Below are 71,272 nucleotides of genomic sequence, written 5' to 3'. Positions count from 1 at the left end.
AAATGTCTAACCTATTTAATTAAATTGGTCGAATTTGAGTTGACATATATAATTTTATACTCATATCACAACATTAATTGAATCCTACACATTACGAAGAGCCAGATCTCTGCAAAGGATCACAGCCTTCCAAGCTGCATAAGCGTGAGTATTTTTATAAATTTCGTAAAATACTTGCACCGATCATTTGATGCTCATACATAAGGAAAATGATCATCTCCCGTTCAAATTTATTCTGTTAGTTATATTGGAAGGGTATTTTTGTCTTTTCACTTTTTGAGGGGACAAAAATACCACTCCAATATAACTAACTGGATATTATTCAGTTCAAATGAAATAAAGAGAATCCTAATTCCATACATAATAACGGTTGTGCATAAAATTGGATTTAAGAATATTTATAAGCATAAATTAATGGCTTATTATAATTTTTTTTTTTAAGGGAAAACTTTACTTTGCCCTCCTGAACTACCACTCTTTTTGACTTACCCCCCTGGATGGGTGTTGTAGATTTGGAGTCCAAAACGGTGTAATTTTAAGGTGAAGATATAATGGGCATAAAAATCAAACGGATTTGATTTTAACCGTGAAAATTAACATAGGGGGGTAAAGTGAGAGAAATTAAAAGTTTACGGGGGCAAAGTGAGAGAGTTTGAAGTTCGAGGGGGTAAGTCAAAAAAAGTGGTAGGTCAAGGGGGGCAGAGTAAAGTTTCACCTTTTTTTTAAAAAAAAAAATTAATGTTACAATAAACATTATACTTTTTACGTATTATTATTAAATAATTAAATTTAATTGTAGACTTGATAGATATAACTAACAACTAAAACAAATCCATGACATAGTACCAATCAATTCATAAAATTAAATCAATCAAATCAAGTCAAGCGAGGAGAGGGGAGGGAAGGGATAGGGGTTAAGACAACCCTGTCTCAACCTTTTTTTTTCAACCAAAACTCTATCATTGATCCTCATGATTAAAATTAAATGTCCTATTCATTTTTTAATTACTCATCCAAAGCATGAACAATATTAATACTAAAAAAGTAAAAGAAAAACAATATTAAATTTCAATCACCCGTTGGCCGTTGCCGTGGTGGCTGGGGAATTTTGCCCAAGTCAAGGTCAAGTCGTGTGGCCAACTGGGTCAGTGAAAGAGTGTATGTTTTCCATTTTTCAATTTGGCTATATTCTACAAACATCTTTGTCTATATCCACCCATTTGATATCGGAATATATTACAAACATCTTCGTTAACAATTCAAACAATAAAATAGCCCAAGGAAGTTCCTAAATGATCAGGACATGTATTAGGGTGTGGGTTTGAATCTCCGCAATAAAAAATTTTTACATAAGTCTGATTAGTATTAACCACATTGAATACACATTGATGCCCTGATGAAGCTGAGTTAGGCTATAACTTAGTTGGACTTGAGGAAGCGCTTGTGGTTTCCACCGTCTAGACCCCTCCTGTGCGTCTCCCAACTGGTAGGTGCTACTATAGTCATACTCAGATAAAATAGCCACAATTAATTTCCCTATTTTGCTTAGAAAAAAAAAAAAATTGTTTCATTCTACATATCTACCTAGTACTGGTAGGTTTAGGTCGCTGTCCGTAAATTGCTGTTGATCCCGAGTCATGACAATAAGCCTGGTTGACTGAGTCAGCGGACTAACAACGTTAATATTCCGCCAAACGACATGTACACATCATGAATGGTCTTTGTAGAAAAACATGATAAACGGTCCCCACAACCAAATTAATATGAGTAGTTCTAGGAAGCAGACGACCATGCCGTTAACATCAACCATTAATCTTGAATTGAATTTATCTTTATATATTTCCAATTACGAATTGATACAACTTAACCCCACCTGTCTTTTGTGTTCATAGTTCTAATGCCAAAGAGTAAGAGTCAAAATTCTTTCCAAACTAACGTTACAAAAATTTTAAACATTTCAGACCGACTGTTTAGAATTCATTTTCATTTTGTTACATCAGTTTAGAAAGAATTTTAGCTCCTACTCTTTAACTCTCTAACACTTGTCAAAACACATGCCATCACAAAATAATAATAAGGGAAATTGTATATAAAATCCTTAGGTAAACGCCCCTTTATTAAAAACTCCCTGGGTTTTTTTTTTTCGAAAATTTAGTCCTTGGGTCACTCGAAACTACTAGAAACTCCATACCGTTAATTTTTGGTAACTGCCGTTATTTGAATGAAACGAATCGTTTCACTTAAGTCCACCTAAGTGGAATTTTTGTATCCTACGTGTTCACATTGGACACGTAGGATATAAAACTCACCGTTTTGGACCATCCAAAACGGTGAGTTTTATATAACTTGAGGGCTTCTTTTTTTGAAACCCATTTCATACGGACCATACGCCCATCTACGAACCACCCGATACAACCAGCGGCAAGCCACCGACGCAGCAGACGACACCGACCCAGACCCCGCCGGCGACAGAACCACCGGAGACGGAACCCACCGGCGACAGAGGCCACAGGCGACAGTACCCACCGTTTTGGACCACCAATTCCGGCGTCACTTTTCCGGCTAGGTTTCCGTCGATTCACAATATTTTGAATTGGAAAAATCTGGTTTCGACGAAGGTATTTTCCGAAATTTCTCTGTGGGTTTTGTTGATTGACTGAAATGGAAGCCTTTAATAGTTGTGTTTTGAATTTTCTTGTTGTGTTGGAAGCTTTTGGTCGAAACCCCATCCCCAACCATTTTTTGTCCAACATCTGTCGAATATTGCACTTTTGAGCCAATATTATTGTTGATTGGCAGTGGGTGTGGTCCACCTTGGTTGTGGTCCTGGAATGAGACAGTTTTTTTCGTGTGCACTGGCAAGTTGGTCAAGGGGGATTTTTTCATCTGTATAATTATTTATTTTATTTTGTTGCTTCTCTACTCAAATGGTGGATTGCCGAGGACATGAAAATAGGAATTCTTTGTGCATAGTTTACGCCAGTTTCATCATTCTACAATTGAGCAGTATTTTTTTTTTTTTTTTTTTTTTTTACCTAATAGTTCATGCCATACTTTTCTATGCATGTCTTTGTTTTTAGGTCCTCCAATATTGTTGCCACCTTTTTTAGTTGATGAGAAGAAAGGTCAATTACTGAAAGAAATGTTAATCATATTAGTATTAACATTTGGAAGAAAAGTATTTTTCAATGGAGAAAAAAGTGGTATTATTGTTGGGATATGATAGATTGTGGTTGGTTGGGTTTTAATGACTTTGTAAATTTTTTTAGGGAAGTTTCATCATTCTACAATTGAGCAGTATTATATACGTGGTTGGATGCTATGGCTAATTTCTTCTTATTGCATGCTTAATTACACTGCATATTTGCATGTTTGTAGGGAGCCCTCTATGCTCATATACCATTTCTAGCTACTACACTAACAACTTAGTATTGTTTAGATTACAAATTGAGCAGTACTATTTCTGTAGGGAAATCACATTTTAAACAATGTGATTATCTTTTGGTTAGGGTTTAGGGTACATTATTTTTCCCAGTATTGTTTAGATTACAAATTGAAGTGAGAATAATCTTTTGGCAAGCTTGATTTTATTTTTCTTTTATGAGCTTGATTATTCTCTCACATGTCAGTTATATATTGTTAGGTTCATATTATAAGATGAACAGGAGGAAGAAAGATTTCGGGATATGAGACAATGAAAGCGAATTCTACGATGGGAAGATGAAAAAGGTTTGTGAATTTTAATTAGTGAAACCCATTAGGGAATTGTGATTACTTCTAATAATTGTGGGTTTCACTGTAGAATGAGCAGTCAATGTCGTCGGCATCTATAACATCATCGGTGAAAGAGGATATGGAACCTGTGCAGTGTAGGTGCGGACTTAGAAGCCCAATTATAACATCCACTACTATAAAAAATCCTGGGAGGCGATTCTATGGGTGTGCTACGTATGACCGTAAAAAGGTATTTGAATTTGGATAATTTGGTTTTACGAAATAGTTATTACTTTGTGCTTGTTCGTAATTATCAGATTTTTTTTTGTGTAATTACAGAAAGCTGGCCAATGTCCTTTTTTCCAATGGTATGACAAAGAAACCTGTGCTCGCGGAAGGGAGGTCCTACCTGCGCTGTATAAACAAGTTCATTCCCTGAAATGTGAAGTGTCATTACTTAGGGGCAAACTAAAGATCCAAACATATTTGTTGGTTTTTTTGTTGGTGATTTGTGTACTGTTGATTTGTCTAAGGTTGATGGGGCATTGAGGCATGGGAATGAGGCAATTAGATTATTATCAGTGAAATAGACTATCTGTTTTGTTGTTGTCAAGGATATTGTTTACTTACCTATGTTGTCCACGTGGATATATGGTTATGGCTTCTATGTAACAATTATGTAAAAATCCTGCTTGTTCGTAATTATCAGGTTGTTCGTAATTATCAGGTCGACTGATTACTTTTATGGAACAACTATTTCCATGCATTAGTTTTATTTGTATGCGGCAATTTATGATTATTTGTATGTTGCTCTTAAGTCTGAAATATTGAACCCTACAATATAATTTGCAGGCAGAATTAATTTTATCCGTCCACTAATACAATCTGGAATTGGTAATTGTCATGACGAAATTTCAAAATGTAATTCAATAACTAACAATACACGTTTAATGCTTAATGAACAACATTGAAGCTAACAAGCACATAAAGTTCCAAAATGAATCCCCCAATTGTTTTTATATTACAAACATAAAACCAAAAAAAACCCGACATATCACTTGATTATAAAATGGGTATGCGGGAAAAAGGCAAAATGAAAAGATCTGATAAGTGATAAATGTGATCATTGCGTGGCACTACTTCCACGGCTTCTTAGTACACGTGTAGCCCTACGTGTACTACCACGATGTGATGATTCCGCTGTTGCTTCCGCCTGTGGTTCATGTTGGGATCCAAAGGATGCGTTAACAAAAATAATAATTATTTGCAGATACCAAAAAAAAAAAAAAAAAAAAAAGAAGAAAAACCGGAAATCAGTGTGAATATTACAAATTAAGCACAAGTATATGAGTTTTTTAAGTACAAAAAAAAACTGCAGACTAATTTACTAAATTAAATCACCAATTTCAGCAAACATTCAGATATTAGTGGGCAGCTATGGAGTCATCGGGAAATAACAGTTTTGTTAATAAAAAAAAAAAAAAACTTGAATTTTACCTGTGACTGAGTAGCCCTACGTGTACGCACACTTGGCTGTGATGACTCGTGGGCTTCTGCCTCTGCCTGTGATTCATGTTGGGATCCAAAAAATGCGTTAAAAAAAAAAGGGGGGGCGCGGGGGGGAATCATCGTGAAATAAGAGTTTTCTTAACCACAAAAAAAATTGGATTTTACCTGTGCCTGAGTAGCCTTACGTGTACGTACACTTTGCTGTGATGACCCGTGGGCTTCTGCCTCTGCCTGTGGTTCATGTTCGGATCCCAAAAATGCGTTAAAAAACAAAAAAAAAAAAAAAAAAAAAAGGAAAGGGAAAGATTATGAAGCATTTCCAAATAATTATTATATTACTTGTACAAACACTTCTCTAACTAGAAAATTTTCTAATACAAAACAAAGATTATGAAGCATTTCCAAATAACCTGTGCAACACTGAACTTCCATTGCATATACTAGATTTTAATCCTCCTTAACCTTTAACTTAAAGCACCCTCCCAACCTTCCAACTTAGAGTTAGCTCCCATTATTTATTCATCAATGCAATCCTAAATAGCGCTACTGAGTTCATCCATTACATAAGCAAAGACAAAATCACATCTCAATAACCAGCTTTTCAAGTTAAATGTCGCAACATACCCTTCCAAGAGTAATTAAAATTTAACTGCTTTCAATGTAACTATTGCAGCATAAATATGAAGATTCAACAAGGTCCACAGTATTTATAGTAGCTCCTTAAAGTATGTAGATGACAAGTCAGCAAGCAGTAATGCTAAACCGCAGACAAATTTACTAAATTACAATACCAATTTCAGCAAACTTTCAGATATTACTTGGTAGCTATGAAATCATCGGGAAATAAGAGTTTTCTTCATAAAAAAAAAAAAAAAAAAAAAAAAAAAAAAAAAACTTGAATTTTACCTGTGACTGAGTAGCCCTACGTGTACGCACACTTCGCTGTGATGACCCGTGGGCTTCTGTTTCTGGTGGGGGTTGAGCTTGTGATCCCTACAATAATTTAACCAAACATTCAGACAAATATCAACAATAATTATTATATTGCTTATACAATAATAATTAAGTTAACAAATTTTAGAATATGAACCTTATGTTGTAAAATGTATTTGTTTTACCTGTGCTTGAGCAGCATCTTTTTTCGGCTTATATTTCTTCGGTTTCCACCTCTTCCGGTCCGGGTTCAAAGGTAAATGACAACCTTTATAATTATGCCCTAAACCCCCACAATTTCCACATTTAACGATATATCCACTACGGGTTAGCTTGTAGGGGTTAGTCGGCTCATCTACAGCTTTTCGCCTACTAATCTTTGGTCGACCAGGAGCCCTTCTAATGATAGGTGGCTGGATTTCATCGCATGGATCATCAGCTGGCCATGTCTGCGGACCTTCCATGCCATAAACTCGAGCTGCATATCCTTGCATATACTTGTCCATCTTGTAATAATCATCCAAATAATCCTCTGGTTTTTGTTTATGCATGTAAATTGCAGCACAAGCATGTGAGCAAGGGATCCCACTCACCTGCCATCTTCCACATGTGCATGTGCGATGATCTAACCGGACTAAACGCCGTGGCTCGTATATGTCCTCGATCTCAAACTCCAACTCATTCTGCCACCGACTAATACAATTCCTTGCATCGCTTTTTGACCTCTCCAATTTTTTCTGGATCTTTGGGCATATTGTGTAGTGCGTCGACCGGATTCCATTCCTTTTCTGCTGGAAGCGTGCCATTATTTGCAGACGAATTTCTTCAAGCATAGTCAGTATAGGCTAAGTGCTGTCATGATATATTATTTGAAAAACAATTAAGTTAACAAATAAGAAATAAGTATACTACCTTCAGCCCTAGGTATTTCATCCACCCCGTCACCTTCTCCATCTCCATCATGAAGGGGAGGCCTAGGTATCTCACCCACCCCGCCACCACCTTCTGCATCTACATCATGACGGGGAGCCGTAGGTATCTCACCCACCCCACCACCACCTTCTCCATCTCCATCATGCCGAGCAGTACTAGGTATCTCACCCACCCCGCCACCACCTTCTCCACGTTGTCTTTCAACAGCTTCAAGAAATAAATGCTCATCTACCATTATAGCACTGTCCACCATATGCTCAACATATAAATGAACATCTTGTGATCTGTACTCAGCCATAATATTTACAAAATCTACAACGTCTGCATCACTATTTAAAGATATCACTTGATTATGTGGACTATCACCGACATTATACCAACATCTAAAGTCGCTCATGTATCCTAAGTCACGAACCAACTCTTTCACTTCCCACATACTAAAATAGTCAACATCATAGCCTTTCACTTCATGGACGTCGCCACCAATGTATTTAAATGGGGTATGGGTCATTGTCCCACCGTGGTGCATGATTATATTGACAGCCATATCTGTAAACATATAAAAAAGTGTAAGAAAAATATAAAAGAGTGTAAGAAAAAATGTTTGTCCATACAAGAAAACACAAAAACAATAATATCTATCTATTGCATGAAATAGATTACGTGCATGTTTTGGACTCAAGATGCCCAACTTAAGCTGATTTTGGATGTTAGGTTGACATAGTTGACAACCATTCATTTGGGAAAAAAGGACAAAACATAATAGTAATAAGGGAACTACTAGAAACTCCCTGGGTATTGTTTTTTCTGAAATTTAGTCATTGGGTCACTCGGAACTACTAGAAAATCCTTACCGTTAATATAGGTAAAAGAAGCAGGTTTAAGTTACATTTGCTACTTAATAACTTTCCATAGGATCAATATTTTGCCAAAGTCACCATTACATTATATTAATATACATGTCCATCATGCTTGCTAAATATTAAGAGAATGTGAGATGAAAAAAATAATAATAATAATAAAATGAAATGAAAAAAAAAAAAAAAAGGAAAAGAAATAAAGGACAAACAAGGCATGGATATATAAGTTTTTTATTGACTTGGCCCCAGCACACTGAGCCATTATTCATAAAAGGAATCGGGTGGGTACTCTTTTAACTTATTATCTCTTATTGCTTTGTGAATTTTTTTTTTTTTTTAGAGGCCCAAGGACCAATCTTGTCGGAAGATAATTAACAAACAAAAGGAGAGAATAGCAACTAACCAAAAAAAAAAATCATTATCATTTTGATCTGGAGTCAAACCAAACAAATCCAGATTTTACAAGACAATCAAATCAATGATAAGCAGCACAAATTTGTGAATGCAGTATGAGATTCTTTAAGGAAATCTGTTTATTTCTTCTTTAGAAATTGCTTTCTTTTTTTCTTTGGCTCCAAACCGATAGAGATGCGATAACATGCAAGGTATGGAGATGTAAGCAAGAAAGTTTGTCGGTGTAAGCTCATGAAAAACAATTTTGATATATAAGTTAGTAGAAAAGAAAAGACGTAAATAATGTACAATAGGAATGTACGGTTGTAGTTATTTCCCTCATAATCGAAACTGCAACCAATTTAAGCGGTTATTCATTTTTAAATAACCGCAACCATAACCGATATGCCGATTAGCGGTTAATTGTAAATGATACAACGTTAACCATAATCTAATCCATAAAATTCTTTCACTTTTTCCATTGCAATTAGAGTAACCATTCAAAATTACTGAACTTCACCAAATGTTGAGAGAAAAATTGAGTGAGCTAAAGTTTTTTTTTTTCTGTTTTTTAACAGTATATTGAGCAAGTTGAGTTGTACATTAAATGGAAGGAAATTAAGCCCCACATAAAAAAATTGATAGAATCCCTTCTGCCTAACACGACAAAATCCCCCTTGACCAACTTGCCAGTGCACACGAAAAAAACAGTCTCTTTCCAGGACCACAACCAAGGTGGACCACACCCACTGCCAATCAACAATAATATTGGCTCAAAAGTGCAATATTCGACAGATGTTGGACAAAAAATGGTTGGGGATGGGGTTTCGACCAAAAGCTTCCAACACAACAAGAAAATTCAAAACACAACTATTAAAGGCTTCCATTTCAGTCAATCAACAAAACCCACAGAGAAATTTCGGAAAATACCTTCGTCGAAACCAGTAGTGGATATATCGTTAAATGTGTAGATGAGCCGACTAACCCCTACAAGCTAACCCGTAGTGGATATATCGTTAAATGTGGAAATTGTGGGGGTTTAGGGCATAATTATAAAGGTTGTCATTTACCTTTGAACCCGGACCGGAAGAGGTGGAAACCGAAGAAATATAAGCCGAAAAAAGATGCTGCTCAAGCACAGGTAAAACAAATACATTTTACAACATAAGGTTCATATTCTAAAATTTGTTAACTTAATTATTATTGTATAAGCAATATAATAATTATTGTTGATATTTGTCTGAATGTTTGGTTAAATTATTGTAGGGATCACAAGCTCAACCCCCACCAGAAACAGAAGCCCACGGGTCATCACAGCGAAGTGTGCGTACACGTAGGGCTACTCAGTCACAGGTAAAATTCAAGTTTTTTTTTTTTTTTTTTTTTTTTTTTTTATGAAGAAAACTCTTATTTCCCGATGATTTCATAGCTACCAAGTAATATCTGAAAGTTTGCTGAAATTGGTATTGTAATTTAGTAAATTTGTCTGCGGTTTAGCATTACTGCTTGCTGACTTGTCATCTACATACTTTAAGGAGCTACTATAAATACTGTGGACCTTGTTGAATCTTCATATTTATGCTGCAATAGTTACATTGAAAGCAGTTAAATTTTAATTACTCTTGGAAGGGTATGTTGCGACATTTAACTTGAAAAGCTGGTTATTGAGATGTGATTTTGTCTTTGCTTATGTAATGGATGAACTCAGTAGCGCTATTTAGGATTGCATTGATGAATAAATAATGGGAGCTAACTCTAAGTTGGAAGGTTGGGAGGGTGCTTTAAGTTAAAGGTTAAGGAGGATTAAAATCTAGTATATGCAATGGAAGTTCAGTGTTGCACAGGTTATTTGGAAATGCTTCATAATCTTTGTTTTGTATTAGAAAATTTTCTAGTTAGAGAAGTGTTTGTACAAGTAATATAATAATTATTTAGAAATGCTTCATAATCTTTCCCTTTCCTTTTTTTTTTTTTTTTTTTGTTTTTTAACGCATTTTTGGGATCCGAACATGAACCACAGGCAGAGGCAGAAGCCCACGGGTCATCACAGCAAAGTGTACGTACACGTAAGGCTACTCAGGCACAGGTAAAATCCAATTTTTTTTGTGGTTAAGAAAACTCTTATTTCACGATGATTCCCCCCCGCGCCCCCTCCTTTTTTTTTTAACGCATTTTTTGGATCCCAACATGAATCACAGGCAGAGGCAGAAGCCCACGAGTCATCACAGCCAAGTGTGCGTACACGTAGGGCTACTCAGTCACAGGTAAAATTCAAGTTTTTTTTTTTTTTTTATTAACAAAACTGTTATTTCCCGATGACTCCATAGCTGCCCACTAATATCTGAATGTTTGCTGAAATTGGTGATTTAATTTAGTAAATTAGTCTGCAGTTTTTTTTTGTACTTAAAAAACTCATATACTTGTGCTTAATTTGTAATATTCACACTGATTTCCGGTTTTTCTTCTTTTTTTTTTTTTTTTTTTTTTTGGTATCTGCAAATAATTATTATTTTTGTTAACGCATCCTTTGGATCCCAACATGAACCACAGGCGGAAGCAACAGCGGAATCATCACATCGTGGTAGTACACGTAGGGCTACACGTGTACTAAGAAGCCGTGGAAGTAGTGCCACGCAATGATCACATTTATCACTTATCAGATCTCTTTGTTTTGCCTTTTTCCCGCATACCCATTTTATAATCAAGTGATATGTCGGGTTTTTTTTGGTTTTATGTTTGTAATATAAAAACAATTGGGGGATTCATTTTGGAACTTTATGTGCTTGTTAGCTTCAATGTTGTTCATTAAGCATTAAACGTGTATTGTTAGTTATTGAATTACATTTTGAAATTTCGTCATGACAATTACCAATTCCAGATTGTATTAGTGGACGGATAAAATTAATTCTGCCTGCAAATTATATTGTAGGGTTCAATATTTCAGACTTAAGAGCAACATACAAATAATCATAAATTGCCGCATACAAATAAAACTAATGCATGGAAATAGTTGTTCCATAAAAGTAATCAGCCGACCTGATAATTACGAACAACCTGATAATTACGAACAAGCAGGATTTTTACATAATTGTTACATAGAAGCCATAACCATATATCCACGTGGACAACATAGGTAAGTAAACAATATCCTTGACAACAACAAAACAGATAGTCTATTTCACTGATAATAATCTAATTGCCTCATTCCCATGCCTCAATGCCCCATCAACCTTAGACAAATCAACAGTACACAAATCACCAACAAAAAAACCAACAAATATGTTTGGATCTTTAGTTTGCCCCTAAGTAATGACACTTCACATTTCAGGGAATGAACTTGTTTATACAGCGCAGGTAGGACCTCCCTTCCGCGAGCACAGGTTTCTTTGTCATACCATTGGAAAAAAGGACATTGGCCAGCTTTCTGTAATTACACAAAAAAAAATCTGATAATTACGAACAAGCACAAAGTAATAACTATTTCGTAAAACCAAATTATCCAAATTCAAATACCTTTTTACGGTCATACGTAGCACACCCATAGAATCGCCTCCCAGGATTTTTTATAGTAGTGGATGTTATAATTGGGCTTCTAAGTCCGCACCTACACTGCACAGGTTCCATATCCTCTTTCACCGATGATGTTATAGATGCCGACGACATTGACTGCTCATTCTACAGTGAAACCCACAATTATTAGAAGTAATCACAATTCCCTAATGGGTTTCACTAATTAAAATTCACAAACCTTTTTCATCTTCCCATCGTAGAATTCGCTTTCATTGTCTCCTATCCCGAAATCTTTCTTCCTCATGTTCATCTTATAATATGAACCTAACAATATATAACTGACATGTGAGAGAATAATCAAGCTCATAAAAGAAAAATAAAATCAAGCTTGCCAAAAGATTATTCTCACTTCAATTTGTAATCTAAACAATACTGGGAAAAATAATGTACCCTAAACCCTAACCAAAAGATAATCACATTGTTTAAAATGTGATTCCCCTACAGAAATAGTACTGCTCAATTTGTAATCTAAACAATACTAAGTTGTTAGTGTAGTAGCTAGAAATGGTATATGAGCATAGAGGGCTCCCTACAAACATGCAAATATGCAGTGTAATCAAGCATGCAATAAGAAGAAATTAGCCATAGCATCCAACCACGTATATAATACTGCTCAATTGTAGAATGATGAAACTTCCCTAAAAAAATTTACAAAGTCATTAAAACCCAACCAACCACAATCTATCATATCCCAACAATAATACAACTTTTTTCTCCATTGAAAAATACTTTTCTTCCAAATGTTAATACTAATATGATTAACATTTCTTTCAGTAATTGACCTTTCTTCTCATCAACTAAAAAAGGTGGCAACAATATTGGAGGACCTAAAAACAAAGACATGCATAGAAAAGTATGGCATGAACTATTAGGTAAAAAAAAAAAAAAAAAAAAATACTGCTCAATTGTAGAATGATGAAACTGGCGTAAACTATGCACAAAGAATTCCTATTTTCATGTCCTCGGCAATCCACCATTTGAGTAGAGAAGCAACAAAATAAAATAAATAATTATACAGATGAAAAAATCCCCCTTGACCAACTTGCCAGTGCACACGAAAAAAACTGTCTCATTCCAGGACCACAACCAAGGTGGACCACACCCACTGCCAATCAACAATAATATTGGCTCAAAAGTGCAATATTCGACAGATGTTGGACAAAAAATGGTTGGGGATGGGGTTTCGACCAAAAGCTTCCAACACAACAAGAAAATTCAAAACACAACTATTAAAGGCTTCCATTTCAGTCAATCAACAAAACCCACAGAGAAATTTCGGAAAATACCTTCGTCGAAACCAGATTTTTCCGATTCAAAATATTGTGAATCGACGGAAACCTAGCCGGAAAAGTGACGCCGGAATTGGTGGTCCAAAACGGTGGGTACTGTCGCCGGTGGGTTCCGTCTCCGGTGGTTCTGTCGCCGGCGGGGTCTGGGTCGGTGTCGTCTGCTGCGTCGGTGGCTTGCCGCTGGTTGTATCGGGTGGTTCGTAGATGGGCGTATGGTCCGTATGAAATGGGTTTCAAAAAAAGAAGCCCTCAAGTTATATAAAACTCACCGTTTTGGATGGTCCAAAACGGTGAGTTTTATATCCTACGTGTCCAATGTGAACACGTAGGATACAAAAATTCCACTTAGGTGGACTTAAGTGAAACGGTTCGTTTCATTCAAATAATGGCAGTTACCAAAAATTAACGGTATGGAGTTTCTAGTAGTTTCGAGTGACCTAAGGACTAAATTTTCGAAAAAAAAAACTCAGGGAGTTTTTAATAAAGGCGCGTTTACCTAAGGATTTTATATACAATTTCCCTAAATTTTTTATAAATTAATGTTACAATACACATAATACTTTTTACATATTATTGTTAAATAATTAAATTTAATTGCAGCTCACTTGATAAATATATAAGAACCAACTAACGCAAATCCATGACGTACCTCTAATCAATTCATAAAATTAAATCAATCAAATGATCAAGTCAAGCCAAACATGGTATTTTTGTTTTATTCGCTAGACTGACACATGGACAACTTTTGTTCACAGAATTGGTTTAACACGATAACGTTTGGATATCAACAAAAAATAAATAAATAAAGATCTAGTCCGAAACCTTTTTTTCCAACCAAAATTCCAGTCTATAGGTATCATTGATCCTCATGATTAAAATTAAATGTCCTATTCAGTTTTTTAATTATTTATCCCTTTTGCTAAAGCATGAACAATATTAATACTGAAAAAAAAAAGAAAAAAAAAAGTAAGGGATAACAACATGGGGGAGGTAATTAGTAAGATTCAATGACAAAAATTTCAAGCAAATCGTAAATTATTATTGAAATTTCAATGTCTTTCTTTAGGGCAAAAGATGACAAAAATATAATTGATAATTGTTTTATTTTTATTTAAAAAAAAAAAAACATTTTAAAATTGCGTAATGACTTGCACAATAACATCGAAAGGCATAATATTGGACTTTTCTAATGATTCATGAATAAAGGGAGATATCGAAAAAAAGGAACAATACTTGCCCCTGGAAAAGGTCACCCATTGACCGTTGCCGTGGTGACTAGGGAAGTTTGGCCAAGTCAAGCTTTAAGTCGTGTGGCCAATCGGGTCAGTGAAAGAATGTACCGTTATCTGATATATTAGTAAATCCTTCGGGAGACTTGAATCTCATAAATTTTTTTTTATATTTATTGTTCGAATCATTAGCAATTCAAACAACAAAATTATATAAAAAAAAAATTGTTTCATTCTACGTATCCACCTAGTACTGGTAGGTTTAGGTGGTAGTCAATAAATTGGAGTTGACCTTGAGTCATGACAATGGGCCTGGAAGGGACCCAAATCTTTTTAAAAAAATTGTTTCATTCAAAAAAAATTTTGAATGAAAAATCCCACCCGCCCACCCACCCAAACCTTGGCATTTAATTATCTTGCTAAGTCCATTGCAATTAAGACCTCATGTTCTGGAAAATGTTATTCAAGGGGTTCCAGAAATATAGATACATATATAATATCATATAATATAATTTTGTGTGAAAGAATAGGTTTACGGGTAGCATGGCGGGCAGGAGTCGTTTTTTGAAAATCTTGGTTGGTTTGATTAATTCCTGGGGTGGGTACGTATACACGTTATTGAATAATTGACTTAATGTGAACTAAGCTTGGTTGACTCACGAGTCAGCGGACTAACAGCGTTAATATTCCGCCAAACGGCATGTAATCATGTACACATCATGGTCTTTGTAGAAAATTATGATAAACAGTCACCACAGGACCATATGCCGTTAACATCAACCATTAAATTTGAATTGTATTTATCTTTATATACTTCCAATTACGAATTGATTAAACTAAACCCCACCTGTGTCTTTTGTGTTCTTAATTACTTCTAATTCGTCACTCCATCACATTTGTGTTCTTAATTAGTTCCATCACAAAATAATAATAATAATAATAATAATAATTTATTATTATTATTGTGGTCTTGACTCTCGAGAAAAGTCGCTTTATAGTCGTGCAGTGTGACGTATCTCTGTATTGGTTAGAACAAAGTGGCTTTTTTAACATAGAAAAGTCGCTTTATACATAGCAAGTAATGCAAATAAACAAATGGAAAGCGATGAAGTGATCATCTGCGATGGTGCATGCGTACGTACGTGCCTGGATGATGATGCATCATGCCCTACCCAAAACAATCAATTTAATTATCTATCTATATATATATATATATATAAAGCGAGTTATATGAATAAGAGTAAATTGCACTACTTTGTGTCTTTGGTAATGTATAATCAACTTGGGATTATTGCGATTTAAAGTGAAATAGAAAAAATTTATTTTATAGTTTATATTAAATTTTATGTGTATATTATATATAATAGCCGAATCGCTCTTTAAAGGTAGTTTAGAATTGCGACATGTAGCATGTATCCATTTTTTTTAAAGGCTAAACTCATTTTTTAAGCCATAATTTTTTAAGCAGGTTTTTAAGAGTGAACTAGTTTAATTTTACTTTAAAAAAATGGGTTATTAATTAGTGTAATTAATTGCGTTAATTATATTTCAAGAATTTTTTATATATAAATTATTCTATAAATTAAGTATTATTAATGTCTGAATCAAATAAGGAAACAAATAATATAAATCAAATTATTATCTATTAATTTAGTCAATTTAATATGTATATTAATACGTTTTAGATTCTAAAGAAAAAAAAAGGGGCACAATTTTTTTTCACTCCAAGTATTTCACTCTTATTCCACGTCTCTCTCTCTCTCTCCACTATCCAACATTGGCTTCTCTCCTCTTTTTGCTCTCTGGCCTAAAAATTCAAATAGGAGGTAACCCCCCACCCCCCTCCCCTTTTGTTTTTTGGTCACACCAACAATATTTTGTTTAAATTTTAAATTTTTTACAATTTTTTTTTTTTTTTTTTGGAAGTGAAACTCGAATATTGTATTACTCAGAATTGTGTTTTTCAACCATTACAATCTCATGAATGCAAAAAAGGGAACGAATCTGTCGACATATGTTCTAAATTTTGGTCCAACGCCAATTTTGCCAACCGATGGGCTACTTCATTGCCAGATCTTTTCACATGTTGAACACTCTCTCTAGGAGAATCTTAGCCTCATTCATAAAGTGACCAAATTGTGCCTCACTATTTTCTTCACTACGGAGAACTTGCACCATCGCAAGAGAGTCGCCTTCTAAAATGATGTCCATGAGCCCCAGCTGCCAAATAAGATTTGCTGCTTTCCAAGCTGCTATTGCCTCAGCAGTTTGAGGATCCGTTATGTAAGTTTTAGAAAACATTTGACTGTAATAAATTTTTTTACTCATAATTTTTAATAATTGAACCATGCAAATATTGAAAGGGTTTTTCCTTTTTCTATTTTTTTTTTTTAAAATGAATTAAGTGTCTTAATGCATTAAGATCTCTCCCTTTGTTAAAACACGATTTTTCCTTAATTAATGCCTCAATATATTGTGTTTAGTATATATATAGGATTTGGTGCTACGAAATTGGAAACAAATTACCAAAGTGTTAATATATATTTTTTTAAAGATGTCACACTAAAAATATTAAATATTCCTACTAATTTTCTATATTATAATTCATGTATTCTTCTTGCTTTTTTCTTTTTATTTTATTTTATTTTTTTATTTTGTACTTTTCATTTGAAATCATATATACTTATACGAACAAAGATTTAAACATGTTTTAATGAATTAAAATAAAATTAAGGCTCTTATGTTTTACGGGATTTTTTGTTTTATTTATGTAATTTAGTTGATTTTCGACCATTTTTGAAAGTGTTTTTATGCTTTTGAAAGCAAACAAGGCAAACATTTATTTGATTAATAAGCATAAATCGAACATAAATACTTTCAAAACACCAAAGAAATATTAAGTATTGCACTTTATGTGAGAATTGATTTGATTGCGTTAAAGGTTTAGTGAAAAAATTTGTTTTATTTTGTATTCATAAAGAAATATTTTGCTTAGTTTGCTTTATATTTTTTTAGAATGTTTTGAATTATATGAATTTTAATTTTCATTGAAATATAATAGGTATCAGACCAATAATATTAAAAACTAATGCTTTGGTAATCAAAATCCACATGTTTTCTTCTTGCTATTATTTTCCTTTAAAACTACTTACATGATGAGAACAAATATTTTAACATTTTTTTAAAAATTTATATGGAATAAATTAAAATTTAGAGTCTTATTTTTTAATTCATTTGAATGGTTTTATGTAATTTATTTTTTCATTTGTATGATTTACTTGAATATTTTTTGGATTTTTTTGCTTTTAAAAGCAAAATAAGACATAACCCCGTGCATGGCGTGGGTTATGAGCTAGTTTACAATAAACTACGTACGTACACTTATAAAAACAACAAAACAAAATTTAGATCATAAAAATGGATCTATGATCTGCATTCCAATTGCACTCACACTTGCAATTGATAATTTTTTTTACGACTTGCAAGTTAGACATGAATTTAACACAAAACTAGTGAGTTAAAATTGAAAGGTTTGATCCATTTAATTAAATGAATTAGGTTATAGTTAATATATATATATGCATGTCCTAGCTAGTTACAATATTTCCACTTCACTTTTAATGCATGTGCTTAATTAATTAAACTGATTTACCCATCATTAATCACATATTTTGGTCACGTGTATATAATGATTACCAAAGAATGCAAAATCATAGATGAAGGAGAGATCTGTAGGAAGTATGTTAATGTGATATACACAAAAGAAAATAAAAGAATGCAACCGGCAACCTTTTATGACTTGTTGACTTGGTAAACTCCCGAGCAATTGTTTGGAGTCGCGGCTCCCCTCCTAAGGCCTTTAAATACGAGTGTATCCCAAACGACTCGCTATAACAACAATTCTCCTCACTTTCAATATTATTTTTAATTACCATTCTATATCCGGCCCCCAACAGAGAGAGAGATGAAGGTATAGAAATGGGTTTGTTTTGTTTAACTTAATTAATTAATATTAGTCAATCATAAATAAATAAAGAAAAGCCTTTTTTCTTTTTCTAATTATTGATAATTCTTTTTTTTTTTTTTTTTGCAGCAAGTTGTGGTGCTCAGGGTGACCATGGATGGGCAGAAGTCATTTTTCTGTGTCATGGCCGGACACGAGGCCCGCACCAAAGCCATGAAGATTGCAGTTAGCGTTCCGGGGGTGCAAGCAGCATCTTTGAAAGGGCCGGACAAGGACCAAATAGAGGTGAAAGGGGAAAATATTGATACCGTCAAACTTACAACGTTGATCCGGAAGAAAGTCGGGCATGCAGATATCGTAAGCGTGGGGGAAGACAAGAAAGAAGATAAGAAAGAAGAGAAAAAATCTGAAGTAGTTCCGTTGACGGTGTGGCAGCCGCCGTATCCTTCCTATCCAATCTACCCGGAGTCCTACGGCCCTTCTTGCTCCATCATGTGACTATTTTATGATCAATAGGCCGGCCGGGGAGAGTGATTTCCATATTTTGTCTAATGCAATTCCTCAGTGGTGGGCGATGTATTCCAGCATAAATCATCACTTTCTTACCAATATATATATATATATATATATAATTTACAATATATATATGTATATATAAATCCAGCTTCCACTTCTCTTCTCTCGCGTCTTAGGGATTTTCATTTCTTTTTGTTTCCCCCATACAAGACAACCAAACTTGAGAACAACATATATACCCTGATGCCAACTAGCTACCCGGCCAGTTCAAATAATGGTTACAATTAAGCAAGTTTGTAAGTCACTAAACCACCAACCCAATGGATTCAATTAACGATGGTTAAACTAGCCCTTTTTTACATGATTTGTGAATTTGATACAAACTTAAAACAAAGTTAACAGGTTCACTAAAAAAAAAGTATTTAATGACGTGTATACGTACAGTACCAATATTTTTAAAACGTTACCTTTATTGACGTTTCACTTTGTAACAAGTCACTAAAAAAATTGTCTCCAAGGGATAGTTCAACCGGTTGTGAACTATGCCTCATGAAGCGGAAGTCATTAATTCGAATCCATCAACACATCACCAATTAGTGACGTGTGAATAGTGACACGTCACTAATTGGTGACATGTCAAAGAGTAACACGTCACAATAAAAAAAATTCGAAAAAAAATAAAAAATAAACTACTTAATGAATTGTTAATGTTCACGCGTCACCAATTGTTGACGTGTGATTAACACGTCACTTTATCAAAAATAAAAATTTATATTTTATTTCGAGAAAAAAAAAAAAAGAAAAAAAAAAAAGAAATTAAATGACATGTTTGTTTACCACGTCACCCATATGGTGATGTGTTACTGTCACTACAAGCATTTTGCTCATTAGCGTCCAAATTATTAGCGGCGACAATAAAGTTGGCAACGACTATTAAAAGTCACAGCTATTGGTAGTATATTAGCAGCGACTCCAAAGTCGCAGTTAATTTTAGATGCTAAAGAGAAAAATAAATAAATATTAGATGTCGACACTAATAAGTCTCTGCTAGTCCTTTGTGAGTTGGGTTGAAAAACTAAAAGCTATGAGCAGTGACTTTTTATGTCGCCGCTAATAGTAGATGCTAAAGAGTAAAAAATTAACAAGTTTGCTTCTAGTAACTTACCAAGATTTATTTATTTATTTGTGGGTTGTGATCAAAAACTAAAAGTATTAGCGGCAACGCTACATGTCGTCGCTAATGATGCTTAATAGCTGCTATGGTATAATGTGGCCGCTAATACCCCTACATATGATATGTTTTTTTAAAAAAATTAATTAATTATTAGCGGCCACAATAAGAAATCGCTGCTATAAAATAGAATTAGATGATAAAAAGCTAGAAATTTTGGCGCTTCCTTACAAACTCACAGCGCCAAATTAAGCACCAAAATTCCACAGAAACTCCAAGTCCCCGAAACCTTAGAGTACGTGCTCCAACATAACGATGCCGTCCCTGGCCTCCCCGGGCAAAATCCTCCGAGCTCGAGAACTTCAAGTCCTACAAGGGCCTCCAGATCATTGGGCCCTTCTACGACTTCACGGCGATCATCGGCCCCAACGGCGCTGGCATGTCCAACCTCATGGACGCCATCAGCTTCGTTCTCGGCGTCCGCACTGGCCAGCTCCGCGGGGCCCAGCTCAAGGACCTCATCTACGCCTACGACGACCGGGAGAAGGAGCGGAAGTGGGCTCCGAGCTCCACTTCACCCGCACCATCACCAGCTCCAGCGGAAGCGAGTACCGCTTCGACGGGGCGACCGTGCCGTGGGACGTCTACAACGCCAGGCTCAGGGAGCTCGGGATTCTCGTCTTTCAGGTATTGTTCTCAGAGCTCTTCTACCTCAGCTTATCGTTCTCAATTTATGTGTTGTTGTTTTTAAGTGTTTTTTTTGGGTCGGTAATAATAATAGTATATTTCTTCCATTTAATTGATTGAATTTTCCAAATTTGCTCAAAATTGTGTTTTTTGATAAGTAAAATTAGTCTAACAGAGCATGCCCATCCGGGGAATTTGCTCAAAATTGTGCCATGAATTTATAGTTTTCTAGGTGTTACCATGAATTTATAGTTTTCTAGGTGTTTTTAGGGGTTACGTTAACCTGTGGCATACTGCTTCCATTCTACTTTCTTTTCTTTTCTTTTCTTTTCTTTTTTGTGGGGTGTGCGATTGTGGTATTAATTATGACTACTTATTTCAGTTTTGTGCGATCGTTTCTTTGTTAGGTGCTTTTAGGAACTACATTCTTTATATTTACTTTGGAATTGCCATTTTTTATTCTTTTGGGTGGTGAAATTTTATCACTTTTGTGTATTAGTCTAGTGATGATGATTTTTTGATCCTTTCATAATTGGGAGCTAGAGTCGTGGATTCTTTTTTTGATTTGTCATGCTCTAATAATGTGGAGTCCATTGCGTCTAAAAATCCCAAAGAACTTGCTGCACTTCTTGAGCAGATATTTGGGTCTGATGAACTCAAGAGAGAGTATGAGAAATGTGAGGAAGATAAAGCCTGAGCTGAAGAACAATCAGCACTTGCTTATCAGAAGAAAAGAACAATAGTGATGGAAAGAAAGCAAAAGAAAGAACAAAAAGAAGAAGCTGAGAAACATCTACGTTTGCAAAATCAATTGGTAAACATCACAAGGTTACTTTGACGGGTTCTACTTTGAAATGTGTGCATATTCATATGTGTATGTATTTTTACATGTATTTATGTGTGCATTTTTATTAATTGTACAAATAGCTTGTTCGCCATAGTTGCAGTAGTTCTGCTTTAGCTAATGTAGGTCCCTATATTGCTTAGGCTCCCATAATTTGAATCCTGATTCTTCCAAGCTTCATTTTTCCTCTACTTCTTTGTAACCTTCAGTTGTTTCTTCCCCGCTATGCCCTCTGTGTGGCAAGGTAGGTATTGATAATTATGTATTTTTGGGGTTTGATTGAATGGGGACTGGTATTACCCCCATGAATGAGAGGGATGGCCTTATCCCTTTCACCTGTCTAGACTCTTCTCTCATTTATGTACCTTGTTGAAATAAAGTTTTGTTGTGTAGCTCTTGGAAACCAACTAAATTGTGCCAGTTTCTTGCATTTAGGTAAGAAGAAGAGAGAACAATCCAAATATGCGAGCATATCCTGGTGTGCATGTGCTCGCATGCTTGCACGTGAATATCATTAGTTGGTACTAAGGGGATAAATTGGTCTGTTGGTAGTTGTAGTAAATATTTTCCTCTATTGGTGTTTTTTCCATGGCAGCTGCTGCCCACATATTCAGTCCCTTTTTCCCCTCCTCCCCAAGAAAAAAGCAAAGTAGCAAATATCTTTTTACTACGTTCCTCTAAGTTACAAGATAGCTTATGTCTGAAGTTTTTGTTTTTTAAAAGCTTTATAATTTGGATTGGGACGCTGATGTTGCAGTAAGGAGAATGCTGGGATGAGAACTGCCAAGCTAAGAGATGAGAAAGAAGTTCTGGATAGACAACAGCATGCTGATACTGAAGCTCGAAAGAATCTGGAAGAAAATCTTCAACAGCTGAGAAATCGAGAGTATGAGCTGGATTTACAGCACGAACAGGTATGACCAAGATTGAAAAAAATTTCTGATACATCTGCAAAACATAAGGCTAACCTTGAAGAACTGAAGAATCAACTGCGTGCAATGCAAGAGAAACATCGAAACGACAGGTAGGTAGGTTGTTGGTATACTTGTTTGATTGATGCTCTTGTTAATATCAGAGCCTCACCCTACTTATTATATTCCTTTTAGGCCCAGGTGTATCTTTTTAAGCATTACAAGCATGGTAGCTACTTGTCAAGCTTCCAATAGTTTTATTGCTAGTTTTTCACATCTTCAGCTATGATTAAATTCACTGTTAGCTTTCATGTGGTCATGATTTCATCTTGAATTAATATTATCTGTAGTTGTATAATTACATGTAATTATGACCATGCTAAGAATTCTGTGCAGTTATGCATGTTGATACTTGTCAATGTGACAGCAGAAGGGATAAAAGGATGTCTTTTTCAATTTAATGAAAATGATGCAGAGGGAAAGCATTATCGGGGAGTGATTTTTTAGGCTTACTTTTTCAGATTTGTAATCTCTTCATGGCATCTATGTTGGGACATGTATTTTGGAAGACATCTTGGTTGTCCTTTTGGTCTGTCTAACAGTTTGATGGATTTACTTTTTCTTTTCATTTATAAAGCATGTACTTTACTAATTCTGTAGTTAAAGGAGCTTGATAAATCTTAACATAAAAACTTAGATAATTTCTTTTCTAAAATGAAAATTAGAATGGTGAGTTGGAGTACTTATTGTCATTACCCTCACATAACATTGAAGCAAGTCATCATGGTTCAGTGAGTTTAGCCATTTTATAATTTATTGCTTTATTTTAGTTTTTAGACCCTTCTTGTTAGTGGAACCAAGTTCTTGAAGGGTGCTCTGAGACAGAGCCAGTTGCACATTCAATGGTTTTCACCGTCTTTGTCAAGCATTCGACTCTGTTGCAACCATATATTTCATTCTACTTATTTTCTATCTTCATGCAAACTGGATAATATAGTAGGTCTTATGCTGAAAATATCAGGTGATGATACATGTTTGACATTTATGCAGGTTATAATGATGGTGGGTCGCTCGTCTCATGGCTCCAGGAACTTGTTTGATCACTATAGGGAGATGAGGCTTGGCATTGACAACATGAGTTATGAGCTTATTACTACATTGATCCTTTTGCTGTCTTTTGGGTTTTCCCAGTTTCTGTTGATATAAATTATTGGCTATGGGCATCCTAAATTTGAAGCTTTTGATATGAGCTTGCCTTTTGTGTGTATGTGCGCTGTACTGACTCATAAAGTTTGTTGGAGCATATTATGTCTGAATGTGATGCATCTCATCCTCCATCTATGATAGTTAAAAGATGCATTTTAGAGTAACGCTACATACATTTTTTTATTCTCTCAAAGTTAATATAGTTTTTAAGATTACCATTGTATTTAGAATAAATCACGATTATATTTTGATTAAATGGTAATTTTAAAAGCCATTATTCTGCGTTTTAAATTACTTAGACTGTTTGACTACTTTATCCGATTCTAATCAAATTCAGCCTTTACTTCCACAGAAATGATGCATGTCTCCTTTCTCATTTTGAAGTTTTTGACAATTTTTGTTGTCTCGTGAACTCCAGTCCATTGACCACCGATCTGCCACCAATTTGCCTCCATTTTTTTTATTCTTATTGTTATTATTTTTTGTAATTGTAATGACTTTTCCATATTATGTTGATATTAAAATATTGGGAAAACTTCACTGAAGATCCCTAAACTTTCACTCGTTTTGAAATACCTCTCTAAACTTCAAAATCTCGCAATTTAGTCCCTTGAACTTTCAATTGCTCTTAATTTGGACTCTTTCATCTAAATCAATCGTTAACCTCAAACGGAAAACGAAAAACGTGACCTGTACGTGATTTTTTTCGCTTGAACTACCCATTATACCCTTATACTCCCTCACCCTTACTAACTACACCGTTTTGGGCTCCACAATTATAACACTCACCCAGCCCAAAACGACGCCATTTTGCGCATTTAAAAAAAAAAAAAAAAAATTGGGGTGGCCGGACCACCCCATTTTTTGCCAAGGGGGTGGCTAGAGCCACCCCATGGCCGGTCTGGGGGTGGTTCCTCCACCCCCATGGCCAAGGGGGTGATCCGGCCACCCCCAAAAGGCCAAAAAAATTTGCAAACGAGGAATGGGTTTGGGATTTTGGCAGTGGCCGGACCACCCTCATGGGTTTGGGGGTGGTTTCAGCCACCCTTTACCAGCCGTATGGGGTGGCTGAAACCACCCTAGGCCCTTGGGGGTGGTCCGGCCACCCCCAAAAGCCAAAACCCATTCAGTTTGTTTGCAATTTTTTTTTTTGGCTTTTTAGGGGTGGCTGGACCGCCCCCCTGGCCATGGGGATGGTTCCTCCATCCCCAGACCAGCCATGGGAGTAGCTCCAACCACCCCGATTTTCTACTTTCCTTTTTTTTTTCTTTTTTTTTTTCTTTTTTTTTTTACTTTTTCTTTTTCTTTTTCTTTTCTAAAAATAAAATTAATGCCCAAAATGACGTCGTTTTGGGCTGGGTCGGTGTTGTAGGTTTGAAAGAGGGTAGTCTGGACATTTAAGTTAGTTAATATGAGGGTATAATGGGTAGTTCAGGCCAAAAAAGTCGCGTGCAGGTCACGTTTTTCGTTTTCCATTTGAGGTTAACAATTGATTTAGACGGAGGAGTGTAAATTAAGAGCAATTAAAAGTTCATGGGACTAAATTGAGAGATTTTGAAGTTTATGAGGGGTATTTTAAAATGAGTGGAAGTTCAGGAGTCTTCAATGAAGTTTCCCCTAAAATATTCTATATTTAGTAGACTATACTTAGTATCTTCTCACCTACCATAGTTTTCCTACAAATAATGTCTTTTTTCTTTTAAACAAGAATTAAGTCAATTAGAGCAAGATGTAGTTTTAGGGCAATTAAATGTTGTGGTGGTGGTACGTGTTTAAATAGTTTGCAATACATATTTTGTTAAATGTAATTGAGGTTCTATTTTTCTCCTCTTTATTAATGCATATTTGGCTTGTAATTATGCATAATAAAACCCGTGATTTATATCTATATTTTAATTATCTCATACCACTAGTAGCAACTCTATATGTCGCCGCTAATGCTATGTATTAGCAGCAATCCTGGATGTCGCTGCTATTTTTTTTTAATTATCTCAGACCATTAGCAGTGTCGCCGCTAATGCTATGTATTAGCGGCGATTCTTCATGTCGCTTGCTATTTTTTTAATTATCTTAGACCATTAGCAGTGTCGCCGCTAATGCTATGTATTAGTGGCGATTCTTCATGTCGCCGCTAATGGTAACTAATAGCGGCGACATGTGGTTTGATTGGATCCTTTTGCGTTGACAAAATATACTATTAGCGGCGATATTGGTCGCCGCTATTGAAAAATATTAGTAACGACAAAATTGTCAATGGTATTGAGTGTGATCATTAGCAGCGACTCACACAAGTCGCCGCTATTGATTGATAAGCGCTAAATGTTGCACATTCAAGCTCCTTGACTCGCATATGTTAATTCCTTAACATTGTTATTTATTTGATTTTGTGTTGTTTTATTATTTTCAAGTTTTAAATAAAGATGCAATTAATTCCATTAATTTTTGGCTTAAAGCATATTTTGAGAAGACCTAGAAGATATAATTAAGCTTAGTCAATCTTCGTGATTATTTTTATAATTGATATTTTTGGATACAAAAATGCCACATCATTGATCATTAGCATCGGATCAATAGCGTGAAACACATTAGCGGCGACATGTTGCTTCTATTGGTAAATAGTGGCGACAAAGTGCTTATTAGCTAGATGCTTGTAGTGTGTGACACGCCACCTATAGGGGTGAAGTGTTATGTGCACGAGTCGCCCCTTGGTAGGGGCGACGTGTGAAAATCCACACGTCACCCCAGTGGTGACGTGTTAAAAATCCCACATGTCACCAAATGGTGCATGGAGAAGGGCATGCGCCTGTAGGCCTATGTCACCTTTTTCTTTTTTATTTTCCCCTTTTTTTCTTCTTTCTTCTCCCCCTTTTTTCTCTTCTTCTCCGGCTTTCTTGGACATGACTAATGATAGGACTGATGCCACGCAACCCACTGAGCCTAAGCGGCAAGTGTTGGGTGTTCGCTAGGTCCGGACGATAGGTATGTATACTATATATATATATAAAGATTTTAATATATATGTAAACATTTGTTTGTGTTTGTTTTGGTAGGAGATAAGTGAGGGCACGACTCCTACGTGAGCGCAGAATTACACCAAGACCCACATAAAGAAAGATGGTTCCTATGCAAGTCAAGATATACATGAGAGAATTGTATGCTACTTACACTATATCTTGATTATTATTTGTGTATTAACTTATTTAGGATTAACACTTAGATAACGCACCTACTTTTTATGTATCCTACAGGAGAGAATGAGGGAGTTGATGTCCACAAACATTGCGGCAAGCTCAACCGTCACCTAGGGGACGATACGGTGGGCATCGGACAACGCGTATGCCAAGGTTATGGACAATAAGCCAGAATATGCTAGCCGAGTTCGAGGTGTTGAACCTAGGATTCTACCAGTTCGCGGCACCATCTATTTATATTATAGACCGTCCGGAGCATGCTCACAGAACCCTCGACATGTAGAGGTGGAACAACTGATTGAAAAAATACTAGAAGTTGAAAGGGAACAACACAGGGCACAAATAGCTGCACAAAAAGAATAGATGGCAGCGCAGATGGCTGCACAGAAAGAGCAGATGGCTGCGCAAATGGCTGAGCAGATGGCTGCATAGATGGTTGCACAACGGGAGGGATATGAGTCCCATTTTCGTATGCTTGAGTCTTAGGTGCAGGCGAGCTCCGGGTTGACTCAACGTAAGGCTATATCAAACACTGAGTCCCCAAGCTGTGTGAGGGTGAGATCCTCAGTTGGGAGTCGACTAGGTAACGCTATATACTTTTTGGTTTTGTTTGTTTTAATAACACGATCATCTTCCATGTTGATCATTTTAACAGTTAGTAATTGTTTGATAATCACACATTGTGCATATCTTTCTACCAAATATGCATGTATATAACACATTTGCAACATAATGTGTAGAGGATGTATCATTAGAAACTGACGATGAAGATCACACTGTAACCGAACTAGTGATACAGGCTTCAAAAATGTTCCGTTGATCAACACATTTTTCCCATGTTTCACTATAACCGTAAGTATATATTGTCAATTTGGGTTTTGTTTTGGATGCCCTCCTTGTGGGAGTTGCTCACTTTATATAGAAACCGTCGGGCCAATTACAAGGCTGAAAATCAGCCATTACATCGGACTATGCAAGGTAAGAATAAACACCTATCAATTATATGTCTATATACAATATACTCTTCTATATATAGCTAGACTAAATAAGGTAGAATATATGCTGCCCTAATAGACTAGGCCAGCACATATCCAAATGTTTATTCTGCTAACATCCCCCCTCAAATTGATGTTGGGCGATCGAGAAGCATCAATTTGTCAATCAAGAACTGACGGCGAGGACGAGAGAAAGCCTTGGTGAAGACATAAGCAGTTTGGTGTTCAATGGAAATGTGTGCAAGAGTAATCTCCTGGCGAGCAAAGGCTTCACGAATGGAATGACAAGCCACTTCAATATGTTTGGTGCGCTCATGAAAAACTGGATTGGCAGCAATTTGAATAGCACTGGTATTATCAGCATGAAGAGGAGTAGGAGTAAGTTGTGGAACACTAAGTTCGCCTAACAACCCTCGAAGCCATACAATTTCAGAACAGGTAGATGACATAGCTTGATATTCAGACTCGGTGGATGACTTCGAGACATGAGCCTGCTTTTTACTCTTCCAAGAAATGAGGGCATCACCAAGAAACATACACCAACCCGTAACAGAACGATGAGTATCCGCACAACCAGCCCAGTCGGCATCACTAAAACCTTCCAACTGTAAAGAATTCCCTGAGGGAAAAAACAAGCTACAACCAAATGTCCCTTTGAGATATCGAAGAAGACGATGGACAGCGGCCAAATGTGTTTGGCATGGATGTTGCATAAATTGACTGACCTGCTGAACAGCAAACGAGATATCAGGTCAAGTAATGGTCAAATAATTCAAACTGTCCACCAACTGCCGATACATCGAAGGATCAGATAAGCGATCACCACCCGCCTGATGCAGCTTCAAATTGACCTCCATAGGTGTAAGAACCGAATTACCGTCTTGAAGGCCTGCTAGAGAAAGAAGTTCTTGGGTGTACTTACGTTGATGTAACAGCGTGCCATTCGTACAATGTTGAACCTCAAGTCCAAGAAAATACTGCAGTGGACCAAGATCTTTCATATGAAACAAAGATTTGAGGCGCTGTTTAAGTTGCTCAATTAACTGGAGATTAGATCTAGTCATCACAATATCATCGACATACATAAGAAGTATAACGATCCCAAGGGCAGTCTTGCGAAAGAAGAGAAAGGAGTCATACTGGCTTTGAGTAAAAGTGAAATCTAGTAGAGTAGTGCGAAACTTCTCAAACCATGCCTGCGGTGCTTGCTTTAGACCATACAGAGTCCGCTTTAAGTGATAAACCTCAACAGAAGAGGAAGGAAACAAGCCAGGAGGAGGAGACATAAATATTTCTTCCTTCAGATCACCATGTAAAAACCCATTCTTCACATCCATCATCTATCAGAATTAACAGCTGGATTTGTGCTGGCCTAGTCTATTAAGGCAGCATATATTCTACTTATTTAGTCTACCTCTATATAGCAGAGTATATTGTATATAGACATATAATTGATAGGTGTTTATTCTTACCTTGCATAGTCCGATGTAATGGCTGATTTTCAGCCTTGTAATTAGCCTGACAATTTCTATATAAAGTGAGCAACTCTCACAAGGAGGGCATTTAGAACAAAACCCAAATTGACATGATATCAGAGCCACAACGTTTGAATACTCAAACCCTTAAACATATATGCATGGCTTATATATTGAAGAATTTCAAATTATTATATATATACAAGTAGTGATTTGGGAAGTTGAAGTGGCATATCGATGTGATAATATATGTTTACATAAATGGACGCTTTACAAAATACAAACAAAATTTTCTAAATTAAGAAGAGGCATGAAGTTGAGGCTATGAGAATCATGGCTCGTAGCTTTCAAGAAAGTTCATTTTTTAGTTGTTAATTTATATCTTTCGATATATCGTGCAAGATGTAAAAGAAAAAGGCAATGAGAGTGTCAAACCAATTAATCCTTTAATTACTCGATCTTGTCATTTCTTGTATTCTCTCTAGTACTGCATGCAGAGATCGATCCACCTTTGCCAACAAAAAGGCCGTAAGCATTATTTATTTATTACTACTTTTCCATATGTTCATGATTTCATTATTTGAGCCTCCATTGATTTAAATCGATAGAGCAATCGACTCTCACTAGCTACGGCCTACGAGTTTCTTGCCTTGGGTCCTTGAAAGTTGCTCAAAATCAAAACTGAAAGGCCTCAGCCAAACATGCATGCTCCTCACTGATATCAATGATATCATGATCATGAAAGATTGAAGAGGCGGTTCTAAGTATGGGTTACAGCGCAGTGTGACACATTCATTAATGGCACGACAGATTACAGTGGCGAGTAGCAGCAGGTCGAATGCTTTTGAAAGAGATTAAAAGTATCAAAACGTCAAGCATTGGTACTCAAAAGTCAATAAAGTTGGGCCCTTTGTCGCGGTGGAAAGAAAGGCTACCACCCACCAGTCGCAGTCATCACCATATATACTATATAGGTCCATGTATGTGTATGTTGTATCGCCCGGTTCCCAATTCCAATAAGAGTTGGGCTTTGTGACCTAAACCAGAGCAGGCTGAGAAAGGCCCAGTCCAGCTTCACCCACAAAACCATGGCCCATGGGCCTTTTTTTTCTTTTTCTCCAAATCACTTTGCTTGTCTTATCAAAAACCCACTATTTAGCATGTCAAAAAAAACAAAAAAAAACCCACTATTTAGTATATTCCCCATTCCAAGAGGAAGCTGCTGCCTGGAGAAAGAATGAAAGATGCTTGAAAAGAAAGGTAATTATGCGGTAGAGTGGCCCCAGCAACGGCGACTGATGTTGTCGTATCCAATGTTTTGCATGCGCTTCCTGCTCATGTTATCCTTCGCCGCTGGCTAATTGCTGTTGCTGGGCTCCTCCTCCTCCTCTTTCTATATATACTGATAGTGATAGCAACCTTCATATAATTCAAATTTAATTCTATATTTTCTATCTGGGTCCACTAAAATGCTACATTTTCAATTTCTTTATATCTATTAATAAATTATGGGGCCATGTGATATTACCAACTTCTTCAATTCCCCTCCCCCCTTATTATTATAAAGCTCAACCCCAAAGAAGTGGCAACTTTCTTTCTGTTCCATTGAATTGAAGAAGCCAGGGGCAGAAAACAGGCCAGGTGTAAAGCGCAGTAGGAGTATTTGTATTACCAAAAGAAATAGGCAATGAGACTGTCAAGTCCTGCCCTTTACCTCCTGTCATTTCTTCTACTGCACGCCAGATCTACCTTTGCCTACAAAAAGGTAAGCATTTTATTTAATTACACCTTCTTTCTTCCAATAGATCAATTAAAAAGAAAAAAGAAATACTACTTTTCCATGTAGTTGGGGTTAATATGTTCATGATTTCACTATATATATAATCCCTTCTTGTAGTCCTATGTGGTATACTTGGGAGCTCATTCACATGGCCCAGAACCCTCTTCCATTGATTTCAATCGGGCAACCGAGTCTCACTATGAGTTTCTTGGATCCTTCTTGGGAAGGTACGCATACTTTCATTTCGATCTTGCCTTACATAATTTGATGCAGGTGGGTGTTTTTATCTTCTTTTTTCATGCAGTCATGCTATGGCCAAAGAATCCATATTTTACTCATACACTAGGCACATCAATGGCTTTGCTGCAAGATTTGACGATCAAGTAGCAGCTCAGATTGCTAGTGAGAAATCTCTCTCTCTCTCTCTCTCTATATATATATATATATATATATATAAAAAAAAACTATATTGCAAATGCAGAGCATCCGAAAGTGGTGTCCATTTTCCTCAACAAGGGAAGAAAATTACACACAACTCGTTCATGGGACTTCCTGGGACTTGAGCATGATGGGGTGATTGCTAAAAACTCAATTTGGGACAAGGCAAGATATGGGGAAGATTCAATTATTGCAAACCTTGACACAGGCGAGTACTGTTTAATTTCTTCTTCTTCTTCTTCAACTTTGAATTCTCATTTTGGTTCATTCTCCAGTCCACATCATCTTTATTTAATTTGTTCAACTTGCTTAATAGATAGATCTTATCTATATAAATTTGAATTTGGACTTTAATTGTCATGAAATTGATGTTTTTGGACAAAAGAGAAGGTTTTTAAGGTAATAATATAATATTTGATTTTTCATTATAATTATGGAGCATCCTTTATAGACCACTCCATGTTCACGTATTAAAAATATTCATAAAAAAATTGAGGGTCTTTTGAACGCTTAGTTGTGTTTGGCCATTAGACCACCATGGGAAATGTCTGGGCTTTACAATTTTTTTATAAGTTTGGTTTGATAGTTTATTATTAATTAGTAAAATGATTAAGAGCTATATATTAATTATTAAATTGACAAGTCATGTTTAATTATTTTATTAATTATGGATTCTCAAGTTAATATTGGAAGGAAAGTTATAGTAAGATGTATAATATCCTTAGTGGCACTCCGAATTTATAATCCTAATTCATTAAGAGCATCTCTAATTCTACAATTATATATTTTAGTTACAACTTTTTTAATAATGACTTCAACAATTTTTTATTATCTTATCTATTTTCTTTAAATATTAACTTTTTTTTAAAAAAAAAATTATTTTCTTGTCTGACACCCAAAGTCCAATAAACCTCAATATCAACAACCAACCAATAAAAATTGAGAAATTTTCACACTTCCCAATAGTGAAAACAGTCCAATTATTTAAGTTTCGCCAAAAAAAAAAAAAAAAACAAAAAACCCTAAGATATTGAATATTACTCACTATAGTTAAAATACAGATTAAATTTATCAATTTTTATCGGCTTAAAAAAAAAAAAAAAAAAAAAAAGGTGAACAAATGAAAAGCTAAAAAAGGGAAGAGGCTTCGAGGAAACAGTGACAAGTGATTAAAAATAAATAAGAAATTAAGTAGAGGGGTAATGATATAGAGCACGCCCGGCGTGCATTATATCATTACCCTAAGTAGAGAAGCTCTATGAGAGTGGTTGCCTAGAAATGGGAAAATGTTGAGATTATGGATTCGGGAAGTGTTAAGGAGCTAAATAAATGAATTCAAAAAAAATTTTAAACGGGTGTGGCAGATTGTGAGTGGAAGACAAGGGAGAGGAAATTGTATTTTTTTTTTAATTTAAAAACTTTTGCCACATCTCTTTAAATTTTTTTTTTTTTTTTTTGCTTCATTTGTTTGTCTTCCTAACACTTCTATATGGATTCACTTTGTTTTGGATTTTTATTATCCAAACTTTAGACAAGTGTAGGGTTTAAAGCATCCATTGGAGATGATTCCTGTTAGGTTTGGCAGAAGGAACAAACGGAACAGAATCATGCTGCAGCATTTTATAGACAATCCAGATAACGTGGAAATGAGAATATACTTTTTTTTTTTTTTTTTTTAAGTTCATTGTCTCTGCCCAAATCTTGGAGTTTGCTTCAGCCTCTCACGTATTGTTGATGCTAGGCGTGTGGCCCGAATCCAAGAGCTTTTCTGATCAACTCTTGGGACCGATTCCATCAAAGTGGAAAGGAATCTGCCAAAATGACACTGATTCTGCCTTCCATTGCAACAGGTACTCTTTTTTACTTTTTCTCTTTTTCTTTTCTTTGCAATCTATTAATACCCACAAGCAGATATTAATAGAAGGTTAATTTAGTTTATTGTGGTTCACTCTCTAAAGATCATCTGCTTATCGCTACTGTGTGTCAAGGGAATCCCTACGGCCTAGGGGCCAGAGCAACACAACCTTTCTTTTTCTTCTCTTTTTTTGGTTTTATATATTGAAAAATGTAGCCCATGATCACTCAACATGAAGGTTCTATTCAACAAAGTTGACCATATGAAACCTTTTTAGGAGAGAAAGGTGAATGCTCTACTCAAATCTCCTTTTGATTGTGGGGACTCACTCACCACCGGTATCCATAAAAATCATATTCATTTGGAATTTTCTCCTAAGGTTGCCACTTTATTTGTGGAATGGGAATGATGGGCTGTAATTTGTTGTTTGAATTGTAGCCAAACCCGACCCCTACCTAAGTTTTAATGGAGCCATACCACATGATTTGTGGAATGGGAATGATGAGCTGTAATTTGTTGTTTGAATTGCAGCCAAACCCGACCCCTACCTAAGTTTTAATGGAGCCATACCACATGATTTGTGGAATGGGAATGATGGGCTGTAATTTGTTGTTTAAATTGCAGCCAACCCAACTCCTACTTAAGTTTAATGGAACCATACCACGTGATTTGTGGAATGGGAATGATGGGCTGTAATTTGTTGTTGAAATTGCACCCAACCCGACCCCTATGGTAAGTTTAATGGAACCATACCACATGATTTGTGAAATCGGAATTGTCTCTAATTTATTGACCATGCATGATTGATGGTTTTAATGAGAACAAAGTCTAAAACGTCTTTTTTTCTATCCGTCTTTCATACAACTTTTTAAGTACTTACTTGGGTGACCATTAAATCTGTAAAATCACCATAAAATGTGTAAGGTCATATGTGAAGTAAAACCCACGTGAAATCCTCCCCCAATTGCGTCCGAATTGACTGCAATGAATTGCGGAAGATGGCCGTCCGTCATTTGAGACTCTGTATGTATTTGGTTGAGGAGTTCAGTGCAGCAGCTGTCGTCACATCGTAAATTGGGTTCGTTTAATATTCTATAAGATCCCACTACCTTTCTAGTGTGCAAGTGCTTTGTTGTCGTTTACAAGAAGAAGAAGGAAAACAGCTAAAAAAGGAATCTAAAATTAGTTGTCGTTTACACTACATGGTGATTGGTGAACCATCCATGTGATCATATCTTAAATTAATTTATTTTTTCTAAGCCATACAATCTTTCTATCTCTACTGTTGTAGTCAAAATCAAGACAAGAAGTTACCGATATGAAATTCAGACACACACACACGTGACACACAGAGATATATGTATATATATATATATATATATATATATATATATATATATATATATCTGTGTGTCACGTGTGTGTGTGTGTCTGAATTTCATATCGGTAACTTCTTGTACATCTAGCTTGAGAATCCATCATTGTCCGAATTGGGTCCAAATTTTCAACAGGACACAGGTTTTCTAAATATTTTTTTACTAGACAGATTCAAATTCTATTGGAGCTGACATTTTATACCCAAAACAAACACCCAACATTCAAGCTGTGCTACATCTCTTCTTTAATCTAATGCATTAGTTAAGTTCTTTATATATATATAAATATATAATACAGAGAAGAACAACTAAGGAGGGGATCCTTCCCAGTTCCCACTGTCCAAGGGGATTTGTCTGGGGAAGGATTATTAAGAATCTACTGCTAAGAGCATTTTTATTAGGCTTTCTAAATTTATTCTTTTTCTTTTAAAAAAAAAAAAAAAAACTCTTTATTTTAATTAAAAAAAAAAAATCACATATTTCTATTTGAGTTATCAACTTTTTCAAAATACCTACATTTTTCGGCTCCTCCAACTAAGTATCCATTAACTTTTAACGATTTTTTATGATTTGAGGAGCAGAAGCAGTGTTCATTCTCCCTTTAGTAATTCAGCTCATCAAAGAGTGAGGAGATGACAGGAGCATTCCAGAAGTTGGTAGGGGAGATGAGATCTAAAATTGATCATATTAGGGATTAGGTTTGAAAGAGGGGATAAAGGCAATCCAATGGGAGGACTAGATGAGGATGGAAAAGTTATGGTGAATTTGGCAGCAGGCCTCGAAGTCAATCAGGGTTTTAATCTTCATGATGCCTTTCCAAATCCAGAAGCTATTTGAATGGGTGTGGGAGGACAAGAAGTCCCCTCTACTCAGTTACTTTGACTTTAGCTGGGCCACCCACATGGCACATATTGCTTTGGTTGGTGAGAAGTTCCATTCCAATTTAGAAACAGGAACCTTGTTGACTTCCTTCATTTTTTTTTTTTTTTAAGGAGCAATCAGCTTGGGGTGGATGAGCTTCAATCTATTAGCCAAAATCTTGGTGATGATCTTGTAAATAATATTACAAAGGCTTATGGGCAGTAGTGATGAATCAAGGAATGACCCAGCTGCTTAAGAACTAGGGAAATGAAAGTGTGGTTTTGTTCATCGAGGAGATTCCTTTATTAAAGAAATCCTAAGTTATAAATTTTTTACACGACTTGTGAACCTGATACAAATCCAACACGAAATTAAAGGGTTAGGATTGAGAAGTTTGACTTGTTTAACTAAATAGATCACATTACTTATATAATCTTATACATATAGCTCGACACAACCCGAACCTAACACACGAACACAAATTGCCACTCCTCAGAAATCCCATATGGAGCTAAGCACATCGGGTTTTATGGAACTCCAATAAGTTTAATAGAAGAGGGTAGCCATATTGTCCAAGAACTTTGGTTGAGTTCTATTTTATACAAGGCTTAAGAAAGCTATTAATCTTGTTTCTATCTGGTTAAGCCTTTAAAATAACCGGTAATTTAAAATAGTATAAAATCATCCTCATGAGTTCAAATTTTAATTAAAATATTCTACATGTTAAAATATCAATTAAATAATAATTATTATTATTATTTTTAATCTCATATGGCAATTCTTTGTGCCAAATTGGTGCAACAAAGAAAGCTAATTGGAGCAAGATACTTCAACAAAGGCTATGCTACGGTGGTTGGTCCACTAAACTCCACCTTCAACACACCACGCGATAATGAAGGCCACGGCTCTCACACATTATCAACAGCCGGTGGCAATTTTGTAGCGGGGGCCAGTGTGTTCGGCCTGGGCAATGGAACGGCAAAGGGCGGATCGCCGAAAGCCCGGGTGGCAGCTTACAAGGTGTGCTGGCCTCCGGTGGGTGGGAATGAATGCTTTGATGCAGATATAGTAGCGGCCTTTGACATGGCCATCCATGATGGCGTTGATGTTCTGTCTGTGTCGCTGGGAGGGCAGCCTACTCCCTTCTTCAATGACAGCGTAGCCCTTGGCTCCTTCCATGCTGTTAAGCATGGCATTGTGGTGGTTTGCTCAGCTGGGAATTCTGGACCTACCCCTGCTACTGTCTCCAATGTTGCGCCATGGCAGATCACTGTGGGAGCCAGCACCATGGACAGGGACTTCCGCAGTTATGTTGTCCTTGGGAACAAGATGCGCTTGGAGGTAATTACATTTTAGTACTATTGCTACAAGTTTCATTTTCCTTTCTTATATACAATATTTAAGTTTTTTGGCTTTGATATGAAGGGACAAAGCCTGTCACCTACAGCCTTGCCAAGCAACAAGTTCTACCCACTTATTAGCGCTGCAGATGCCAAAGCAGCAAACGTTTCAGCTGCAGATGCGTAAGGATGTATAGCCTCATTATTTTATTAATTTTGTTTAACACAATCATGTAAATTATGTGCAATGTGTTTAATGAAGCTCGCTCTTGGTTATGCAGTCTGCTTTGTAAGAATGGAACTATTGATCCCAGAAAGGTGAGGGGAAAGATCTTGGTGTGTCTTCGTGGTCAAAATGCAAGAGTCGACAAGGGTGAGCAAGCTCTATTGGCAGGAGCTGTGGGGATGGTTCTTGCCAACACTGAGCTTACTGGGAACGAGATTATTGCTGATGCACATGTCCTCCCTGCTTCCCACATCAATTTCACCAATGGCGTCACTGTCTTCACTTACACCAATTCAACCAAGTAAGATGACACGTACACCACTAACAATGTTATGATATTTAGCTGAAGGGTAGCTGCATGGAGCGTATTTTCTATGCATAGAATTGGTCGAGCATAATTTTAAACAGAAATTTCCATTTTTGACAGGTATCCAAAAGCTTACATTACGCGTGCAACGACACTTTTGAGCACGAAGCCGGCACCTTTCATGGCAGCTTTCTCATCGAAGGGACCAAATCCCATAACGCCTGAGATCCTTAAGGTTTCCTCTACACCAATACTATATATGTCTTTTTTATTACTTGGGTCATATGTGTGGATTATGTATTCTATAGTAACTGCTGTACGTATGTTCAGCCTGATATCACTGGACCAGGAGTTAGTGTCATAGCAGCCTATACTGAGGCACAAGGTCCAACAAACCAAAAATTTGACAAGCGCCGACTTCAATTCAATTCGGTATCAGGCACTTCAATGTCATGCCCTCATGTTTCTGGCATTGCCGGTCTCCTTAAAACCCTCCATCCTACTTGGAGTCCTGCAGCTATTATGTCGGCAATCATGACAACGGGTGAGGAGTAAGACTAGTGCTTGCATTGTGTTTTTAATTCTTCCAATATTCTTTCTTGATCTTGCTTTTCTCCAATTTTTACAGCTAAAACGCAGGATAACAGCAGGGAGCCACTGCTTAATGCTTCTTACTCTAAGGCAACACCATTCAGTTATGGAGCAGGACACGTTCACCCAAACGGTGCCATGGATCCAGGGCTGGTTTATGACTTGACAGTTAATGATTACCTTAACTTCATATGTGCTCTGGGATACAATGAAACACAAGTGTCAATGTTCTCAGATAGCCCCTATAGTTGCCCCAACCCTATCAGTCTCATCAACTTCAACTACCCTTCAATCACAGTCCCTATGCTAGCAGATTCCATCACAGTGACCCGAACCTTAAAGAATGTAGGTTCCCCAGGAACTTATACAGCTCGTGTCCACGAACCAAGTGGAATTTCGGTTCTTGTCAAGCCCAAGAGCTTGAAATTTAACAAGGTTGGTGAAGAGAAAAGCTTCAATGTTACCCTGAAGGTTAAAGAAGCCAATGCCGCTGAGGACTATGTGTTTGGAAAGTTGATATGGTCAGATGAAAAGCACCATGTGGGGAGTCCGATTGTGGTGAAGGCAGCCTATAGAAACTGATGTATTCGTGCTAGTTCTACATAATTTCAATATTTGTCCCTCAAGGATATTGCTTACATAAATAATGTTTGGAAAAGAAGGGGAAAAAAAAATCTCATGATCTTTTGACCATTCAATTCACTTTCTTGTTTCCCATATTATATCTTGTGGAGTTCTTTTCTTTCTTTTTCTTAGACAACATATTTGTAATTAATGACATTCTCGATCTGAAAATAACACAACAGTAACATATGGAAGTTTCAAAGAAGACCTCTTTGATTCTCATCACTGAAAATTTTACGATAGATGCATATACCACAGAAATATTATATGTTGCTTCAATCATGTCTCTCCCTAGAACAGAGGTGAAAAGAACAAGTGGAATGAAAGGCCTCCCATAAGAGAGTTGAATTTCAACCACGGGGAGAAAGAGGAGTGGGGTTGAGATATGGATGTGGAAGGAACTCCACTCAGCCTTCACCTAATCAACTTAAAGAAGAAAGCATAAAGAGAAGTAGGGGCTCATATGGAACAATGGTCCAGATATAATACCATTCCTCTTTGAAATTCTACATATGGATATGCTATGGGTAGATCATCGTCTCTTGATTTCCACCTACAAGTTCAAGCAAAACCTCCACATTTAGCACAAATGTACGTATTATAGACTATAAAAGCTTAATTACAAAATACCAAATCAACTAAGAGGAGATAATTATATATAAATTTATTTCTATTTTTTCTTGAACTATTATTATTACAACCAAAGTGATTACCTGAAACTTAGTACAAGGTGGTGGAGAAAGAAGGCAATCTCAACTTTAGCAAGTTCGGAACCGGGACAGCATCTAGAGCCTCCACCAAAGGGAGTAAAATTCTTGCGCATTTGATCTTGGCTCTGAGATTTTATGAGAGAATTATTTCCACAAATTTTCTTGTACAAGTACCAACAATATAAACCACAAAAGCTATCCTAAAATTTCACATGAAATATTTTGGCGCATGTCTTGGTTTAATTGTGGTGTACCCAAGAATAACCCTCAGAAAACGGGCCTTTCCTGTCCAAAGTTAAGCCCAATGGGCCATTTTTGATGAGTCTTACGGATTGACTAAACCCAGCTAAGGCTAGATGGGTGGAAGCACAAGCAATCGAAAGGCGTCTTGTGTATGGTATCCAGACCACCGCTACCTAGACTCCTAAAAAGTCCTTAACGCCCATTTATTCTTGGAAAATGATAAAAGACATAACTTAAACTCAATTTTAGCCCAACTTTTATCTTAAGTTTAAACAAAAAACTGCTTGCGGAGGTTAGAGAAATTGCTACTGCCTACTGGGTTTGAGGGTTGATGTAATTACCTCCCACCTCCAAGGGTCGAATTGGAAAGCATTTGCATGAAGAGTTGGGTCCAAATGAACTGCACTAAATAAAGGTATGACCTTCCAACCAGATGGAATTAGATAATCTGTAAACAAGAGGACCTTTTTTTCAGTACAGATCATAAAAGTATTTGACACTAGAAAAAGCTCATGAAAAGCATGATTATTGTGGGTAAAGTAGTATCTATACATTTCATACATATGTATATTACCTTTAAATTTCACATCTTTGAGAGCCTTTCGGTGCACAAATTTTACAATGTTCCCATATCGGAGAGCTTCATTGATGACCTTGATAAAAACAATTAAGTATATATGCATGTGAAGATCGAAGAGAAAGAAATCTTAATTATCGTCTGACACCTTAAAGAGGCATATCAGAAAAAAGAGTAACACGACATAAAAATAGTTACATTTTGAGTAAATTCCATCCTTTGGTAATCTTCCCAGTTCAAATTCTCCCCCTTCTGCTTCATGCTTCTTATTTTTTGATGCTCTACCTATATATTTAACAGGAACAATTGAGGTCAACAAGAAGTTATATATACCCATATTCACAATCTCAACTCAAAGGGAAATGGTTACCTTTAGCTGTTGAAATGCAGGAGGTGAGAGAGCTAGAAAATGAACCACCATGGCCAGTAAGAGAGAGGTGGTTTCATAGCCACCCAAAAGGGAATCCAAAACGAAGCTCACTTTTTCCTCCTCAGTTAAGTTGTTAACACGCACAAGTATCTCAAGAAAATCACTCCTTGTAGAATTCCCAGAATTTCTGTTCCTTTCCTCTATAATTGCTTTAACTGTAGAGGATATCCGACTTCTAGCCTGTAAAGAGACATCGGTCAATATAAAAAGTCATGAGTCACATGCCCTTCTTTTCGCAACAAAACAAAAGAAGCTTATATATGCTTGTTTTGTATAAAACAAAGCTATCTATAAACTTTTCTTTTCTTATCTTCTTCCTTTTGGCATAGTGAAGATCTAGAACAAATGGAATCAAGAATTAATTAGCTAGCTGCAGGACCTGAACGGCTCTTGCATATGGAGTTCCAGGAATATAGAGAGGTAAGGATATGAGCCCTCTCATGAAAGTGAGAAAATCTTCAAGAATTCTGCTTGTTTGTGGCTCATCTGGGGTTAAACCTAACACCTGCTTTACTATTACATTGAATGTGAACTGCATGATGTGCAACCAAAAAAAAGAGTCAAAAAGAGAAAATAACTTTAATTGTCTGGAATTCTTGTTCCAAATAGTTGAACAAGCTTATACCTTTCTGGCCTCCTGGCAAAAGATGACTTGTGATTTATCTTTCCATGAATGGAGTATACGGATGGCTGTGGTCTCAATGTCATTGAGGAACTCAGGCTTGGATTTGGTAATGGTGATGAGGGAGAGCGCCACAGTTCTAAGCCTCTTGTGAGTGTCACCCACAGCAACCAGCATGGAGGCCTTGCCGAGAATGCCATGGATGGGTTTCGGATAACTGCACTCAAACAGCTTCCCTTCATTCTGAAGTATGAAATAGTTGAGCTCCTCGTCACACGACACCACCGTGGGAGACAGGAACAAATGCGATTTGAACACTTTGCCATACCTGAAAAATACTGCCTTCTTATTTTTTATTTTTCTGTACGTCGACCCTTTCAGCCTGTAATTAAAACAAATGCAGAGCTTGCTCACCTAGAACAATGGTCTTTAAGAAAGCCCCCCAGAGAATTAGAAGGATGAGGCTTCAAGAAAGAAAGGGTTTCACCCAGTATTGGCCAACCAAAACTCCCTCTTGGGACAGGACCAAGCCTCAACAGCAATGGCAACAAATGGTTCAAAATCAGACCCAACACAAATCCGAACGTACCAACTATAAGGACAAGCCAAATACCTCCGGCCATGGAAGGAGGTTAATATCAGCCTCGGCTACCTAGCCATATATATATATATAGAGAGAGAGAGAGAGAGAGGGAGAGAGATAACTCAACCTTATTATAAAGACGCCCAGAGAAGCAAAATACTATTTTTTTGTTTATCAACACCAACAAGAAGGAAAGTAAGGAGGCTTTACGACAGATAATTACAGTCAGTGAAAGACAACTTTATCAGAGGACATGGGAAATGTATAGACCCAGCTAGCTAATCTACAATCTAAGGCCTATTGTAGCTGCTACTACTAGGTGTACCTGCAGACAAGGAAGAGAGATTGTGTAATAAGTTGTATTTTCATTACCATTCATTATGGTGAAACTAGGAATTTGTAGTAATTTTCTTGGAACTATAAATTCAATAATAAATTTGAAAAAAAAATATGAATAGAAATAAATAAGAAATAAAAAAATAACATTTTTCTTTAATAAAATAAAATTTTTACTCTTATGAGCTTAAATTTATGTGAAGGGTTACCAAAAAAAAATAAAAATTGCACTACCCTCACACACTCAAATTTTGGGCATTCGGGTGAAGATCTAATAGTTATTATGTCATTGTAAGTTAACTTTTTAGTTGAATTTAGTTATTATATCATATTTTTTTGTAATAATAATCAATGTAAAAATAGCATTTTAAGTTAACTTTAGTATTCGAAAGTTTACTGTAATAACTCTAAGTAACATAATATCATTTCGAAGGTTTCATTTTCTTATTTTACTCTTCTTTCTCTCTCTTTTTCTTTCTTTCTTGCTTATCTCCAAGGCTCCAACGAAACACCATTCTCAGCATCCAAAATATTTTTTCTTCTTCACCTCTTTCTCTCCCGCTTTCTCTTCTTCTCTCTTCTCTTTCATTCTCAGCACCTTTTTTTATCCTCGAAGCCTTTGCCACTAGGAAGCATTCTCTTGGAAATTAATAGGTCTAATTGTTTTTTTTTTTTTTTAAGAGATTTTCATTTCGTTTGACCTTTTTATTGCTTTGGTGAACTTTTTTGTTTATATATATATATATATATATATATGTGTGTGTGTTTATTTTCTCTTTGATTGAGTGTTAGCAAAAAAACTATAATAAAAAATGATAAATAATATTTAAAATGAAGTAACCTATAAAATAGAAAACTTGTTAGAGTGTGTAGTGAAAAAACAGTAATTAAATTAACAACCATTATTGGGGTGATGGACCATTCATAAAAAGACAAATACATTTATTTTCGTTTTTCGAGTATTCATAAGGGACAAAAAATAATAATTTTTTTAAAAAAAAAAAAGAAATAAATTCATTGGTAGGATATTTTATGAAATTTGGTTAAAATGTAATTTAATTATAAATAACAAAAATTGATCATTATTATATTTTTTATCAGAAATAATAGTAGCTTCATTAATAAACTAAATGATGAATTACTAATTGCTCAAAAGCAAGCAAATCCTTGATACACGTTGGTGGCTCAATAAACCACATGTTCTCCATGAGTTGTGTCGTGGCAAGCCTTGCTAGTGCATGAGCTATCTAGTTAGCCTCCCGATTAACGTGTGAAATCTTCCAATGAGAAAATCTATGTGTGTTGGATCGTATGGCGTCAATAAGGTGGCCCTCATTACTCCAGTCCGGTTCTGCCGAGAACACTACATCCACCACCAATTTCGCATCACCCACGAATTGGACCCAATCGTGACCCAAACTGTGACAAAACTGCGTTGCTTCCAAGGCGGCTAATGCTTCAGCAGCTACAGGTTCTAAGCCCCCCAGGCGAATGGAGCACTTTGTTGTATCAAGTTCCCCAAATGGTCACGGATTATCACTCCCAGCCCCCACCACCCTCTACTCTGGTCGATCGCCGCATCCCAGTTTACCATTAACCAACCGACAGGGGGTGCCATCCATTGGGTTTGCCTCCCCGTGACACATGCAGGATGATCCATCAATTTGATTGCTTGATACTCAATAATAATTGTCCTTGTCCATTTAACCACCTTTCTTGGGGGAGAGAAAAAGCCTCTGTGGATCACCTCATTCCATCTTAGCCAAATCCTTCTTGCTACCCCAACAAGCTGGAGTATCTCCTCCACGTTGCAACGCCGAAACATCTCCTCCACAATCTAGAAAACATTTTCCCCAATATAGGAGCTCTTTTGGAATATCCTAGCCCTTCACCCCAGACATCCATGGTCGAAGGACACTTCCATAGTATATGGGTTGTCGTTTCGTCATCTCTCCCACATATGGGGCACTTTGGGTCATCAAGAACTTTTCTCCAGTGAAGATTTACCCTAGTAGATAAAATGTCATGGCATGCTTTCCATAAGAAATTTTTCTCCACATTCGACACGGGCAATTTCCACAACCTTCCCCACACCTCACTAATAGGGCCATGAGACAAACACTCCGCTTGAGTCTCCTCTTCCACCTCCTTTTGCATATGGTATGCACTCTTTACTGAGAAGACCCTATTTGCCGAACCCCTCAAAATGAGAACATCCTCTTGAGATGTACCACTAAGTGGGATGGAGAAGATAATTTTCGCCCTCCACCCGCGTGCCTCTCCCACCATGAGCTCATTAACCGTTGTTGTTGGAGCGAAAAAAAAAAAAAAAAAAAAAAAGGTAGGCCAGGATTGTATCATAAAAGTGGATTTTTGGGGAATCCACTTATCTTGCCAAATACGAATTTTTTCCCCATTCCCGACCCGCCATACAAGACCCTCCCGGAGCAAACTACAAGCACTATGAATACTTCTCCAAACAAATGACGGTTTTCTACCTCTTCCGGCATCAAGGATAGAGCAATCAGGAAAATACTTTGCTTTTATTATTCTTCCCGTGAGGCTTTCTGGCATCTTCCACATCCTCCAACACTGCTTCGCCAAAAGGGCCTTGTTAAAACACGTAAAGTCCCAAAAACTCATACCACCCCGCCCTTTTGGAAGCCCCATTCAACTGTAGTTCATCCAAAAAATCCTTTTCTCCTTATCCATGTGGCCCACCAAAACTTTTGCATAAGTGAATTGATCTCCGAACATAATGTCTTTAGTAGAAGAAATACACTCATACAATATGTAGGTATAGCTTGTATAACCGCCTTCAGCAAGATTTCTTTACTAGCTTGGGAGAGGAACTTTAGCTTCCAATCTTGGAGGCATTTCCAAACCCACTCAATTATACTCTGAAAAGTCGCTGTTCTCGATTTGCCCAAAAGAACCGGCAGCCCCAAATATGTATCATATCTCTGAGTGGCTGGGATCCTGCCACCTCCAAAATTTTTGTAGCTTGTCAGCCAAAAGGGTATTTTTACTGAAAAAGATCGTTGTCTTGTTTTGATTCATCTTTTGTCCGGAAGCACTCTCGTACAACTACAAAATATCTGTCAGGTTGTTCCATTGTGTCATATTAGCCCTGCAAAACAATAAACTGTTATCGGCAAATAGTAGATGGCTAACTTGGGGTCCCCTCTTGGATATGGGTACTCCCGTCAACCTTCCATCACTACTTGCTTGAATCAGCAACGAACTTAAGGCCTCAGCACATATCAAGAAAAGATAGAGAGATATGGAGTCACCCTGTTTGATGCCTCTAGTCGAGGTAATGCTTCTACAAGGCATCCCGTTTACTAGGACCGAGTATTTCACCGAGGTAACACACATCATAATAAGATGAATCCACATAGTATCAAAACCCATTTGTCTCATAATCGCCTCCAAAAACCTCCAATCCACCCTATCATAGACCTTACTCATATCGAGTTTGACCGCAATAAAGCCATTTTTCCCCCTCATACCAGTATGCATAGTGTGAAGCGTCTCGTATGCCGCTATGATATTGTCAAAAATCAACCGATCCGGGATAAATGCATTCTGTGTGGAGGATATAATATGGGGAGAACTTTTTTCAATCTATTTGCTAAGACCTTGAAAACCACTTTATACATCACATTGCAAAGGCCAATTGGTCAAAATTTCGCGACAGACAACGGATTTTTTATTTTTGGGATGACCACAATATAGGTCAAATTAAGGGCTGCAGGCATCACACCTGAGTTCAAAATATCAATCACAACATTACATACTTCGTCTTCCATAAGCCTCCAATTTTTTTGGAAAAAATCTGCAGTAAACCCGTACGGACCCGGGGCTTTTAGGGGGCCCATTTGGTGAAGTGTCGTGCTGACTTTATCCCTGGAAAATGCCTTCATCAATTCTTCATTCATCTCCACGAACACTCCTGAATTGACATATTGAAAACACGTCTTCATATTCACCACATCCCCTGCAGAAAATAGCCTAGTTAAATAATTCACAAACGCCTTTCTCCACCCTGTCTGGATTCTCCCATAATTGCCCCATGTCATCAATAATTTCTCTAATGAGATTTATGTGCCGCCTTGCTTTAACACATTCATGAAAAAAACGTGTATTTCGGTCTCCTTTTGTAATCCAATTCTCCTTCGCCCTTTGTCTCCACCGGGTATCTTCTTGGTCTAAAAGAATTTGAAGTTCCTTTTGAAGTTTATTACCCTCCTCACAGGCCAGTGCTCCATCTCTCCTATAAAGAGTAAGAATTCTTCTCTTTAGATCATTCATTTTTCCTAGGGGATCCTTATGGTTTTGCTGCCATTGGAAAAGTTTCCTTCTACAACCATTTAATTTTTCATTCAGCCTCTCCCACGGACCGCCATATATATTAGTGGCTCCCCATGCACATTGAATTACCTCATGATAGTCCTCCTCGAGGGCCCAACTTGCCTCATACCGGAAAGTTTGACACCTCTTTCGCCCCACCATCTTACCATCCAAGCACAAAAATAAGGGGAGGTAATCAGATCCCATAGAAAATTCAATCTTAATTTTAGCCTCAGGAAAAAGTTCTCTCCATTCCATATTCACCATCCCCCTTTCAAGTCTTTCTTTTATAAAAGCCATATCCTCCCTACAATTATTCCACGTGTATTTTGGTCTTGAAAAACCTAAATCTGTTAACTCACATTCCTCCAAAGTTTTCTAAAAATATCTCATCTGACTTCTATTTCTTTCACTGCCCCCCCCCCCCCTATTTTTCCGAAGGATTTAAGATCTCATCAAAATCCCCTACACATACCAATGGTAATCGGTTGGATTGTGCCAAGATTTTCAGTAAACTCCATGCCTCTTTACGTTTTGCCACTTCCGAGTGTCCATAGAAGCCCATAAATTTCCATGGGATACTATTAGGACAAGTTCAAATTACCCCATTAATGTGATGTTGGCTGTAATTTTGTACCTCCACATTTACTTCCTCACCCCAAAGTTAAGTCAATCCTCCACGTCTCCCAATACAATCCACCACAAATAAACCAGGGTAACCAAGTTTGTACCTGATTAATTCCATTTTATTATGACGAAGCTTGGTTTCCATAAGGAAAACCAAAGTGGGTCTCTTTGCCTTTACCAACCGGCTTAGGTCTCGAAATACCCGAAGGTTCCCAAGCCCTCGGTAGTTCCAACTTAGAATTTTCATAGCGGTCGGCGGGGCTATCCCGCAGCCTCCGCCTTCCTCGATCTATTAGCAAAAGTCGAGTTACCACTTAGTTAAATGCCATTCTCCATATGTCTACCTTCTTCCCCATTACCTTTTCTTTTCTTCATTTCATGCATGTCACCTTCATCCCTATATTTTCGTTTCCACGTGATCAAGGCCTTCTTAGGGTTACGGCTGGCTGTCTGGGCTGCTTTTATCGTCCTGGCCACGTCAGCAATAAGCAGGCCTGTGTAACCAGATCCTCCTGGGATACATTTCTAGCCTATACTTTCTGGCGTGTACCTAGGATTTCCCTTCATAGTGACGTTACTTCCTTTTGCCACAAAACTGCCAATTCCATCTAGAGATATCCTTTCCCTATTTGGATTCTCACCCTCCATATCTTTAGCATTAGCGCCCAAAAGAATTCTTTCCATTTGCACATTCCGTGTAGGACGCTCCAGCAAACCAATATTACTACCCCCTGAAAATCCGGTGTTGGATCCGCTGTTTCATTTGTTTCCCCCACATGGAAACCATCAACATTCTCCCCTTGATTTCTGCCACTAGTTCAGCTATCTCCCTTACAGGAACGGCTAGTCTGGCTTACAGGAATATCCTTGTCGGAATCCTCCATGTTTCCATTCTCCTCCGTTTGTGGTCCTATCGGATCATTAGTCCTCTTTCCAGCATGGCTTGGGCATGGGTTGATCTACGCTGTTTCTGGGAATCGAAGCCCACAATTCCCGGTTGGAAAGCTTGTCGCCCCTAATTCCGTTCTCCTCGCCGTGTTGGTGATGGAGCCCATAGCCCAAGGCCAAACGGAGTGCTAGACTCATGGTTTCGCAGCATACTCCTCTTTCACACCCCCCCTCTACCGTGTCTGATTATGCCGCATTGGAAACAATACTTTGGAAGCCTTTCATATTGGAACACAATCCAGGTAGACTCTCCCTGCAATTTTAGCATCCGTCCTCTTGAAAGTGGCTTGGATAAATCTATTGAGATTTTGACTCTCAAAAATTCTCCCAAGCCTACGCCATCTGCATTTGTATCGACCTCCTCCACTACCCCGACAGTAGCTCTAATTTTTTTTTCCCACCTCCTTACCCATACAGAGTAATGGCAGATTTAACATTCGTACCCAGAAAGAAGCCCTATCAAAAGATGATTTTGATGGCGATGAATGGCCATCAAAATCCTCCACCAAGAACAAAGGACCTTCAAACACCCATGGCCGCCCCTCAAGGACTCTAGCCTTGTCTCGGATGTTGTCGAATTTGATTAAGAACACATTATCCCCCAATACTTTGAAGATAATGGATCCCAACAGTTTCCACCACCTCAAAAGTGAACTTTTGATGGTCTCCTTACTCACATATCGATCTGCAACGAGTTTCCCTGCAACACAAGAGTGACCCCTTATTGCCACTGCCTGCACTTCTCCCTTTTGGATTTCTATCTCCTCACATTCCACGTCCAGCAGAGGGTGGTTGGTCCACAGTTTAGACATGTCCCCCGCCATTGCATTAGTCTTAGATCTTCACCAGCACGTACTGCTCCCTCAATCTCCAAAAGACAAGGAAAACAACTTCTTTTCAACCCTAGTGAGAAAACGTATTCACCTTGTATATATTACTTCTATACATGTCACGTGCCATAATTGTGTCTCATGCATTCTCTGATCATTATTATATTATTACGAAACGAATGAACAAAAATATCATTACATTATTCTTCTATATATTACTACTCATTAATTGTATTCGTAAAAATTTATCACTAATGACGTTGACCAGGTCGAGATTGCATGACCAGGCTCTAGCACCTCCAGCTCAATGCATAATTTGATGCTACATTAATGAATTACGGAATTATTTGTTCATGAATTACAGAATTGCACATTGATTTGTTGTATTTAATATAATAGTATTTGGAGCAATCTTTTCTTTTGTGGCTTTTTTTTTTTTTTTTTTCCTAATTAACCCATCAAATGGAACTACATCGACGAGCAACCCATATGCATGCACATGCAATGGCGGAGAGACAGGGGGCGACCCAAGGGAGGGCACCCTCGATTAAAAAAAAAAAGTAATTTTAAGTCAAAAGTTGGAGGGCGCCCCTAGTAAAATTTCTCCTTTAATTGGGCAATTTGCAAACTCTAATATGATTGACTGAAATTTATGGAGCTTTTTAATTTATGGAGCTTTTTTTTTTTCCTAATTAACCCATCAGATGGAACTACATCGACGAGCAACCCATATGCATGCACATGCAATGGCGGAGAGACAGGGGGCGACCCAAGGGAGGGCACCCTCGGTTAAAAAAAAAAAAAAAAAAAAGTAATTTTAAGTCAAAAGTTGGAGGGCGCCCCTAGTAAAATTTCTCCTTTAATTGGGCAATTTGCAAACTCTAATATGATTGACTGAAATTTATGGAGCTTTTTAATTGTGATATATCTCTTATTTTCATCATTTTGTTTATCTTATTCTCATAAAAGCAATATTGTTATTTTTTTTGTTAGGTGTGTTTTATATATTTTGGGATTTTGTCAAGCATCAACGAGTTTCAGAAGATTATTGCTAATCTCATGTTTGTTATTTTTATTAATTCATTTTAGGCTAATAGCTATCAGAATATGCTAATAATTTTATTATAATATCATTAGAGACTTAGAGTATGTTTCATTAGACATGAATTAAAACTAATAGATAAATAATTTTTCAGGTTTCTAAAAATTCTTAGATTACATTATGAGCAAGTTAAAAAGCAATTTATGCATTTTTTAAGAAAAAAGATGCTGATTCAAATTCTAAAATGTCTTCCTCGACATCCAATCCTTAAACTTTAGCTCCTGAGCAACGCCCTTCTAAGATGCCAAGAATTGAATCTCAAGTAGTAGAGTTATTTGACATTTCTACTCTACAACATGATCCTGGGTTACGTCCTCAAATATGGGAATATCCTGTTTATCAACGGGATGAAATTATATATGCTTATCTTAAAGTTGGTTCGAATAGGTTCATTCCTTCTAGTAGTTCTGGATATCCGTTTTCGGGAACTGAAAAAAACCGCCGGAGATTTCAATCATCTTGGTATAAGATGTTTGATTGGTTAGAATATTCTAAGGATAAAGATGCTGCTTATTGTTTACCCTGCTTTTTTTTTTTTTTTTTGCTAAAAAGCCAACATGGCGGTTTAGAGGTAGTGCATTTACTATTGAAGGATTTCGCAATTGAAAGAAAGTTAATTATGGTACGCATTATTCTTTTTTGGTCCACATGAGAAATGGGCCATGTTCACCTCATAATAATGCTGTTAAATGTTGTGACAATTTGAAGAATCAATCTCAACATATTGATAAGGTGATAGATAAGTAAACTTTGGAAGAAAAATTGAACAATCGATTGCGATTGAAGACTTCAATCGAATCTATTCGGTATTTAGCATATCAAAGATGTCCTTATAGAGGTCACGATTCTAAAAATCGTGGCAATTTTCTTGAGTTGATAAAACTTGTGTCCAATTTCAACGACGATGTTGCTAAGGTTGTTTTAGAAAATACTCCACAAAATGCAAAATATACTTCACCTCAAGTCCAAAAAGATATTTTACATGTCTTGGCAAAAAGGGTGCGAGATGCAATTCGTGAAAAAATTGGTGATTCAAAATTTTGCATTATTATTGATGAGACACGAGATGAGTCTAAGAGAGAACAAATGACTATTGTTTTGAGATTTGTTAACAAATATGGTTTTATACAATAACGCTTCTTTGATATTGTCCAAGTTAAAGATACATCGACATTGACTTTAAAGGATAAAATATCTGATGTTCTTTCTCAAAATTGTCTTGATATTCAAAGTATTCATGGACAAAGGTATAATGGTGCTAGAAATATGCGTGGTGAATAGAAAGGATTACAAGCATTATTTCTTAATGAATGTTCTTGTGCATACTATGTTCATTGTTTTGCACATCGATTACAATTAGCATTAGTTGATGCATCTCGAGAGGTAACTGTTATTCATGATTTCTTCTCAAATTTGAATTTCATTATCAATGTGGTTAGTGCTTCATGTAAACGTCATCGTGATTTGTAAGATGCTCAAGAAGCAGATATCGCATAATTGATAGCTATTGAGGAACTTGAAACTAGAAAATGAGCTAACCAAATTGGCACTTTGAAACAAGCTGGTGATTCTCGTTGGTTTCTCATTTTTATTCTATTTGTAGCCTACTAAGGCTGTTTAATCTTACTTGTTTAGTACTTGAAAAGATTATAAAAGAATGATACACTTACTCTCAACGTGGAGATGCTAAAACTGCTTATGAAATGATTATATCATTCAGATTTATATTCATTTTACATTTGATGAGGGAAATTATGGGTACCACTAATTGTCTTTGTCAACATTTGCAACAAAAATCTCAAGACATCTTGAATGCTATCCAACTAGTTTCTAATACAAAAGTACTACTCCAAAAATTGAGGAATGAAGATTGGGATAATTTTTTTGAGAAAATAGTCTCCTTCTCTAAGAAATTTGAAATAGACATTCCGGATTTGGGTGCTCGTTATGTTAAAGGCCGAGGTCGTCTTTCACGGGATCACATTACGGTGGAACATCATTATCATTTTGATGTATCCAATGCTGCTATAGACTTTCAATTGCAAAGCTTGATTGTAGATTTGGTGAAAAGGCAATGGAACTCTTGACACTTAGTTCAGCTTTGGATCCAAATGATGCTTATAAATCATTTAATATCGATGATATATGTAGTCTTGCAAAGAAGTATTATTCTCTTGATTTTTCTGAGCAGGAAAAAATTATTTTGAGATTTCAGTTGAAGCATTTTGAAGTTGATATGTTTAATCATCTGAAACTACAAAAATTGTCTTCCATTGCGGAATTATGTCGAGGATTGATAGAGGCAGGAAAATCAAATACATATTATCTTATTGATAGATTGTTTTGACTCTTCTGGTGTCTACAGCAACTACCGAACGAGAATTTTCAGTAATGAAAATTGTTAAAACAAGACTTCGTAACAAAATGAAAGATGAGTTTCTTGGAGATAGTTTACTTATCTACATTGAAAAAGAAATTGCTAAAAAATTCGATTCAGATTTGATACTTGATGATTTTGTTTCTTTAAGATTGCGTAGAATGCAATTTTAGGTACTTTGTATTTTGTATTTTTCTTTACTTTTGTACTAGTGCCTATACGGTAACTGATATATGAATTTAGCATATATTTATGAAGTCAGACAAATATGCTTTTTATGATGCATATATTGTGGTATAATTTCTTTTGATTGTATTTACCATATTATAATAAAAATATAATATATAAAGAGAACAAAAAAAAAAAAAAAAATTTATCATTATATTTTATTATTTTATTGATGCCCCTTGTATAATGAATTCCTGGATCCGCCACTATGCACATGGACAACCTATACATATGCATGCACTCTTTTCTTTACATAAAAAAGAGTGCCGTAGGATTAATTAAGTCATGCAGACGACAAGAAAAATGGAAATTTAAAAAGGCCGTTGACAAATGGTCAATAGAGGATGAACTCCATATAATTGTATCTTTTTTCTTTTTCTTTTTTTTTTTTTTTTTTAATGGAGTCTCAGGATTTCATTAATCAAAATAACGTAGCTTTCTCGGTACATAAAATATCATGAATAAATTTGGAGTATTCTTTGATCTAAATTTGCTATAGAGATCATTAAATTGCCTTCTTTGCTAATCTATCTATGAGCGGCCATATTTACTTTCCTCTTAATATGCCTCGTGCTCTAAGATCTAAAGCTGTGAAGTGTAATCTTTGCATCCTCTGTCAGATAAATTTAGCTCCTCTTACAATTGCAATATTAATAGTCATTTGGTTTTCCAATTGGGTTAAGATCTTAATTAGTTCCTAATCTCTAATCCGATACAAATGTAGGGTTCAGTTCCGATTACCTCAATGAATTTGGGTTTTCTAGCTATGACATTCGTCATGCATCCTCATGCGTTTGGTCTACATGTTCTTGGTTGTGTTTTTTGTACTGGTTCTATATGTTTTCTTTTTATTTTCTTTTAATTGAAAACACAAGTCTTTGAAAGTTTGTAGCGTAATCCTCTTTTGTTAATTAGTGTAATCATTGAAGAACAAAGTTCAGTGTTAATATTGCAAAAGGTGTGGGCATTATAAATCCAAGTGTCCAAAGCTAAAAGTAAAGAGTAATGTGATAAGCTAAGTTCTTCTTCTGTGGTTTGTGATGCAGAAGAAAATTATGAGGGTTTTAAAATTTGTTCTTAGTATCCGTACAGTTATTGTTTATAAGTATCGTTTAACATAAGTGGGTCATTGATATTGTTTGTACTTTTTATGTCTCCTAAAAAGGATTGATTTACTACCTATAAGTTAGTCAATAGTAATTTAGTCTTGATGGGAAACGATGTGGCCCGTAAGAATATATGTTGGTATCGATACGATCATAATAAGAATGCATGACAAGATTCTTAGGACTTTAACAAATTTTTTCTCTACTATTTTTTGTAGTTCATATTTTGATAGTAAATTTTCTTCCGATCATCTTCACTTGTAGATATGTGAGTTTGTTAAGTCAAAACCATGTTAAATCTTAATGTATGTGTGATTGATTTTTTTTTTTTTTTTAATTTTTTGCTTTTTTAAGGATTCTAAATTTATTTTGTCACAACACTAAATCCAGAGAAAGAAAGAAGGAAAAAAGGGACAAATTAAAATTGGTAAAGTAAAAAATATATATGTATAGGAAAAAGAAAAGGAACAAGGATATTGAAGAGTTTTGAATGGCATGGGACATGATTCCACCGAGTCAAAGCACGTTTTGCAATATATTCTTCTTGGGATGGTCAATAGTACATTATTTCCTAGGGACCATTTTCCTGCTTTCTATCATTTCACTCGTGGAAGTGGAACCAGAAGACATACAAATATAGGAAATCGTTTTTGTTTGAATTATTACCATATATATATATATATATATATATATATATATATATATATATATATTTGTTCCAAGTAAGATTTAAGTCATATATTTCTCTTTCTGTGTTTAACTAAGAAAAGCTAAACCAACTCATTCCTCTTGATCAAGGGATCCATCCGGATCACCATCACCATAGCCTGCGTCCACATGCATAGATCATTTTAACAAACATTCTTAAACTAGTTGCCAAATTACCATTAACTCATATGCCAAAAAGGTTCCTAAGTTTGGGATGATTCTGATATTGACGTGCAATCCGGCCCATCTATGTTCCCTGGTAATTGGTATCATCCATCTCTCTCTCTCTCTCTCACTCTCACCGTACACATCGTTCAAGATGGCAGGAGGAGATGTCAGTTGGACCAACATCTTTGGTTTCATCTTTAAAATGTTTGACTCCATTATTCTAGTCCACCCATCTATTCCTCTTCCAACAATAAAAACAAAAGAAAAATGACAGAAAACTTGAGAGAATGCAAGTTTAAACTGCATGAGGAACATCTTAACTCTCTCCCTCTCTCTCTCTCTCTGATCAATGTTTATGAGTAAGAGGTCATGGGTTGAATAATTAATTACAGTTAAGCGTAGAAGATCCTATCAATAATCCTCACTGCCTAGCATTTTAAATACGAAAACGTCGAAAGAGAAATCTAAGGGGTGTTGTTGTACAATTTTATAGCATTTTGGATGGTTCTCGAGTGTCACCCCCACAATTTGTGCTGATGGCTGTTTGACCCTTTTTTTTAACAAAAAAAAAAAAAAAAAAAGTGTCGAATTTTGAGGGTATTTCCAATCTTTAGGGCCGGGTGTAGTAAGCATCATGATACTCTCCTACTATCCTCCCCACACCTCACCTTAAGTCCTTAACCTGCTTGTTTTCCATCATTAGTTCCAATAATGTGTTGTGGGTGCTCAATAAACCATATATTCTTCTTCTTCTTCTTCTTCTTCGTCTCTGTATGATAAAATTCTTCATCATCCCCCTGGCCTCCTCAAACTGGGACCCCCCCTCTCTTACTTTCTTTGTTTGAAACGATCGATATTAATTGGCCTTTCAAATAAAAATTCGTCACTTGGGTACTGCTTAAAAAGAATAAAAAAACTTGTGTATGTGAAAATATACAAAAAGCATTTGGCATCTCCTCCACTGGACCAAACAGTTGACATACATATATATTCACTCACCCAGCTGGTTTGGTGCGAGCAGCTTTAACTCGATCTGTTATTTAAACATACGGTATAAAAATAGATGCTAACTAATTACTTCATGATGGTGCGCTCTTCTAGGAAGGGGCGATCATTTTTAATTAGCATGAAGCCCAAAATTCCTTCAACTATAATAAATCTTCGATTATTCGTGCAAGAAGATGAAAATTATTTAATTATATACTTTAATATATACAAAAAGCAGAGACCAATGTCGTAGCCTCCAACGAGAGAATGCTTTCGTCCCTATGATTACACCAAGTCTCGTTCCTATGGGGTTTACGAAGCAATTGAAAATGTGAGAAGAGCGAGAGAGGGGAGTTATGATGGCGATCTTAATTAGTGGTTGTTGCGTGCAAGCATGGTCCCAAACCCAGATCGAGTATAGAAATCCATCCAGGAAAGTGGGATTTCTTTTAGAGATCCATAACCCATAATCCCGTCAGGGAGGCCTATTACTATTAGTTCTGGGCCTTATGGTCGTAGTCTACATGGCCCACCTAAATTGCCCGCCCAATTTAGATGAAGTTGGACGGGGAATATATTGGGTTCAAAGTTGCCCTACGACGAGATGAGATGAGATGAGATGAGCTGACATGAGTTTTGAAGGTTGGGCCTTGGAAGCTCGGTCCATCAAAACAAAGAATAGATAGATGAGTTGTTTTGTTTTTTAGCAGGATACAACGGACGGTGCTCAACCGTCAACGTGTTGGGTCATGAATGATTGTCACATGTGAGCCATGGCGTTTTCCGATCCAATCACGATATGACATCACCCACCATTAAACAATTGGTAATTAAAAGAAAGCTTTTTTGCTTTGTGATTTGTGACTCGTTCTTTTCTTCATGAAAATGATTAATAATAATAATAATAATAATAATAATAATAATAAGCAAGCGCGCGTGATGCCTAAAATGCCCTATCTGCCCCGTGGATGCCGAAAGGCGAGAGCGGGTGCGAAATCGAAGGAGGAAGGGGCAAGGTCCGTTGCGTAATATCAAGGGAAACGAGTGGCTAAAACGATTCCCGAGGCCGCATCTTCCCCTTTGCCAAAACAGAATAAACCAATCAACAATCAGAGTCCCCTCTCGTACTCTAGTGACTAGGGGCAACCTGACTCAGACTCACTCACTGACTAGCAAGATGGCGTCCATGGCAGCGATGAGACTGATGAGAGTGCCATCGTCTAACGGATCTTCATCCAATGAGAGGCGGAGGAGTGAACACGCTGGCACTGCTAGTCTATCCTTCTCGGCTTCTCAGCTCTGCACCGGCAACCACAGGATCGCCGCTTTGGGAGTCGTACGTCGCCGCAACAGAAACTCCGCTCCCGCGGTCGTTTCTCCCAAAGCCGTTTCCGACTCCAAAAACTCCCAGACTTGTCTCGACCCGGACGCCAGCCGAGTCCGTCCTCCTATTCTCTCTATCTTTCTCTCTGTTTTTTTGTATTTAATTTAATCCAAGCTCATCTAATTGGATTGAGTGTGATTGTTATTCAGAGTGTGCTGGGTGTCATTCTGGGCGGCGGAGCAGGGACGAGGCTGTACCCGCTCACGAAGAAGCGCGCGAAGCCGGCGGTTCCTCTGGGAGCGAACTACAGGCTGATAGACATCCCGGTGAGCAACTGCCTCAACAGCAACATCTCCAAGATCTATGTGCTCACGCAATTCAATTCCGCCTCTCTCAACCGCCACCTTTCCCGCGCCTACGCCAGCAACATGGGCGGTTACAAGAACGAGGGCTTTGTGGAAGTTCTCGCCGCCCAGCAGAGCCCCGAGAATCCCAATTGGTTCCAGGTCACTTGCTTATGAATAATTTGAGTTAGAATTAGATGTAATTGTTTGTTTTGATCGAATCAGAATTTACATTTACTTATTATTCCACCTACATATTATATACACAGGGTACTGCCGATGCCGTGAGGCAGTACTTGTGGCTTTTTGAGGAGCACAACGTGTTGGAATACCTGGTCCTTGCTGGGGACCATTTGTACCGAATGGATTATGAGAGGTTCATCCAAGCGCACAGGGAAACCGATGCCGACATCACTGTGGCCGCACTGCCCATGGATGAGAAGCGCGCCACCGCCTTTGGTTTGATGAAGATTGATGAAGAAGGCCGCATCGTTGAGTTTGCCGAGAAACCCAAAGGAGACCAGCTCAAAGCCATGAGGGTTGATACTACCATCTTGGGTCTCGACGATGAGAGAGCAAAGGAGATGCCTTACATTGCTAGCATGGGTATTTATGTTGTCAGCAAACATGTCATGCTGGATCTGCTTCGACACAAGTTCCCTGGAGCTAATGATTTCGGGAGTGAAGTTATTCCCGGTGCAACTGCCATTGGGATGAGAGTATGTTTCATCGTTTCCTCTCAATTACTTCGTTTTTTTTTTTTTTTTTTCCTTTATCAAATAGAATGAAGAAGGAAAAGAAGAAGTATATTTCCCAATTTATCTATCTTGACGAAATCCTACTTAAAGGTCAGTTATCGGGCCATCCTTCCCAATGGGCAATGGGTACTGTATGGCCATCATAGATAGGCTTGCACTTACTCCATAAATATGGAAAGTGTGTGCTCAGTTAGACGCAAAACCAGTAGTATGTTCTCAAGTTCTAGTGAATTCATGTGTACGATCAGCAATTTGAGCTACATTATATATTCTAATATTTATTTGATGGTTGCAAACATCTCATTCTAGGAACTGAGAGTAAATGCTTTATATGGAAATTTTTGAATGAAAAATTGATACATCATCGTTTGCAGGAGGTTTTTCAGTATAGAGAATTATTTTTTGCCTCTGTTTCTGCCTTCACTTCTCCAGAGTATTAATTGTTTTTTAACTTCTTAATCTTTGTAGGTGCAAGCTTACTTGTATGATGGTTACTGGGAAGATATTGGTACAATTGAGGCTTTTTATAATGCAAATTTGGGGATCACCAAAAAGCCAGTGCCAGATTTTAGGTAGCTCTTGTTCTAGATTTATTTTTTTGGTTCGTGGATGTTACATTTTTTTTGTACACCTATTGATGTGTTTTGTCATGCTATCACCCTAATATTAGAATTTGATATGTCTACATGACTCTGACTTTCTTTCTTGACTGATCCTTACAGCTTCTATGATCGTTCGTCTCCCATCTACACCCAACCTCGGTATTTGCCTCCATCCAAAATGCTTGATGCTGATGTCACGGATAGTGTTATTGGCGAGGGTTGTGTAATAAAGGTAAGTTATTGGTATGTAGCTTTTGCAACCTGCTAAGAGGTTGTATTTTCTGGTATCTTCATTGCATCATACTCTCGTCTCTTTGTCTCTTGAATGTTTGACAAAACTTACATATATGTTTTCTATTGCGGCAAATATGGTGGTGACCCAATAATTTATGGGAATTACACTCCTTGTCATCCTCTTGCAGAATTGTAAAATTCACCATTCTGTGGTTGGGCTTCGGTCTTGCATATCAGAGGGTGCAATCATTGAAGACACGCTATTGATGGGAGCTGATTACTATGAGGTAATACCTGCTAAAGGATTTACAACCTGTTGTTTTTATCTTTTAAGTTGAGATGTGATTTATCCTTCAAGATAAGTAGCGGCAGGGGTAGAACTAAGATTTTGATTTTAAGAGTGCTGGACTGCATCTAATTTTATTTTTAGGGGCCAAAGTGAAGAAAAAAAAAGACCAGAAATATATTTTTTAACAATTTTAAAAGCTAAATTTGTATTTAATATCTTTTGTAAATAATAAATGTTGTGATGCACTGGTTATAATTGTAAATTTGTTATGTTTTTTTTTTCAGACGGATGCAGACAGGAGGTTTCTAGCTGCAAAGGGTAGTGTTCCAATCGGTATTGGCAAGAACTCTCACATCAAGAGAGCTATAATTGACAAGAATGCTCGAATTGGGGACAATGTGAAGGTTATGATCTTATCAACTTACCATGAATCTTTTAAGTTGTTTCTACTATGAAGCCTCGTAGTAGATGATTTTTTGCCTCTTTTCACTTTGTTTTGTGTTTTTTTTTTTTTTTTCAACTTAGTTCTTGGAGTTCCAGGGTATTATTTTCTGGTGAAATTTTCAAGTAACTGCCTCCTATGCAAGAAAATAAGTCATATTGTTATTGAAAATGATAACAATGAATTGAAATTTACCCAGTTTCAATTGATATGGACAGACACACATACACACTGAGTCACTGACGCAGCTTCAAAATTTCCACATGCATATACTCTATGCAATCTTGTGCTCGTCATTATGCTTCTCTTTGCTTCTTTTTCTTTTTTCTTGTTTTCATTTTGCTGGATGCCTGCCTTACTTAAAAAGATTTATTTTCAGATTATCAATGGCGACAATGTGCAAGAAGCAGCAAGGGAAACGGATGGGTATTTCATTAAGAGCGGGATTGTCACGGTGATCAAGGATGCCTTGATTCCCAGTGGAACCGTAATCTAGAAACGCCTTCAGCCGGTTCCTACTGGCGACGAAACTTGTTCCGAGTTCTTGGTTTGAGAAGCTGTTGTAGGAAGTATACTTGCATGAGGCTCTGTTTTCTAGTTCTGATGTATATTTCCCACTAGTATAATGTATAATAGAGGAAGAGACCTCAAAGTTATTTTTGTAAAAGTCTTTTTCTACTTGAATAAGAAGCTTTCGTCTCCTACCAAAAAAAAAAAAAAAAAGAAAAGAGAAGCTCTTGTCTACTAATGTCTGCATGTTTCCCCTTTACCTTTTGCTTGCATAAAAGCAAATATGATATTCTATGGCTGGTAACTCGTAAGAGCATTCTCAATGGAGGAGTCATATTTTTATGTAAAATGGCTTTTCAAAACTCACTTTTATCTAGTTTAGTTAAGTCATTTTTAAATGTCTCTACATCCGATTAGCTATATTTCTATATATTCTATTAAAATATTATTAAAGCAATAAAAGTTTTGAGAAAAAGAGAACATGTGAGGAAAAATGGGAAAAGTTTTGGGAAAAAAAGAACATGTAGAAAAAAAAAAGTAAGAAAAGATTTGAGAAAAAAGAGAAAATAGGTGAGAAATAATAAAAAATAAAATAGCTCCCTTGAAAAGTGCCGCTACATTTAGCTGTTTTTTTTAGCTCTTCTAATCAAATATTTATTTTATATTTTCTTTTAGCTAATCCAATGTAGGGGGTTTTTTAAAACATTTAAAGAGCTATTTTAGATAAAAGTAACATTTAGCTTTTCTATTGAAAATGCTTTAAAGTGTCTACTGGGAGTCGCTATTAATGCTGAGTGGTCTTGTTTGTGTGGATCACTCATCTCCCAGTCACCTCCTCTGACCGACCAAAGAAATCTTTCTCGTTTTGAAGCTCTTTGGACACGTGATCAGTCCAGCTCTGTCATCTTGGGCTCAAACTTTTTTTGGTTCCTTTGCTTTAACCCAATGTAAAAAAGTTGAAAACTTGGAACAAAGAACACTTTGATAGACTGATAGTATTCAAACCTCCATCTCTAAAATATTTGTTTCCATTGACCGACTCTATCCAGCATCTTCCCGCTGAGAACCTCTTTGAGGAACATCAGCTCAAAAATTCTTTGCAACAACTCCTCATCAGAGATGAAATTCTCTGGAAACATAAATAACGAGAACAATGGCTAGTAAGCACCAAGGATGTCTACACCAAATTCTTTCATCTTTCCACCACCATCCATAGAAGACAAAATACCATTGATCTTATTTGTGATCCTGAAAGTCATTGGCTCTACAGGATAGATATAGAAAAAATCATTGATTTTTCTTCACTGATTAGTCTTTGCAATGTCATTTACGACCATCTCAAAAGTCATTGCCAATTGGCTAAAGAAATTCCTCCCGAAATTTACCTCTCCATACCAATCTGCATTCATCCCAAGTAGGAAAATTCAAGATAACTCTATTTTGGTTCACCAACTCTTTCATACTAGGAAACACATAACACATAGGGGTTTCATGGCCACTAAACTTGACATGGAAAAGGCATTTGACCAGATGGAATGGCCTTTCCTCTTCCGTATCCTAGAAGACAAATCTAGGCTTCCACTCCACCTTTGTAGGCTGGATCTCCAAATGCATTTTCACTCCCACCTTTCCTGTTCTCCTAAATGGTAGTCCATTTGGTAAGTTACAATTGAGTCTCCTTCCTCTTCACAATTAGTGCTGAAATTCTGTCCCATCTTTTTTTCAAGGAGGAATGCCAGTGTACCCTCAAAGGTATCAAAATATCTCGCAATTCTCCTATGATATCCCATCTTGTTTTTGTGGTTGACCTAATTATCTTTGGTCCAATGAGGCCATTTCAATTCAAACTAGTCTTGAGCATTATGCCGAGTGGTCCGAACAAAAAATCAAAAAAAAAAAAAAAAAAAAAAAACCCTTTATATTCTTCAGCAAAAAGCATAAAACCCCATTCAATCCTCAACCTCAATCGCCTTCCACCAAAAGCTAAACATATTATTGGGCTTTCAGTTTTCTTCAACCGATCCAAGACTAAACCCTTTGAAGATCTCCTCTATGGCATTGTAAAAAAAATACTGCTTTTGTAATCTTGCTTGTACTTCAGTCCCATATATATACGAAGGCATATCACACCAACTTGACAGCTAAATATTCTACATGTGGTTTTATTTTATTATATTATATTATATTATTTATTTATTTATTTATTTTGACATGTCCACACAAGAGAAGGGAGATGGGAGATTCGAACTAGTGACCTCTGCTTTATTAGGCGTGATCCACAACCAATTGAGCTAATCCTTGAGAACATGTGGTTTTATTGAATAGTCTAATTGGAGCTAAAAAGTAAATTAACAGATCGAACTACCTCCATAAAACATGAAAATTCGTATTTCTTAAGAAAATTGTCTTTTGAGACTCTGATAGAATTCAGGTTGCTCTATATCTATATTGTTCACGTAAATTACTATTATCTGTACACTTGATGCTAGCAGCTTCACGATTTTGGAGTTCCTATTACAGCTTCTTTGATTATTCGTCTCCAAGCTATACAACCTCAAGTGTATTCCTTAACCCAAAATGCTTGATCTGGATGCTGATGTCAAAGAATATTATTGGTTAGGTTACGGTTGTACAGTAACCTGGTTAAGTTATCCTCGCTTTCTTGTTCTTTCTTCATCTTATAAAATGTAATACCTTCCTTAAACAAACTAATGCATTTGATATATGCAAAAGGTTAAGACAACTTTCATCATCCAAAAGGCCTTCCTAGTATTAATACTTATTATACACGCAACACACAACACAGATAGATGTCAAAACAAGTGTGTGTCGAAACTGTGGCGAAAGAGACCCTGCTAGATGCTGCTGCCGTGCTCCTTGTCACCTTGATCGCCAAAAACGCTCAAAACTTCAGTTATAACCATTTGCTCCACTTCCTTCCCAACCCAGCAAAAAGCATGAAAGAGACTGTTACATCTAGTCAACAAAAATTTGGTTTCCTCAAATAGGTATCTACACCACATTAAAAGTTGACATTATAGTTATATCATGGTCTAATAAGAGACAATGCAGTACATTGTATATTAAGTCATACATTGAGGTTAATAGAGAGTCCTTAGAACTCATTCAGCTAAAGCTATTTACAGTTTTTACCCGTTAAAAACATCCAACCATGTATAACTTTATATTCCTTCCGGGTTTGTTAGTATCAAGAGATACAACTCTTGACAATAGAGCAATATCAACACCACAACTAAGGTTGTTTAGAAAAAGAACTACCTAGAAATTTACAGAATTAACAAAACACGTATCTTCTACCCCTGAGACCGGCTTGTTCCTGCATTAGGTTCAGAAAATGAAATAAAGTTACCTATCAAACTAAACTAGACTGTGAAATAACAAGATCACACTTCCCATGTACTAGGTTCATCTTCTTGTAATTGTTGAAGAATCTTTGGCCATCATGTTCTTCCATTTATCCTTGAGATCTATTGGTGTACGAGTCGCATGAAACATATGGCGACCGAAATCCAAAATTTTCCTCCAAGGGAGATTTTTCTTTGTTGAATTTGAAAACCTATGCACTCCTTCCTGCAACAAAAGAGTATTTAGTAAATTTAGATGCCAACAAGTCGAGAGAAATTGAACCTCAGGCATGTTTCTCTCTTTCTATCCTAACCTATAAATTCTAATCTCGGTTTAATAAACTGCAACTTTTATACCCTGATGAACAGAAATATATCATCCTTTAGTGAACGTCATTTTGATGTTCTCTGAAACCAAGCTGTTTTCAAGAATAATTCATTAGAATCAGATTTCAAAATATGTTTGCTGTGCATTTTTTTTTAACTGTTTTCTGTTCTCTTTTTTGTTTTAGTAGTTTTCAAAATGGAAAGCTATTCTCATAAAACAATTCCGAACAAGTCCCAAGTACTATACTGATTAGCAGTTTCACATACAAAATATCATTGAGAATTTTTTTTTTTGATGAGTAATTTTTTGTTAGGGAGGGGGAAAGGAAGTTTCAAACTAGCAACCTCTATTTCATTGATAATTTTTTATAACAATTTAGAAACAAACAGGAAATAGTCATGGAAGGTGGAACTTGAAGAAGATGACGAAAAGGATGATGAAATCCAGCACTCACAGGTTGTCAATCAGTCTTTTTTTAAAAAAAATTTTATGATGAGGAACCCTTCCATGGCAGGGCCATTTCGTGTATCCACCCTTGTCAAGTAAACTTCAGACCCATGTAAAACACCTCCTCCACACAGATCGAGTAATACTCCGGCTTCGACGGTAGGTTGGCCCCAAAAATTGTTTTCACCCAAGGAGATTCGAATCTTAGACTTGATGAAAATACCACCAAGACCAAAGCCCTTACCACTTGAGCCAACCCCTTGGGGTTTATTTATGTTCAATTCTCTTTTCTGCTATCATTAATTATATTAACACTCTGCATGTATGCTGTCAAACTGTATCCATATAAATTAACCTGTTTAGATTTCCAAGCCTTCACCAAACGCTAATATGATTTTAGTAGAGTGGATTCTCCAGGTTTTCGGTCATTAGGGTCACAAAAACAAAGCAAATATATATAGCAATCATGCTTGTGTCAGCAAAAAGAGAAAGAGAGAGATTACAAAATCAGCAAAAAGAGAAATCTGATTAAAGGGAAGGGTGTTAGTAATATCAACTAGAATGAGCCCATGCTCAGTGATATTTGTTGATTATATCTCTTAAGGTCAAAACCATTAGACATGACATGCAAGAATACGCCCATAAAATCATACCTTTAACATATCTTCTTCTTCGAGTGTCCAGTACAGTCTCTTTCGCTTCGCACTTGGAAAAGTCATCTTTGTGCTGCATGTTAGAACAGCAAATTAACTTACGAATAATGGTTTGAGCACACCAAACACTACCATTAACTATTATTCTCACTCCATTTTCACATTCTCCACATTAAAACTCATAAGAAAATAGATTTAGATGAATAACTCACAAATGCTTAGGCGACTCTCGGGGGTTTTTCGCCTTTTTGGAGGCAGAAATCTTCTTATTCTTGGAGGGGGCAGCTTTCTCATTTGGTTTCCGAACATTTTTCTCTGGGGAGTTACTTTTCTGAGAGGATGATTTCCTTGGTGAATTGACATCCTGGGGCCGTGCCTTCTTACGAGCTCTTCGTTTGAAACGCCTTTTTTTATGTCGTGCTGAGAGTGTCTCCGTGTCTGTATCATTAGTTTCCAAAGGAACATTGGCATTTGAAGGAGCTATGGGTGCTTCTAGCTGCATTTGTTCTTCATCCTCTGTTTTACCTTGATTTTCCTCAGATAACTCAAGATCATCCTGTGATCCTTCTTTTGATGCATGAAGTGTACCATCCGCAAGCATCTCTTCGTTTACATGGCAAGCATTCAAAACCTCTTCTTGCCCTTCCTCCTCTTCAAAAATTCCTTCATGCTGACTGTCTTCCTCTTCAAGAATTCTCTCATGCTCACTGTTCTCTATTAGTTGTGAATCCTCTGCTTGTATTTTTTCTCCATCTTCTGCAAATTCAGACCTTGCTTCAGATATGGTTGCCTCTTTGGATTTATCTTTGATTATGGAATCCTGTAGAAGCTCTTTCCCTGGAGTAATCCCTCCTTCTCTAAAATGTACATTATCACTAGCATCGGGTGTAGAAGTATTTGCGCACGCTTCATTATCAACCACTATCTTACGTTGATGATTGCTGGCTAACCCTGCATCGCCCCTTTCATTTTGTTGATCCTCCTCATCATGCACAGATTCATTCTGGCCTCCACCATCATCACGCTGCCATGCCTCATGATCAGGCCTGCTTGTATTTCCCACATGTACTGATAAATCGGGCTCTTTGCTCTGAGATTCCCCATCTTTCTGGTTCTTTCCATTACCAGCCACGGCATTTTTATCTATAAAATTCACCAAAGCTTGCTTCGCAAACATGGCCTTTTTCCTCAATTGTCGAGTCTCTAGAATCGCTCTTTTGTACGAACAATAAGGGCAGTAAAAGTGTCCCAGATCATCGAATTTAGGGTTGCAGCACATGCACTTGTCGTGGAGTGCAACCGGGCAGCCAATTTCGCAACAAACCAACAAATCTCCACCTCTATTGCACCTTATACAAGTATCTTCCTTTATCCAATCTATATCCATACCATCAACAGTCTCGTCATTCAGATTATGAGCTGCATCGCAGGTTTCAGGCACAAGCCTTTGCATATAATCATCATCCTGTGAAAAGATACATACATTTTGACGATTTTCAAAAAGTGGAATATGGAATTTATAAATGAATTATCTCTGAATTTTTCTTTGTAAATTGTATGCATATATGCGCAGCAGAACTCAGAAATGATACCGTAGAAAATACTAAAAAAAGAAAAAAAACCTGATTGAGGAGAGGAAGTGCCCTAGCGGTTGCCGTGGTAGTAGTTGAGGTGGGGGGTTTAGGCCTACCCCCGCGGCGAGTCTTGCTTCTCATAATCGATAATTTCAATTTTCAAGTGGTCACAGTCCCTTCGTCTTCTCTTCTCTCCTGTCTTTGGAATTGCATTCAGACTCCGGAACGAAGGCCTCCCCTCCCAACTCATCTTGGCCCGAGTCAACCCTATTGGGCCAATGAACTCAAAGCGTTCGAGCCCCCATTATAGATCCTAATTTCCCATATTATATTTGAAAAAGAAAAGTGAAGTCAATTTTAATTTAATTTAATTTTTGTTAAACGGGTTAAACTTATTTATTTAATTTGTTAATTTTATCTTTGGTTTGTGTTGAGTTCACGAGCTATATAAAAAAAATGCTATTCCTAAATATCATGTAATATATATATAAGACTATATAGATAAACAATAACTCGATTTATTTAATTAATTATATCATATCTTTTAATCATAAGAAAAGAGTTTTTCTCCAAATTGGGTCGGAGAAACTTCCTTCAACTCAATCTATAAAAATGACATGTGTTTTTTTTTTTTTAATAACATGTGAGATACACATAAGTTTTTAATATTATTTATTTCAACTTTGTCTCTGCTATTAAAAAAATATGTGCATCTAATATGTTCAAATGACACATGTCTTTTTTATAAATTAAGTTGGAGAAAGTTCCTCCAAACTCAGAGGAAAATTTTGTCATAATCATAAGAGTAATGCTATAGACCATCTTTTTATTCTCCTAAAGCTAATGTGGCTTTCAAAATCACCATTTGATCAAAATTCAAGTATGATTCATCTAAAATTTAATAATAATTTTAAAAGTCACCTCAATTTTATGAGGATAAAAATATGGTCTCTAACATTTATGTCGAATTTACAATCCTAAAGAGCTATAATAGTTTATAGACTAAAAGATCCTTAATGTGGCATAAGATATGAACGTGGTTAGAGTAATGTTAGAGATTATTTTTTTATCTTCCTAAAATTAATGTAACTTTTAAAATCATTATTAAATTTTAGATGAATCATACTCGAATTTTAATTTAATAATAATTTTAAAAGCGCCGGATAAAAATTCGTCCCTAACATTACTCTATATATATATATATATATATATATAAGGAAGCGTGTGGTCCTCGTGTGACGTGTCCTATAAATGACAATTAAAAATAATAAGATTGAGAGAGAGAGAGAGGAGAGAGGGTAGTCAATCGAGCGCGGGGTTCGCTGTCCTCCGAATGAAACGGGGAAAGAAAGATAGAAAATCTCACGTCGCGAGCTTTCAAAAGAAAGAGAAGTAAAATGTCATTCACGTCTGATAATAGAATATGTAGCCGACATTATTGGCGGGATATCGAGTGGCTGTGGCCTGTGGGACAAGGAATGCGTTCTTTTCCTCTTGTTTTATGAATCAAACCGCTTAGAGGTTAGAGCCCATAATTGCTGGTCACTGTTTCTTGAATGAATCGTCGTCATTCCTCCTCCAGATTTCCAGTTCCCCCCCTTTGCCTCTCTCAACATCAAATATTCTTTTTGGTTGATTAATTGTTTTGCGCTGAACCTACAAACCCACCTCTCAGTTTGACCAAAAACAAAAGAAAGAAAGAAAAAAAAAATTGGGTTTGACCTGCATTTGTTGAATTGTCACAAGGTCAGTTTTGTTTTGCAACGGTTTACGCTTTGATCAGCCGAGAAGGTGACTGAGCAGTAATGCCCGTGCTCGGAGATGGAACTCTCATAGTCTCCTTGTTATTTTGGCCTAGATACACCTCATGGATAATCACGACAACAACAACAACAACAACAACAAAACGCCAATGGTTCGGATCCAATCCACTGTAGAGGTTCGTTTCTTTCTCCTCCTCCTCCTCCTCTTCCTGTGTCATATATGTTGTTTGAAAGGCATTTGCTTCTTTTTCCTTGGTGGCCGCAGATGGGGTCGTTTGAAGAAAGATCGGTTATTGAGTTTGAGGATGAGAGCTTAGAGAGTCCTGCATCAATTCCTAGAAAGAAACATTCTTTTCATGCGGCTCCGCATATATCTGCCGATGGTTCAGACCATTGTTATCCAGAAGAAATTATCAGGAATAGCGTGATAGATAGCATAAAGATCGTGGTCTTCTCAGCCAAAATCAACTTACTCATGCCTTTTGGCCCTCTGGCAATCTTGGTCGACAAATTATCTGGCAATCATGTGAGTTGCCTTTATGCCTTTAACGCATTTGCACCTATCTTTTGTATCAATAGATGATTTTGCTTTATTCACTTTTCTCATCAATTCCATCTCAGAGTTGGGTCTTCTTTTTGAGCTTACTGGGTATTATACCTTTGGCTGAGCGTCTGGGCTATGCTACAGAGTAAGCTTTCTCGCGTCTTATCTATCTTTTGGAGCCTGACAGGCATGCCCGATAAGGGAAGAGGGCAAGGCATTCTAAGTTCACTAGCTTCCTTTTAACTTTACATGTATTTGGATTGACAAATGACAAGTACTTATAAGGTTTGGGCTTGTTTTGATGCAGGCAGCTGGCTTGGTTTACTGGACCTACAGGTAATTTTATATATTGCCAAGTACCAGCCTAAATATCAGTCTCTTTCCATTCTCCACTTTTATATCTTTAAATTCCATTAAACGGAAAGTTCTGGTTTATATTGATCTGTAATGCAAGCTCTCAATATAACTTTTGTCCTTTTTCTGAACCCCTTGGCTTTGCGCATGGTTTTAAGCTTTGTTTCATTCTCAGTAACAGAGTTTTTGGCTGCCAGCATTTGCTGATCTTTGTGATATCAAAAAGTAATGATTGCAAAGTTTAAAGTAGTTGGCATAAAGTTATACACTGGAGCATTAAACTAATAAAATGGGTATGGGGCTTCATTACTTATAATAGGGTAAAAATTAATCTTAATGTGTTGTCCCTAATGCTGTCTTGAAAATTTCACATTACACCTTAAATCTATCTATCCTGAAAGTTTGCATCAGTAGTTTGAGGTCTATTACATGGTATTGCAAGATGAGAGAACAATAATTTCCATTTCGTCCAAGAAATTTATTGCACCAGTAGTATGAATTAATAGATTCTCACGCTTTTTAAATATCCAAGGGTGTCATTACCATACTTTTGTATCACTACATGTTATGTGTTAATTTATATTTCTCTTTATCAACCTTTCTTTCAATAATCAGGAGAAGTCCCTCCTGTCACTAGACAATAAATCTGGACCAGATCATGCTAACAAGGATGTATTGACTATGCATTTTGGCATAGATAGATTCCTTGAACCATGTCTAGTTGCTTACAAAGAAGACTTAAAAATCCCATTCCCGTTATTTTGACTTCTTTGTTTTTTCTTTTGATATGGCACTGATTATTTACTGTTTTGGATAACCTGAGATACCTTCTTTTGAGCTTTGCAGTTGGAGGCCTTCTAAATGCTACTTTTGGAAATGCGACAGAATTGATAATATCAATTCATGCACTGAAAATTGGCATGATACGTGTCGTCCAGCAGTCATTACTGGGCTCAATTTTGTCTAACATGCTGCTAGTGCTTGGATGTGCATTCTTCGGTGGTGGACTTGTGTTTTTTGAGCAAGAACAAGTGTTCAACAAGGTACGTTTTTCACCATTCGAGCATATTTAGTCTTTGAAACAAAAGAATCATATTTAATACTTTATCATCTCTCTCTTGTATCATTCATGTTTTGGTTGACAATAAGATTTAAATTAGTCTATTCTTATTCTCAGGGAGCTGTTGCAGTGGACTCTGGTTTGCTGTTGATGGCAGTCATGGGCCTTCTATTCCCGGCTGTTCTTCATTCTACACACACAGAGTTACATTTTGGGACGTCTGAGTTAGCTCTATCAAGGTTTAGTAGCTGTATTATGCTTGTGGCATATGCTTCCTATCTTGTTTTTCAGCTGAGAAGGCAGAAGAATGTATACGTCCCTGTTAGTGAGGTTGGTACTTTTGATATATTACAGGGGGAATTAATTTCTTATTTATGTGCTCTTTGCTTTTGATTTTTGAAATTGAATACGTTATACAAAGTTTATTGATATAAATAATACCCTGTCAATCTTCTACACAGAACTGGTTAAAATTTAATAACTATTGAATTTCTTGATATTCATATATTCTCTCTTACAATATTTATTGATTTGTGGGGATGATGAATTCCTTTTGTTCAAAACTTTTGCTTAGTACTTGATGCTGAATTTTTTGAATTACTTCTCTTGCTGTTTCTAAGTTCTTTTTTTTTTTGGATGAATACTTGTAGTAAGTTTCTTATAATTGCACCAGATCAACAAATTTCTCACATGTATAAGATAAGTTTGTACATTCTAACTGCATGTGTTAGTGTTATAGTAGGAAACACGAGTATTAGTTCCATTTAAGCATGTTTCTAATTTATTTTGATTTTGCCAAACAATTCACACTGGATGAGAACAAATAAGTTTTTGAATGGTTCACTACAAAGATACAGATCAAAGAAGAAGCATCATAATTAGTGCCCTTATGTTAACAGAAGATTGATATGAGTAAGAGAAATTATTTTGACATTGAGTAGTGAGGTTTTGACAGAAT

At 36.6% G+C, this 71,272-nt stretch overlaps 6 protein-coding genes and 1 pseudogene across 8 annotated transcripts in view; 5 read left to right on the top strand and 2 right to left on the bottom strand.

The window, feature by feature from the left end:
* The first annotated feature begins 18,334 nt into the window (after positions 1 to 18,334).
* LOC132183151 (heavy metal-associated isoprenylated plant protein 46) lies at positions 18,335 to 19,019 on the top strand. The gene is made up of 2 exons (XM_059596547.2): positions 18,335 to 18,400; positions 18,524 to 19,019. The coding sequence occupies exons 1-2, from the start codon at positions 18,395 to 18,397 to the stop codon at positions 18,890 to 18,892; spliced, it is 375 nt and encodes a 124-aa protein (XP_059452530.2). The 5' UTR covers positions 18,335 to 18,394; the 3' UTR covers positions 18,893 to 19,019.
* Positions 19,020 to 20,297: 1,278 nt separating this feature from the next.
* Positions 20,298 to 23,893, top strand: LOC132182412 (structural maintenance of chromosomes protein 1-like; annotated as a pseudogene). Its single transcript, XR_015912150.1, has 3 exons — positions 20,298 to 20,768; positions 22,370 to 22,636; positions 23,574 to 23,893. The product of XR_015912150.1 is annotated as a structural maintenance of chromosomes protein 1-like (transcript).
* A 7,087-nt stretch (positions 23,894 to 30,980) lies between these two features.
* Positions 30,981 to 38,848, top strand: AIR3 (Subtilisin-like serine endopeptidase family protein). Its single transcript, XM_059593921.2, has 11 exons — positions 30,981 to 31,155; positions 31,288 to 31,397; positions 31,475 to 31,572; positions 31,652 to 31,816; positions 33,350 to 33,458; positions 36,507 to 37,041; positions 37,126 to 37,223; positions 37,322 to 37,567; positions 37,694 to 37,808; positions 37,904 to 38,117; positions 38,202 to 38,848. The coding sequence occupies exons 1-11, from the start codon at positions 31,078 to 31,080 to the stop codon at positions 38,744 to 38,746; spliced, it is 2,313 nt and encodes a 770-aa protein (XP_059449904.2). The 5' UTR covers positions 30,981 to 31,077; the 3' UTR covers positions 38,747 to 38,848.
* Positions 38,849 to 38,997: 149 nt separating this feature from the next.
* LOC132180925 (cytochrome P450 724B1) lies at positions 38,998 to 42,012 on the bottom strand. Its single transcript, XM_059593922.2, has 9 exons — positions 41,785 to 42,012; positions 41,374 to 41,698; positions 41,128 to 41,280; positions 40,689 to 40,928; positions 40,517 to 40,603; positions 40,316 to 40,394; positions 40,083 to 40,189; positions 39,502 to 39,623; positions 38,998 to 39,341 (listed from the first exon to the last, which is right to left on the bottom strand). Exons 1-9 carry the CDS (start codon positions 41,991 to 41,993, stop codon positions 39,248 to 39,250), a joined length of 1,416 nt encoding a protein of 471 aa, XP_059449905.2. The 5' UTR covers positions 41,994 to 42,012; the 3' UTR covers positions 38,998 to 39,247.
* Positions 42,013 to 56,792: 14,780 nt separating this feature from the next.
* On the top strand, positions 56,793 to 60,464 carry ADG1 (ADP glucose pyrophosphorylase 1). The gene is made up of 8 exons (XM_059594273.2): positions 56,793 to 57,161; positions 57,257 to 57,553; positions 57,661 to 58,110; positions 58,618 to 58,721; positions 58,872 to 58,983; positions 59,174 to 59,272; positions 59,559 to 59,678; positions 60,096 to 60,464. Exons 1-8 carry the CDS (start codon positions 56,901 to 56,903, stop codon positions 60,210 to 60,212), a joined length of 1,560 nt encoding a protein of 519 aa, XP_059450256.1. The 5' UTR covers positions 56,793 to 56,900; the 3' UTR covers positions 60,213 to 60,464.
* A 2,918-nt stretch (positions 60,465 to 63,382) lies between these two features.
* Positions 63,383 to 66,854, bottom strand: LOC132183416 (uncharacterized). The gene is made up of 4 exons (XM_059596846.2): positions 66,642 to 66,854; positions 65,232 to 66,484; positions 65,020 to 65,092; positions 63,383 to 63,817 (listed from the first exon to the last, which is right to left on the bottom strand). Exons 1-4 carry the CDS (start codon positions 66,732 to 66,734, stop codon positions 63,653 to 63,655), a joined length of 1,584 nt encoding a protein of 527 aa, XP_059452829.1. The 5' UTR covers positions 66,735 to 66,854; the 3' UTR covers positions 63,383 to 63,652.
* A 1,084-nt stretch (positions 66,855 to 67,938) lies between these two features.
* LOC132181447 (vacuolar cation/proton exchanger 3) overlaps positions 67,939 to 71,272 on the top strand; it is a 6,422-nt gene continuing 3,088 nt past the window's right edge. For both annotated transcript variants that reach the window (XM_059594674.2, XM_059594675.2), the window contains exons 1-6: positions 67,939 to 68,532; positions 68,622 to 68,882; positions 68,978 to 69,045; positions 69,208 to 69,236; positions 70,101 to 70,297; positions 70,432 to 70,644. In XM_059594674.2, coding sequence (XP_059450657.2) covers positions 68,461 to 68,532; positions 68,622 to 68,882; positions 68,978 to 69,045; positions 69,208 to 69,236; positions 70,101 to 70,297; positions 70,432 to 70,644 — 840 coding nt within the window. In that variant the 5' untranslated portion in view covers positions 67,939 to 68,460. The remainder of the gene's footprint in view (positions 68,533 to 68,621; positions 68,883 to 68,977; positions 69,046 to 69,207; positions 69,237 to 70,100; positions 70,298 to 70,431; positions 70,645 to 71,272) is intronic.

The sequence above is a fragment of the Corylus avellana genome, chromosome 5, assembly GCF_965113065.1.
Source record: "Corylus avellana chromosome 5, dhCorAvel1.hap1.2, whole genome shotgun sequence".
Lineage (NCBI taxonomy): Eukaryota > Viridiplantae > Streptophyta > Magnoliopsida > Fagales > Betulaceae > Corylus > Corylus avellana.
This window is presented reverse-complemented; position numbering and strand designations above follow the sequence as displayed.

Excerpts from the sequence above, each read along its gene's own strand:
- AIR3 (XM_059593921.2), top strand. The coding sequence starts at position 31,078 with ATGAGACTGTCAAGTCCTGCCCTTTACCTCCTGTCATTTCTTCTACTG. Across the intron at positions 37,224-37,321 it reads AACGTTTCAGCTGCAGATGC|TCTGCTTTGTAAGAATGGAA; the intron begins GTAAGGATGTAT and ends TTGGTTATGCAG. Across the intron at positions 38,118-38,201 it reads GTCGGCAATCATGACAACGG|CTAAAACGCAGGATAACAGC; the intron begins GTGAGGAGTAAG and ends CAATTTTTACAG.
- LOC132180925 (XM_059593922.2), bottom strand. The coding sequence starts at position 41,993 with ATGGCCGGAGGTATTTGGCTTGTCCTTATAGTTGGTACGTTCGGATTT. Across the intron at positions 40,395-40,516 it reads GGATGGAATTTACTCAAAAT|GTCATCAATGAAGCTCTCCG; the intron begins GTAACTATTTTT and ends GTTTTTATCAAG. Across the intron at positions 39,624-40,082 it reads TCGACCCTTGGAGGTGGGAG|AGCCAAGATCAAATGCGCAA; the intron begins GTAATTACATCA and ends ATAAAATCTCAG.
- ADG1 (XM_059594273.2), top strand. The coding sequence starts at position 56,901 with ATGGCGTCCATGGCAGCGATGAGACTGATGAGAGTGCCATCGTCTAAC. Across the intron at positions 57,162-57,256 it reads TCGACCCGGACGCCAGCCGA|AGTGTGCTGGGTGTCATTCT; the intron begins GTCCGTCCTCCT and ends ATTGTTATTCAG. Across the intron at positions 57,554-57,660 it reads AGAATCCCAATTGGTTCCAG|GGTACTGCCGATGCCGTGAG; the intron begins GTCACTTGCTTA and ends TTATATACACAG.
- LOC132183416 (XM_059596846.2), bottom strand. The coding sequence starts at position 66,734 with ATGAGAAGCAAGACTCGCCGCGGGGGTAGGCCTAAACCCCCCACCTCA. Across the intron at positions 66,485-66,641 it reads CACTTCCTCTCCTCAATCAG|GATGATGATTATATGCAAAG; the intron begins GTTTTTTTTCTT and ends ATCTTTTCACAG. Across the intron at positions 63,818-65,019 it reads AAGAAGAAGATATGTTAAAG|GAAGGAGTGCATAGGTTTTC; the intron begins GTATGATTTTAT and ends CTTTTGTTGCAG.